Source organism: Camellia sinensis, chromosome 13 (genome assembly GCF_055761805.1).
Source record: "Camellia sinensis isolate YWXY chromosome 13, ASM5576180v1, whole genome shotgun sequence".
In the NCBI taxonomy this organism is placed as follows: Eukaryota; Viridiplantae; Streptophyta; class Magnoliopsida; order Ericales; family Theaceae; genus Camellia; species Camellia sinensis.
This window is the reverse complement of record NC_138973.1, coordinates 30646649-30718737: the sequence shown is the minus strand read 5'-3', so window position 1 is coordinate 30718737 and position 72089 is coordinate 30646649. Positions and strand designations below refer to the sequence as shown.

Sequence of the window (72089 nt, the reverse complement as noted above, 5' to 3'; positions counted from 1 at the left end):
TGGATTGAGCGGATTGGCGGTTTGGCGGATGGATGCGAATCGGTTTGGCGGTTTAAGATTTTATAAATTTTCAACATAATTCAACTTGTGCACTTCCTCAAAAAAAAGAAAGTATTACATTCAATGACTTAAAAAATTATTATAATCACTATATATCTCATCCAAAAAAAGAAAGTTTGAAACTTTAAAATATCACAATCACTGCATGGCTCATCCACATATTACAATCACAGCATGATTCATCCATATAAAGTATTACAAATGTGGTTCTTAAAATATAATAACAATTCAAACCACCAAAACCATGAATAAGGCAGTAGTAGAGATTGTATCACTACAACAAGTTGGGTCTTGAATGACGAATTTTTTTCGTCTCCAAAGAGCTAATTTCGTCACTATAGATATTTGTGAGGAAATATTTTCGTTACCGGGTTCGTCATTGAATGTTTGTCACTAAAAAGCATCGTGACGAAAAATAATTTCGTCACCAATGAAATTACTTTTGTGACGAAACTTTTTGTCACCAATAAAACAACATTTTGTCACCAAAAATCCTCATTTTCGTCACCAAATAGTTTTTCAGTACCACATTTATAACTTTAGTTTACGAATAAATTTGTCACGCATGTTGATCATTGATGAGGAAATAATTTCGTCACAGTAAGATGTAAAGTTGACAAAATTTTTCGTCTCCAAATATCATACATGGGCGACGAAATATATTTTGTAACAAAAATATATATACATGACGAAATTTTTAATCACCAAACAACAAAATTAATGAAAACCTTCATATATAAACTATAGTAAATTTTGTCACAAAAAATATTTATTAGCGACAAACAATCACTTTGTTATAATAACAAATACAAATGACGAAAAAAATTCGTCACTAAACTTGTCCCATATTTTGTATTTCAATTTAAATTATTATTTTACAAATATCCCTATTCATATCCCAATAACCTTTTAAATGTACTAAGAAATCCATTAGCTATTATATGCCACTCCATAAAAAAATTCACCAAAAAATTTATATTATAAATCAAAATATATCCATCAAACAAATTTAATAATAATTCATTAAGTATAACAAAAAAACCATCAAAGCAAATCCAAAAATTAACTAACATGGAGTTCACAAAAAAAAAAAAACAGCATTCAATCTTGATTTGCAACTAGAACCAAGTATCAGTTCAGGAAAAAAAAATTTAACACTTGATCTTAATTTGCAAGTATGCTTCCAAACGTCATCAAAAACCAATCTGCAAAGAAAATAAACAAAAAAAAAATATTAAAATATTATCAATTACATTGTATAGACCTTTTTATCCATGTCAATACAAATTATGTACACAATGAGTCTAGCTTAACAACCAAAAGTTCCTTTATACATGACAAACTCCTATTAATCACATCACTAAATTAGAGCAACTCCAACACTACCTAGCAAAAATACACAAAAAAATATACACGTAGTTTTGTCTCTATTTTGGTTAATGTGTATTTTAATAAGGGTCATGCTAAGTAAGAAGTAACTAATGAATCTATTTTCATTAAACACATCTTCAAACTTGTTAAATCTTAGTTAATAATTAGTGAAATTGTTGTGCTTTAACTAGTATATACTAACCAACATTAGAAAAATAAAAACATAAAACAAGCGGGACTTACCAAAATGGCGATCTACGAGTTCATGAGATACCTCCTCCTTTAAATTGTCCTTTGAAACCTTGCTTCTTAAGAAACCTTGCTTTGTAGAAAAGAATGAAAATAAGGTCAGACGAGGGTGAAAACAGAATTTATGCTGTTCTTAATTTCAAGTATTTTTTTTCTGAGTACACTAACCTGAAGATTCACAAGGAACCCACAATGACTAAATGATTTTAGCCCAACAACTAAAGTAAGCCAAGCAGATGCTATTGATGTGTGCTTTGCCATGGTTAGACCATCGAGCGCAATCCCAGGACCAACAAAACCAATTGACTGCAAGTAAGGATATACCTGATGCTTACTGTATCACATGATTAGTAGGAAAATCCAAAAGTAAAACAAGAGAAACAAATGTAGACAGAAATATTTCAATTCAAACTTCTAGTTTTCCAGGTTACATGCAATTTTGTGAAACCAGCATCAATGATTGTTTATTGCCTGTTTGAATCAAAGTTAGAAAGAAATTTTAAAAAATAAAAAATTGGACCACCATACATGATGTTCATGAGTCCATTGCGTTGACCATGACTACTAGTAAATACATTTTGGAAACAAAATTAATAGAAGTTGTCTTTGGTTATGTTTTTACTTTTTTGAAAGACCAAGCTACTTGTCTAAGGTGGACATGATATATCTATAACAAAGAGACATGTATTTCATCTTTCTCATAAAATCAGTACACTTGTTGAGTATGTGATAAATTGCTGATAAACTACAACTTTTAGGCTAGCTATGGCCTTACTGTTTTAAAATATATAGGCATCCATGAAAGAATAACAAAGAATCCCTATATACAACGGAAAGAATATCAGTACCCAAAAAATCATATATCTACACAATGAAAGATATGTACACAAGCATTCAAATACTTTAGACACCTAATCACACAATTGTATTGGGTATATATTCACAAATTAAGTTAGTGATTTGCAGGGTTCCTTCTTAGTATATCATTCTAACCAAAGAAAGAAAAGTATAATCAAATAACATACATTTACTTCGAAACATTCTCTTATCTAAACATTTCTAAAGCATAAAAGGTTGACAAATAAGATCATACATGGGAGCCATATTGTGTTGATTTTGTGGAAACATATATAGCCCAATCTTGCTGGTCTTAAGAAAAAGATCTAAATAATACGAGAAGAAAAATGATACCATGCTCATGATAGCCAAGCTTCTAGTATAATTTGTCCTCCTGTCCAGCCAATTCTCAAAAGTGCAACTTTTTAACTAAAACACCTATCAAGAGGCAATGTAACTAACTTGAGAAAAGAATTCCCAAGGGAGAGCCGAAGATGCAGCATATTTCTTGAAGAAAACATACCCTTGCCAGGTCAGTTCCTTCACTATTCTGCAGAGCATACTCAAACACCTCCACTTTAGCTATAAGTGGCAAATGGTCATAATCTTTAGCAAAATTAAGCATATGTTTGTGCTCTAGATTTAAGGTGATCTATATACCAGAAACATGCACAAAAAATTAGACGAAATGCGCGTGCGCGCACACACACACACACACACATAGAGCATCAAAAGAACCTTAGCGGACCTTTCTAGCATCTCTTTACTCCGAATGAGATGGTGCAGGGTGTCACAATTTGGTACCCATCCTATTAATCCGCTGTTTGGACACAATGGAATGACAACATATCTTTGAATAGAAAGATCCTTCTCTGCAGTGTTTCTGGAATTTTCCATAAGTGTGTTCGCCAAACCAAAGAGCTGGCCAACATGCAAAATAAAATGTCATTAATAGAGTAGCAAAAATAATATAAAAACACAACGTACAATTCCAATTTTGTAAACATAACCCTTATGTGCCTTAGAACCCAGCACCACTAGAAAGTGGATGCAGAAAACTAGAAGCCCCACTTCTTAAATAATCCCACAACCAACAACCAGGTCCAAAGGATATTTCTTCTTCAAGAGAGTGATATCTAATCTAAAAATTATAAATGATGTTTAGATATGCAAAGTTAAAACCACAATTCAATAGATATATTCAGCAATGCAAACACAGCTCAGTGAAGACACTAGAATTGTCAAATTTAAAAAAAAATAATAATAATAATTTTTTAAAAAAACTATAAAATATATTTAATAGCTTTAAAATAAAACAAAAGAAAGCTATAAAATCTATACATCAAGTCTGTAGAATGGAGCATGGAAGGAGCAACCTCATGTTCCTCATCTATACTTCTTTAACATTGAACACAAATTCAGACTAAAGCATGCTTTGAGCAAAATTTTAGAGTTTTGTACTCATAATTTGCTACTTTTAAGTTTAGAGAGTTAATTAACTTGTGTTTTTATTTTGAGAGAGAGAGAGAGAGAGAGAGGGGAGAGAAAAATTGATAAACAAAAATAAAGGGGGAAAAAAGTTAGTAGTCTATTTTTTCCATTACCGCCCAATATGTTAAAATTTTTCCTCTAAAATTGGTGACAATATAATTTCCTCACTAAAATGTCTCAAAATATTAAAAATTATTAGTGATAAAAATATATTTCTCACCAAATGGTCTTAAAACATTTAAAATCAAGTTTCTCAAAAAAAATATATACAAAATTATTGGTGACAAAAATAAAGGGGGAAAAAAGTTAGTAGTCTATTTTTTCCATTACCGCCCAATATGTTAAAATTTTTCCTCTAAAATTGGTGACAATATAATTTCCTCACTAAAATGTCTCAAAATATTAAAAATTATTAGTGATAAAAATATATTTCTCACCAAATGGTCTTAAAACATTTAAAATCAAGTTTCTCAAAAAAAATATATACAAAATTATTGGTGACAAAAATGTATTCCTCGCTAATAATTTTATAATTGGTGACAAATTTTTTTCTCACCAAAAGTCTAAATTTTTGGCGCCACTCAAACAATATTAGCGGGAAAACCTTCGGTGACGAAACTTAATTTTTCCTCACCTAAAAAGAAGTATTTGTTGACAAAAATAAATTTCGTCACCTATTATTTTTATTTTTTTATTATACGTGACAAAATTTTATAATTTGTCACGAATTATTCTTATTCAGCGACAAAATTTATTTTCTTCACTACTTTTCGTCACCATAGGTTACTTTTGTATGTCTCTGTATTGTTACATCTATATATGTTTTTGAAAACAAAAATCAACTATCATATATCATATTTTCTATTTATTATTTTTAGAGTTAAATTTAAAAATCAAAAAATATAGATAAATAATACGTTTATTTTTTTCAATTCAAAAAATATATTCAAGTTGAAAAAAAAAATTTCAGCAGAATATTTAAACTCTTTTTCAATTGAAAACACAAACAAAATATTTAAATAAATTGAAAACATAAAGTCTTATAAATTATTAGGGGTGCTCACGGTTTGGTGGTTCGGTTGCGGCCAAAGGAATCTCAAATCCGCCATCCGTCCGCCAAATTGGCAGATTGGAAAAAATCAATCCGCATCCGTCCCTCGTCATCCGCATCCGTCCAAAATGCGGCGGTTCGGTTCGGTTCGGTTCGGTCGGTTTTGACGGATCGGTATATCCGCTGCTCACCCCTAGCTGCGGCATAAATCGATCGGCATTGGGTTTGGATACTTGGCCGATCAGATTAATGAATATGTCCTTGCCCTAGCCAGTGCATGAGCTTCATAAGCCGAATGGGACTGGTTCGTGTAATGGTCCGATCGGCATCTGGCTTTTGGCGTTTAGAATTAATAACGTCGCCTCGGGGGCACTGCATACATTAAGGATAAATAGAGTGAGTTCACGTCAGTGATTCCATTTATTTTTATTCAGACTTAATTTAAACTAGGCTGGGATAAGTGCGAATGTCAAACAGACTGTTCTTCAACAGTAGAGGAGAAGGACGAACATTGGCTGAGTTAGATACTGCAATGAATCGCAGTAGCGAGCCTACGCGCACGGAAGTAAAGACGTCCAAGGAACAGGAAAAACATCAGCCCCCTAGTCATCGAAGCAGATCACTCCGAAAAGAAAAACAGCAACAGGGAAGCTCCCCGCGACCGCGATCAAGAAGCGAGCTCGATGTAACGCCACGACCGTTGAGTTTTGCAGTTTTCGTGGGGAATAAACCGATGACGGAAGCAGATTCCATCGTTAACGATCCAGGTGTAGTAGTCGAGTTCGCTCGACAGATCTTTCCACTGGAGGTCCAGCAGTCGATGGTTAGATGACAAGATTTCAAAGTATTTTGAGAAGGCATCCATGGGGCGGTGAAGGGGCTGTACACCGCTTATGAGGTCGGCATGCGTCTGCGCGCCGCGTGACGGGAAATAGAGAAGAAGGATGAACGAATCCGTAGTTTGGAGGTTCGCGCAGAGAAGGCCGAGCGTGAGCTTAGGGAGCTTAGGAAAGCTCAAGCCATCGAGCCGCGTGCGGCGGGTCAATCTAACCCGATCGTGGAGGAGAGAGTGACACAACGGCTGTTAAGTCACGCCATTGCCGACCGAGATACGACAAGCATGTTTGCCGTAGAAAATGCGAGGGCCATGGGTTATGAACAAGGCTTCCATGCAGACCCGAAGGTTGGGATCGACAAAACCAAAGAGAAACTTGCAGAGGAGGTCTGCTGATGCGAGAACCGCGACTTTAGGCACGGTTGGATTAAGGCACTTCAAGCCGCGGAGGCTCTTTGAGCAGAGGGTGTTGATTCGGCGTTGTCGCGGTACCAACGCGATAATTTTTCCTTCTCCGCCTTTGAAGTCGAAAAGAGTGACGATGAGGGAGAAGCCGTGTAAAAGTAGACATTGTAGGCATTGTAATGCAAAATCCATGTAATTTTCGACTGATTGAATAATAGTACATTGTCTATTTTAAGTGTTTGTGTTTCGTTGTAATTTTTATTCGACACACACGTGTTTGCATGTTTTTTGTTTCATTGTATAAATGTTTGAATAAATGTACAAACATTGTATAAACATTGAATATTTATTCGACATACACATTGTATGAACATTGACTGGCCCTGGCTCCAAATCTGGAGATTTAAACAGTCGCCATGCACCGATGAGGCTCTAAATTCGGAGACTTTTTGGCCAATCGTGATATCCACAAAGGGCACTCCGAATCCGGAGTCTTTTTCGGCTCAAAGGCGTCATGCGCCGATGGGGCTCCGAATCCGGAGACTGGCCAATCGTGGTATCCACGAAGGGCGCTCCGAATTCGAAGGCTTTTTTGGCCCAAAGGCATCATACGCCGATGCGACTCCAAATTCGGAGACTTTATTTGGCCAATCGTGATATCCACAATGGGCGCCCCGAATCCGGAGGCTTTTTCAACCCAAAGGCGTCATGCGCCGATGGGGCTCCGAATCCGGAGACTTTATTTGGCCAATCGTGATATCCACGAAGGGCGCTCCGAATCCAGAGGCTTTTTCGGCCCAAAGGCGTCATGCGCCGATGAGGCTCCGAATCCGAAGACTTTATTTGGCCAATCATGATATCTACGAAGGGTGTTTCGAATCTAGAGGCTTTTTCGGCCCAAAGGCGTCATGCACCGATGGGGCTTCGAATTCGAAAACTGGCCAATCGTGATATCCACGAAGGGCGCTTCGAATCAGGAGGCTTTTTCGACCAAAAGGCGTCATGTGCCGATGAGGCTCCGAATCCGGAGACTGGCCAATTGTGATATCCACGAAGGGCGCTCTGAATCCGGAGGCTTTTTCAGCCCAAAGGCGTCATGCGCTGATGCGGCTCTGAATTCGAAGACTTTATTTGGCCAATCGTGATATCCATGAAAGGCGCTCCGAATCCGGAGGCTTTTTTGGCTCAAAGGCGTCATGCGCCGATGCGGCTCCGAATCCGGAGACTTTATTTGGCTAATCTTGATATCCACAAAGGGTGCTCCGAATCCGGTGGTTTTTTCGGCCTAAAGGCGTCATGCATCGATGGGGCTTCGAATCCGGAGACTATTTGGCCAATCGTGATATCCACGAAGGGCGCTCCGAATCCAGAGGCTTTTTCGGCCCAAAGGCGTCATGTACCGATGGGGCTCCGAATCCGGAGACTTTATTTGGTCAATCGTGATATCCACGAAGGGCGCTCCGAATCTGGAGGCTTTTTCGGTCCAAATGTGTCATGCGCCGATGAGGCTCCGAATTCGGAGACTTTATTTGGCCAATCGTGATATCCACGAAGGGCGCTCCGAATCCGAAGGCTTTTTCGGCCCAAAGGCGTCATGCGCCGATGCGGCTCCGAATCTAGAGACTTTATTTGGCCAATCGTGATATCCACGAAAGGTGCTCCGAATCTGGAGGCTTTTTCGGCCCAAAGGCGTCATGCGCCGATGGGGCTCCGAATTCGGCGGCTTTTTCGGCCCAAAGGGGTCATGCGCCGATGGGGCTTCGAATCCGAAGGCTTTATTTGGCCAATTATGATATCCACGAAGGGCGGCGCTCTAAATCCGGAGGCTTTTTCGGCCCAAAGATGTCATGCGCCGATGCGGCTCCGAATTCGAAGACTTTATTTGGCCAATCGTGATATCCACTAAGGGCGCTCTGAATCCTGAGGTTTTTTCGGCCCAAAAGGGTCATGCGCCGATGGGGCTCCGAATCTGGAGACTATTTGGCCAATCATGATATCCACGAAGGGCACTCCGAATCCGGAGGCTTTTTCGGCCCAAAGGCGTCATTCGCCGATAGGGCTCTGAATTTGGAGACTTTATTTGGCCAATCGTGATATCCACGAAGGGCGCTCCGAATCCGGAGGCTTTTTCGGCCCAAAGGCATCATGCGCCGATGGGGCTCCGAATCCGGAGGCTTTTTCGGCCCAAAGGGGTCATGCGCCGATGGGGCTTCGAATCCGGAGACTTTATTTGGCCAATTATGATATCCACGAAGGGCGGCGCTCTAAATCCGGAGGCTTTTTCGGCCCAAAGATGTCATGCGCCGATGCGGCTCCGAATTCGGAGACTTTATTTGGCCAATCGTGATATCCACTAAGGGCGCTCCGAATCCGGAGGCTTTTTCGGCCCAAAAGGGTCATGCGCCGATGGGGCTCCGAATCTGGAGACTATTTGGCCAATCATGATATCCACGAAGGGCACTCCGAATCCGGAGGCTTTTTCGGCCCAAAGGCGTCATTCGCCGATGGGGCTCTGAATTTGGAGTCTTTATTTGGCCAATCGTGATATCCACGAAGGGCGCTCCGAATCCGGAGGCTTTTTTGGCCCAAAGGCGTCATGCGCCGATGGGGCTCCAAATCTGGAGACTATTTGGCCAATCGTGATATCCACGAAGGGCGCTTCGAATCTGGAGGCTTTTTCGGCTTAAACAATTTTGAACTGGACTTCGCAGTGAGTAAACAGGAATCCTTACATTACAAAACTGGAAAGTGTACATGGTAAGCCATTCAAAATTAGGATCATTCCCCATAGGTCGGGTTTAATGATAGAATTTGTTCAAGTGCATTGAATTCCAAGGCCGTGGCAGACTTCTTCCAGACATGTCCTTGAGCCGATATGCCCCTACTCTCGCGATCGAATCGACCTGATAGGGGTCGTCCCAGTTAGGACCCAATTTTCCATTAGCCGGCTTCCTAGCAACTGGGAGTACTTTCTTTAGAACCAACTCTCCTGGTGTGTAACGGCGCAGTTGAACACATTGATTGTACGACTTAGCAAGCTGTTGCTAGTATCGTGCCATGGACGCAAGGGGACGGTCTCTTCGCTCTTCGATCAGAATCAAATCCAAAGCCAACATCATGTCGTTTCGGCCCATATCAAAAACTTGTGACTTCAAGGTTGGGTGGCCGATCTCCAGGGATATGATCGCCTGGGTTCCAAAGTATAAAGCAAATAGCGTTTCTCTAGTGGATCGCCTCAGCGTAGTTCGATGAGCCCACAATACACTTGGCAATTCTTTAACCCATTTGCCTTTAGCGTTCTCCAGCCTCTTCTTGATGTCGTCCAAGATGGATTTGTTAGAGGCTTCGGCTTGACCATTGCTTTGGGGGTAAGCCGGCGTAAAAAAGTAAAGCCATATACCATACTTGTTGCACAGCTCTTGGTAAACGCCACAATCAAACTAGGTGCCGTTGTCTGAGATAAGAGTTCTTGGAATGCCGAATCGCGTTATGATATTTCTCCATACAAAACGCTTGACATTAGCATCTCGAATGTGCGTTAATGCCTCTGCTTCGACCCATTTTGTGAAGTAGTCTGTCGCGACGATCAAGTATCACTTGTTCCCTGGGGCCCTCGGTAATGGTCCTATGATATCAAGTCCCCACTAGGCGAACGGCCAAGGACTGGTGATGGAGCTTAACTCTTCAGCAGGTAGATGGGTTAATGGGGAGAACTTCTGGCACTGTTCGCATTTCTTCACATTGCATTCGGTATCAGTTCTCATTGTCGGCCAATAATATCCCTATGTTATAGCCCGATGGGCCAAAGAACACCCGCCAGAATGGGCACCACAACTGCCCTCATGTATTTCAGTCAGAAGCTTTTCGACTTTGTCCAGGTGTACACATTCCAGGTATGGACCAAAAAGGAATTTTTTGTAAAGCTTTCCTTGCGGATCCAAGTAGTATCGCAGGGCTTTATTTCACAGCTTGTGCGCTTTTTTTTTGTCCGCTGGGAGCTGTTCGGAAGATAGGAATACAGCAATGGGATCCATCCAACTCGGTCCAGATTCTATAACATTGACCTGGACTTCCTCCGAAGGGCCAATGTGCATTCAGGGCAAGCCAGGGCATCTATATGTGTGTTCTGATCACGTGTTATCTGGTTCAATTCATGATGGCCGAATTTGCCAGCAAGGAATTGGTCATTTTTGTGTAGGGCGCCATACGGTCGTTTCTTGCCGCGTACTCCCCCTTTAGCTGATTAATCACCAGTTTTGAATCACAAAATACAAGCAAACGCCGAGTACCCAGAAAATGTGCATTCCGCAAACCGGCTAGATGGGCTTCATATTCGGCTTCGTTATTTGATGCTTCGAAGCCGAGCTTGACGGCCTGCTCAATTATTGCGCCGTTGGGAGTCATGATTACAACTCCGACTCCACTACCCCGCTGATTGGATGATCCATCATAATACAACTGCCAAATGTCCCCAACATAAATTCTCCAGTTCGGCTTCGGTCGAATTTCATCAGACTTGAAATCGGCAAGACCCCCAATGAATTCAGCAACAAAGTCGGCAAGCACCTGTCCCTTGATTGAGGTTCTAGGTAGAAACTAAATGTCGTACTGCCCGAGCTTAGGGGCCCACTTTGAAACACGTCCTGATGCTTCTGCACTACGTAGTACCAATTGGAGGGGATAATCTGTTAGCACCCCAATGCTATGCCCCCGGAAGTAATGCATCAGTTTTCTTGCCACCATGACTAGGCTATGATGAGTTTTTCCAGTGGAAAGTAACGTGTTTTGGCGTCAACCATTGCCTTGCTAACATAATACACTGGCCGTTGCTTCCCCAGCTCTTCCTTTATCAGTATGGCACTGACGGCCCGATCGAAAACTGCCAGATACAAAATGAGCGGGTCTCCAGCACAAGGTGTTGTCAAGAATGGTACTGAACGGAGGTAGGGCTTGAGGCCGTTGAAAGTGGCTTCGCATTCGGCGGATCATTCAAAAGCCTTGCCCTGCCGTAGTGTATGAAAGAATTATCGGCAGCGATCTGTGGACCGACTGATGAACCTGTTGAGTGCGGCGGCCATCCCCATTAACTTCTGAACTTCTTTGACCGATTGAGGGGAGCCAAGTTCTAGGATTGCTGTGATTTTCCTTGGGTTGGCTTCGATTCCTCGGTGGTTGACAATGTACCCTAAGAATTTTCCAAAGCCGATCCCAAACGCATATTTGGAAGTGTTCAGCTTCATTCTATATTTACGTAGAATGCCAAATGTCTCTTCCAGATTGGCTATATAGTTCTGCTCTTCCTTGGACTTGACCACCATATCGTCAATGTACACTTCCATAGTGTGGCCGAGTTGCTCCTTGAACATGGCAGTGACCAGTCTTTGGTAGGTTGCCCCTGCATTCTTCAGTCCAAAAGGCATAACCTTGTAGCAGTAGGTTCCTCTTGGGGTGAGGAATGCAGTTTTGTCTTGGTCCTCTGGATGCATGGTGATTTGATGGTAGTCTCTGTAAGCATCGAGGAAGCTCATACATTGATGGCGTGCTGTCGCATCTACAAGCTGGTCAATTCTGGGTAGGGGAAAACAATCCTTGGGGCAGGCTTTGTTTAGGTCCGTGAAATCGACGCACACTCGCAAAGTCCCATTTTTCTTCTTCACCACCACTGTATTAGAGAGCCATGTAGGGTAGGTCACTTCCCTGATTGCCCCGGCGTCAAGCAACCTATCAACCTCCTCAACAACGGCGGCAGTGTGCTCTTCGGCTGACCGCCAGGCTTTCTGAATGATCGGCTTGCACTTAGGGTCAACATTCAAACAGTGTTGTAAAACGGACGGATCTATACCCGGCATCTCATATGGAGTCCATGCAAAGACGTCGAGGTTGCTGAGCAGGAAAGAAATTAGCTGTTGTTTGTCGGCTTGATTCAGGGAGGCGCCGACCATGAAGAACTTGTCTAGGCTTCCGTCAATTTCAACTCGGTCTAAGCCTTCCGTGGCCTTTTTATTTGAGAGACGCCCAACATCGTCGAGGCTCTCCCGATCCGGAACCTTAATGGAATTCACTTGCAACTTCTTCGGCGTTTTTCCAACGAGGAGATAACATGCTTGTGCTGATTTCTGGGAGCCACGGATCTGCTTAATGCCGCGTTTTGTCGGGAAGCGTAGCAACTGATGATACGTATTCGGCACGACCTGCATGGTGTGCAACCAAGTTCGCCCCATAATAAGATTATACGGCGACGGCAGCTTGACGACCAAGAATTCCGCTTCCACTGTTCGGGAACCTGCTCGAACGGGTAGTGTGATTTTTCCCAATGAGTATTCTGGATTAGCGTTGAAGCCAAATAGCGGATAGGGTGCCGGAGAGAGATCCGTTTTGGAAAAGCCGAGTTTAGTGAATGTCTTGTAATACATAGATTCCGACGTGCTCCCTAGGTCAATGAGTACGCGCTTAACGGTAAACCAGTTTACGCGTAACTCAATTACCAAGGGATCAATGTGGGGCAGTGTCACTCCAGTCAAATCTGAATCATCAAAAGCAATGCTTGTAGTTTCAAGGGGCTGTTTAGCCGGTGTGAGTTGATTATGAGGGTTGGGACTCGACTGAATTGTATGTACCACAGATGATACTGGCAGGCTGTATATCATGTGGATCACCCCGAGCGGGGGTGAATCCTATCTTAAGGTTATTGCTTTGGTTGGGTTGCCTTTCCGGACGTACTGTTGTAGCCGGCCATCTTGTACCAATTCCTCCAGGTGATCCTTCAATGCATAACAACTCTCAGTATCGTGGCCATGATCCTTATGATACTCACACCGCCTATCCCGTCTTCGCGTGTCGGTAGGTCCCACCATTTTCGACGGCCATTTGAAGAACGGAAGGTGTTGGATTTTGGACATCACCGCACTGATCGGCTCTGTCAACTCTGTATATTTCTTGTCGACGCGCCTTGTGCGACTACTATCGACTTGCAGTTGTTCACTTGCTTGGTGGGAGCATTGGTCGCTTGCTCGGCGAGAATCCCGTCTCTTATCTCGTTTAGGCCGATGCAGCGGTTCGGGGCTTTTGAGGTGGTACGGAACTTATCGGCTTAGCAATCTCATAAGGGGCTGTCTTGTTGGCTATGTTTCCGGCTTTAACCCGTAAGGCGTCATCCTCCACCTTGCAATATTCCTAAACTTTCTTCATCAGCGACCAGACTGTTTTGGGGGGGTCTTCTAGTCAAGGAGTTGCGGAGAGCACTGTCAGGATGCAAACCCATTTTGAAGGCGGTGATGGCCAAGGAGTCGTTATAAGCGTCATCGACAAGGTTAAAGCACTCCCAATAGCGCGCCGAATATGCTCTTAGTGTTTTTCCTGGCTGGATCTGCATTGCCCATGGAGAATCGGCTTGTTTCGGCTGGACCTCGTTGGTGATGAATCTGGCCCTGAAGGATTTCTGTAATTGATGGAAGCTTTTGATCGAAGCCGGCTCCAGTTTATAATACTACCTGACAGCCAATGGTCCCAAACTGCTGGGAAACATTTGGCACATGAGGGCCTTGTCATCTGCATGCAATGTCATGGCTTGCTTGTAATGACGGATGTGATCGGTGGGGTCTAACTTTCCATCATAGAGAGTGAATGACGGAGCTTTGAACTTTTTGGGCAGAACCGCCCTAGCGATCCGTCGCACAAAAGGATCATGTTGGTCTTCTTCATTTGAACTGTTTTTTTTTTTTTTGCGTTTATGCCTTATACGTGGACTCTCTTCAGAGGAACTGGAAGTTTCGGGTCCTCCCTTCTTCTTGGGCTCCGGGGATAATGAGTCGGAGTCGCTATCAGTGTCTTGTTGGCGGGCTCGAGGTCATCGACCACCTACCCTCAGAGGTCGTTCCGGATCTTGGCGTACAGCTTGTTTGGACTTCGCCACTTCCAAGGCCAAATCCTAACGGAGACGTTCGTTCTCAGCGATCATGTTCTCCTACCTCTACTCGTTTTGCTTTGCTTGTTCCATAATCACTTGCATTGCCTCATACTCTGAAGTCTAGGGTGAGGCGAAGTTCAAAGCGCGTCTTGCGGGGATAGTCTCTGGTCCAAGCATGCTGCTTGGAATGGTTTCATCTTACGGTGTAGGGTCGATAGTGACTGCCGGAGGATCTTCTGTCACACCAGCCATGGATGTGCTTGAGTATTCTCACAGACGGCGCCAATTGTGGGGATATGGATTGGAAATGCTCTTTTGATCCTGGAGGACGCTCGTGATCCTCTGGTTGCCACCTGAAAATGAATAAACACTCCGGCCGGGGGTGCCGGAATTAGCACTCCAATGGACAAGTTAGTCTTTACACTCAGGATTACTTGTATTATAAGTTAAGCGTAATGGTTTTCACATACATTCCTCTGACTGATGATCTTGTATTTATATTACTCTCCTTCTTGGGCCTCGGGACTGGGCCCACTTTCAATTTGCCGTGTAATTATTTATTCGGCTTAGTTTGCAGCAAACCGTTTCTCACTCGGCCCCTTACTCAATCGGCTATACGGCCGAATAGGGCAAGATTTAAATTGCGGGAGGGGGTCGAATGAAATATATGCTTCGACCCAGGTCCAACTATTCGGCCTCTCCATGAATCCCAATATTCGGCCCCCCACAGGTGTAATTTAAAAAAAAATTAATATTTGTAATTTGTATAATGAGTGAGATCAATAATAATATTATAACTAGTGTTGGTATGCTAATTGCTACACTAATTAATGTATTTAGTACGACCGCTTATAAAATAATTATATAGAATATATGCATCTACAATGATGTTATTTTTAAAATTAGCAATGTTATACCAGTATAATCATAATTTTAAAATAGAACAACGTAACTATTTGTGACTTTTATTATTTCAAAATAAAAAATATATTATTATGATTTATAATTTTAAAAATATCTTTTTATGATTTATAATTGACTACATATATTTTCTAATAGTAACTAAGGGTGCAATTCGGGCGGATTCAGTCGGGTTGGAAGGTTGTCCAAGTCCAACTCAAATTGTGCTGAGACCTGCCCAAGCCCGAATTGTAACCCGAGGTTGTCTACCCAAGTCCGACCCGAGTTAAACCCGAATTGGTCGAATTTTAAATGAATTTCAATTTATTTATTTTTTTTGTAGCTATATTATTAAATTATTAAAATTTGACTTTATTTAAAAAAAATTTAATAGAAAATCATTAATACCATCAAAACAAATAATTTATATAATGTAAGAGAGATGCCACAATAATAATCCTTACAATTTATGAATGAAAATAAAAAGAAAAAAAAGTAAGATTTTATGTTATTTGTATATATAATATATATTCAATACTCCCTCCGTCCCAAAATAACGGTCCCTTTTGGGGAATCCAACTTTTTTTTGTAGTACAATTATTGCTTTTGAAAAAAGTTGATTTTTCAAAATTATCCTTTTGATAGTACATTTTTTGGGAATATCAATGTCATAATTGTACTTTTTATATTATTTATTAATTTAAAAGAAGGGCAAAATAAGAAATTTATATTATTTTTGTACTTGATTTTTGAAGAGGGACTAATATTTTAGGACAATGAAAAATGGAATAAGGGACTAATATTTTGGGACGGAGGGAGTATGATTTAATAATATAAATTACTTTAATACTATGTAATGACTAATAATTTATATGTATATTTAATATTTTTATATATCTATATATATATATAATTCGGGCTTCGGGTTGCTCAAGTTGTTCGATGTCTTTGTCCAAGTCCGTCCAAATTTAATTCTGACTTTTAAATTTTTGTCTAAACCCATACCGAATTTAAAAATATTTTATCCAAACCCTAAAAAAATTAAAACTAGGCTCAAATTACTCGAGTTGAGCCCACCCAAATCGCATCCCTAATAATAACCCCCCTCTCTCTCTCTCTCTCAACTGAGTTTTTTGAGCTAATCAATCAGATGCTCAACTGAACTAATAGAACTGACATCGACTCATGGACACCAAACTCTGTACTACGCCAATCCTTCTTCGAACAACAACTACACAAAACCCAATGCTTCTTTCCATGGTTGCTTCAACGTAGCAATCAGCGTAGCTAACCATTCCAAACCCATCTTCCCAACTCAAATTCACTTGCCTCTCCACTGACCCAATCACCACCTACCGCCACCGCCACCGCCACCGCCACCGCCACCGCCGATTCTCTCTCCACCCAAGAAGTGGAAGAGCACCACCAGCACAACGTCAGACGTTTTGCGTTTGATGGATGGACTCGGCCTTCCCATACCCATAGACATCTACACATCTCTCCTCAAAGAATGCATCACCATCCGGGACCCCGCCGGAGCTCTTGATTTGATTGCCCACATCAACCGGAGCGGTCTCCGACCTGGGTTGCTGTTCTTTAACCGAATCCTGTTGATTTACGTCTCGTGTGGCCTCGTCGACAATGCCCGGCATGTGTTCGATAAAATGCCCACAAAGGATTGTAATTCGTGGGCGGCAATGATCGCCGGTTATATGGACAACAATAATTACGAAGAAGCTATAAATTTGTTCGTAGAAATGCGATGCAGTCTCCGATACCGTCAAATCAATGTTGATATACTTGGTTTCCCCGAATCTTGGATCATAGTGTGCATTTTAAAGGCGTGTGTTCAGACAATGAATTTGGGACTTGGGAGACAAATTCATGGTTGGTTATCGAAGATTGTTTATTCCCAGGACTTGTTTTTAAGTAGCTCGTTGATTAACTTGTATGGAAAATTCGGATGTCTTGAAGGGGTGGACTCAGTTTTTGATCATATGGGTTGTCAAAACACTGTGGTTTGAACGGGTAAAATTGTTAGTAGAGAAGAGCAATTTGATGAGGTTCTTAATGTGTTTAAGGAGATGGGAAGGGGAGGAGTGAAGAAGAACAGTTTCACGTTTTCTAGTGTTCTGAGAGCCTGTGGGAGGATGAAGGATGATGGGCTTTGTGGCCGGCAGGTGCATGCCAATGCAATCAAACTAGGATTGGAATCAAATGATTTCGTGCAGTGTGGGTTGGTTGACATGTATGCGAAATGTGGATTGCTAAAGCATGCAAGAATGGTGTTTGAGATGGATGCAGAGGAGAGAAATGCTGCGTGTAGGAATGCCATGCTCATGGGTTACATACAGCACGGATGTTGCATTGAGGCCATCAAGATTGTTTACGCAATGAAGTCATCTGGCTTGCAACCTCAGTAATCATTGCTCAATGAAGTCAGGTGTACTTGTGGGAGTAGATTTCTTGAGAACTAGAAGGATGGAAATGTGTACATGAATTGATTAACAGCTCGTTACTTGCATATAGTTCTCATCTTTGTACATGAATTCCACAAAATGTGTAGATGGTAAAACTTTTTTCCTTGCTCCTGCTCACACCGGGACAGACTTCAAGAAATCAGCACGCAAATACAGTGAAATTTTCATGCTCTGATTTCATAATTCGATTTTTGGTCTGGACTTGGGAAACACTGATACATTACAATATTTGATTGTTTGGGTAAACATGAAAATTATTCAGTAGTACCACTGGCGTGTGTTAAAGTACACAAATGTTCAGATCAGCTCCATCCATCCCGTGAATACTGCTCTTATTGCGGTGGAAGCACTTCCTGCACAAGATTATCCTTTATGCGATATATATAGCTGCTGGTGTGTATTTGCGCTAGCTGTATTTGGGATTACATTTTCTCCCTTACTTTAAAGAAATTATAATTCAACTCTTTGTAATTAAAATATTCATTCTCTAATAATATTTATCTCTTTTAACAAAAAGCTATAATTTCAGGGTTGACAAATACTGGATCCTGCGGAGAGATTGTGAAGGAGTTGCCAATGCCAGTCTTTAGAAGTTGTCATGTTATATGCATTTGCGAGATCACATTGCTTTTAAGTCGGTACCATTTCATGTTATGCAAACTTTTGAATCACTCGCCATCATGAAATTTATCATTATAGAGTTGTCTATAGAAACTCTAATGTTTATACATTTTCTTTTGATAACCTGTGCATAAGAGGCGCATCAATTGGGAGCCAGTTGTTTCCCAGCATTTCACATGTATTTTTTTTAAAATAAAATTTAAGAGACATACATTTTATATTAACATCTATAAGAGACATACAAAACATAAGCCATGATGAATAATATTACATTTAGCTCAAAGTGATTATCAGAGAGGAAATGATACCCCAAATATTTGCTCAACCCTCAACCTTTGGTACAGACGGCTCGGAGAAAATGTAATCTTGTCGAATGATGGGTCTCTCTCAATTAGCAGATCGGTTGGCTGTGAATCGTGAGGTACGATCACCATAGCTGCCTGTTTTTCCCTATAGGATGCCCAAGTGACCAAATAAAGCCCCACCACGATAAAAAAATCCCCCTATAATGCTGTTTCCACATGTAAATTAGACAAAGGGTGAGTTAGTCCAAAGTGCCAGATTATTTCTTGACGATAGTTGCAACTATTTCATTGTAGAACATCGATGTGAGAAAATAAAATTTTCATTATAAATCCAAGCAAAGTAGACCGAAGAATTGCAGTGATGTAAATGGAGCCGAAGTTTTGAGAGCGAACCTTCCCAAATAAATGGGGCTTCCGAGGAAAATCCTTGAGAGGACGGCAGATGCAAACGGTTGAAGTGGATTATAAAGAGCAACCAAAGCAGGTCCCAGGATCTTATTGGACCATGCCGAGAGTCCATAGTTAAAGGCAGATGCAACAATTCCCTAAAGAAAACACACGAACAATACTCTTTAAATCTTTTATCTAATATTTCCTTTCAACATGATTCAATGCTTAAATCAACTGAAAATTATCTGAAACTGTCTAGTCCAGTAAAAATCGCAGGACAAAAAAATCACTAAAAAATAAGGAAATACACACATCCACTGGCCAGAATCGGGTGGAATGAGAATCAAGTGCCCAACCCACACCTGTAACGACCACACATGCCCTAAGTAAGGTTCTTCGAGTTTTGGCTGGCCTAAACATTAAACAGACAGAGCTTAGGCTCCATTTGATTATAAAGAAATAAATGATGGAAAATGAAAATGATAGAAGGTGAAGTTAAAAATAAAAATTAAAAAAAAAAAAAGGAAAATAAAATAAAATATATTTTCTTGTATAAATTTGATTAAGATGAAAATTTTGCAAGAAAATACGAATTCTAATCATAACAGAGTACTTTTATGACAAATTTAAATTTTCTTGTATTTTCATGTGTTTTTTGCTAAAAACTAGAAGCTTAATTACCATGCTATATGAGTTGTACACGAAAATTAACTTTATTGTAAGTCTCACATTTTCATGCTAAACAAACTCAGAAACATTTTATTTTTTTCCATTTTCTTCACTTTCTACCATTTTCATCTTAACCAAATTGAGCCAAGAGAATCAGTTTGGCAGGTTTGCTATAGTTCAGTGTAGTTTCTTTCACTTGATTATATTGCTATTCTTCATAAATTGACCTCCAAAAAAACCATAAACAAACCACAACACAACCTCTCAGAGTTGGACAAAATCATAACCATAAAATAACCCAGAAATAAAATTGTTTAGCAAAACTGCTAACTGAAGGTGAACATGACATATATCAGAAAGATACAGTCCTATCTAAAGAAAATGAAAGAAAGACAGAACAGAGAGAGAGATACTTACGGCATAGAGTACAGCTAAAATCTCAGACTGGGTCAAATTCCAGTCTGTTGACTCATTGGTCATAAACAATGTTGTCACTACCATAAGTACAGCACCAAAGAAGTATGAATATGCTGTCACTGATAGGCTCGCTGGATACTTTGCAAGAACCGGAGCCTGAAATTATTTGACAGCAATAGTAAACCTCACAATAATAAACCTCAGCTCCAAGCTAATCAATCCCACATATAACTACAACAATAGTCATCACAACCCAAAATTCAAGAAGCAATTATAATTTCCCACATATAACTCCAACATATTCATTCATCATTCTCCAAAATTGAAATAGAAGGTTCTTAATCACATGGAAAATTTCAGTTGCAATAAATATTACAAGTTTGAGCCGTCTTTTGTTTAGAAAGCACAATTAAAGAAATGGATGCAATAAAGATGAATTTAAGATGCAAACAAAAATATTAAAATAAGGGTTCATAGCTAAAACTGGAAAATAATAATTTGCTCGAACAAATGGAACCCCAGAGAAAGGTATTGAAAAGACATCTTATACGCATTTAAAAGAATTGTGCCAGCTGCATTTTCAGGTTCATGCAAATACTCGGGTGAGTGGACAAAAAGAAATTGAAAACCTCACACCAAAAACTAATGCCAAACAAACCAAATAGAAAAGCATTAGAAAGCTAACAAATTGGCAAAAAAATTGAAAGTGCAGTCAACATAATTGCAAGATAATTCTACCTATTTGTTTCTTATTTACATCAAGCTATAGCAGCTCATATCTACAACCATGAAACAGCAAGGAATTATCTATGAGCATATAAGACTTCATTTTGTTAGGAGAATTCAATAGGTGCATGCAAGGTTTCAAAAGCGATTGCGGTCGCGGGGTGTAAAGGCCATAGTGTAACAGTTGCGGTAACTGAAACAGTGAATTTTTTAATTTTTTGCACAATTTGAAAAAAAAAAACTTACTGATACATATATTTTTGTTTTTTTAAAATTACATTTATTAGGGTTTAAAATAAATTTTGATCAATTATTAGTTTTTAAGTATGATCCAATATATTTCATATTTTTAAATCACTATAAAAGGAACCTTTTATATTTTATTTCAATAGTTAATGACTTTAAGAATGATTGATTTTAAATGTCTATAAAATTATGTTTGACCAATACTTGAACTAACCAAATAAAAAAATATTTACAATTATTAAATGAAACGATTATTAAAAAAAATTGAGCCATAGACAAAAATTATTTTTGAGATAATATTTTTTTTAAAAGACATTTTTTTAGACAACACTATACAACTAACTAAATACAATTATTTACAATTAAGTATTAAATGAAATGAATATAAAAATTAGTGATTTTTTTTAAAGACATTTTTTAGACAACACATTATGGTAACAAAATAAATTTACAATTAAACATTTAATTAAATGATTATAAAAATAAATACAACCACTGTTTATATTTTTTTTATTGGAGAATTTTTTTTAAGGTCCCTAGCATTAAGATTTTATAGGATAAAAGATATGCAATATTTTCATAGTAATTGGGGTCCCTCAACATTTTTCCAGAGAAATTTTGATCTAGAGAACTTTTGAAACTAGAGAAATTTCTCCAAGTGTGTTTTGTGTGTTCATGTTTGGAATTTCTCTGGACATATCAGAATCTCCTTAGAATTTCTCCAAGTGTGTTTGTGTGTTCATGTTTAGAATTTCTTTGGGCATTTTCACTAAAATTTCCCCAGACACATCACAATCCCACAGTGTTTGAAAAAATTCACACACTGACCATAGCCAGAGAAAATTCATAGTGACCACAGCCAAAGAAAATTTACAAAATTACAAACAGTGACCGCAATCAAAGAAAATTCACACAGTGATCACAGGTAGAGAAAATTCATACAGTCAGAGAAATTCACAAAATTATAAATAATGGTCACAACCAGAGAAAATTCACACAGTTCCCACATCCAGAGAAAATTTAATCTGACTCCTGAGCTGCCCTGTCAATAGAATCGACGCTGTCCACCTAGGTCACATCTCCATATCCCACATCGATGACGTCAGCAATTCCTCCAACAAACTCACCAGAGAAGTCGCCGCCTTTGGCCTTCTAGAACCACCGCTTTACGTAGTCCGACACCATCGTTGACAGCGGCGTTGTGCGGTGGTTCTCCCTATCATTGTGCTGCTTTTGCTGCCATTCTTCTTCTTCTTCTTCTTCTTCTTCTTCTTCTTCCAACCTCAATTCGCTACCAATTCTGGTGAGTTTACTGCTTTTGGGACCTAACTATTGTTGTAGATTTAGCTGTTGCTGCTCTGCTTTGTATATATATATATTTGTTCTTGGTGGGTTTGGAAGATAATTTGATGAATATTTGATTTCATGATTCAAATTTTGAGGATTTATATAAGGTTTTTAGTGGAGGAGATGAATTTTCCGATCAAGTTCTAAGAGAGCAAGAGATTTGGTGCGAGAAGAGAGAGGAGAGAAAATGAGAGAGTGGGTGTTATATATGGGCGTGGGTGAGAGACCTTAGGTTACAAAAAAAAATTATTGTAAACCTCTCCCATTACTAAAAGTTGGAGAGGGATGTTAGACCAATTTTCTCCTTTTTATTTTACATGCTAATGTAATGAAATAAAAAATAAAAATAAAAATAAAAATCCATATAAGGTTTTTTTCTTTTGGTTTGGATCACTTGAGTATTCGTTCTTTTTTTCTTTTTTTTTTGAAAATGAAGCTATTTGGAATATTGTAATGATGTGTAACAGGCCGTTATGGTACCGTTACGGCCGTTGCGTAACACCAAAACGGCCCTTACACATGTAAATTTCTGTCACATCGCAAAAGCGAGGGTAACGGGTAGTGCTTACCATTGCAACCGTTACGTAACGGCCGCAACCATTACGTAACACCATTTTTTGAAACCTTGGGCATATGCTTAAAAAAAGACAAGTGAAGATGAAAGAGGACAGGTAAATCAGCCAGGAGAGAAGGTTGGAGTTGGACAATATTGCCTTCATGATATATGAAATTGGAGACAGATTTCCAGAGCACTGTGGGCAATATCGCCAATATCGCCTTTAGAATATTTTGTTGTTCAAATATTCTTGTTTTTGTTTTATGGGTGTTGCCTACTTGGAACCTTCTTTAATCTAAATTTGGTTTTGAAAAGGAGTGTGTTATTCAAAGGTGGCATAAACATCAAGCAAAATGGAAGGAGCTCATTGAAGTCGACCAGAGTGCTAGTTTTTTCAAGGACACTCCTTTTTCGACTCATCTACAACATGATTGACCACACTAAAAATTTTATTGCAAGATGAACCCACATTGTTTCTCATGTTAGAAGTTGTATGCAACAATGGCATATTCAACAATGAGTCTACGTAGAGCTTTTTCAAATTATATGAAATTTCGTATCCATTTTTACTTTACCTTACCATTTTCATCAATTTAATATAATAGACACTCAAAATCTACAAAATGAGATAAATTATCAAATACCTGAATGGCTATATATGCCGCCGCGCACACACAGTTCCCTATTAAGCACAAGACACCTAGGTGCCACTGATCAAGCCCAAACTTCAAAAAACTAGGCATAAACCATACAGCTGGTTCAGGTTGACCCTTGATAATTATTTCACTATGTGCTGCAAATTCTGACTCCGTATACCCAATCAAGGATGGACCTCGAAACAAAATCATCAATAAGGCACCAAAAACACAAACGAGTGTACCTCCAACCTTTGCCTGACCTTCAGTTCTGAGAAAATTCACTGTTTCTGTACTGCATGAACAAGATTTGCAAATCATATTGAAGAAGCAATAGCAATGCAAGAAATTAGTTAACAAAAATATGCATACCATATAGACGAATATGTGCATATATGTGTGTGTATATATATATAGAGATAGAAGCAAGCACCACATGATTCAGGCAAGAATAGGAAGTGATCAAACTAACCCCATCATAACAGCCAATATGAACGTAAAGACGGGCATAGCAGGTTGTATGGCTGCAGCATACGTTGGATTTGTGTAACTAAGACCGAGAAGAAACAATAGCTGGTTGCCGAATATCCTATTTCAATATTAAAAAATGAGACATAACCACGCAGATTGATTAGTATTATGTTAATTCTATCAGACCCTTAATATATAGTATCTAGCAAACTCTACCTAAGAAGTTCAGGAGATTTTTTTAACTTACCCAGTTAATCCAAGAAAGAAGAATGACATGAGGAGTTCTTTAGTCATAGGTGGTCTAACTCTTCTGCAAGCATGAAACAAGAAACTGTTGAACAAGCTGTACTGAATATATTCATTCATTAAATATAATATAAAAGAACAAATAAGTTGTTGGGTTCATCTCTACAACTAAATATACAGACGGACAAAGAACTGCAGTATATTGCTGGTATCCACAAATGTTGGTTAAGCAGCTATATTGATTGCATGTCAATAACAGGAAAACCATACAAGCTTTAGAGTAACGCTGTAGCCAGGAAACAAATAAAAAACATGAACCCAATTCACCTCTCCATGTCTGTTTGTCAATCGGATTAAGATAAATGGCAAGCAGAATAGTACTGAAAACTGAACTACAAACAAAGAATTCCCTCAGAAATTTTAGATTCAAGCGTGTTGAAGTTTGTGACCTGGACAATCCAACATGATATAGTGTAGACAATAGATTCTGTGTTCGAACATCATCACCTATCTAATAACTAAAATAGGCACATGTGTGTGAGAGTAAAAGGAGAAACACTATTTATCATTGATTTTGTTTCAACACTTAAATTCATATACGTGTAGTACACATTTTGGTGAACTATTTTGGAATTGAAAATATAACTAATAAATTATCTCTCTCTACTAGCTTAAGCTATGAGTTGGCGGTTAACAATTGGGGATTCAGCATTAAAATTTACAAGGAAATGAAATCTCAACAATCAAATTTCTTTATCAGAACATCACCAATAAGCTATGAATCTAAATCCATTCAAAAATCCTTTCAGTAGCCACACCTAAGGTATGGTGAGGGGGAGGTCCAATGTTCGAGCTGATGGAGTAGCATACTAATGCTATCTGTTAATGTATAATGTTAATGTATAATGTATATAGTATAATATATTATAGGACAGAGCATAGAAAGCATAGGATTCTTTTCTTTCGGTTGTAAAGGCCAAACACCACTCACACACTTTCATTATTACGCATAGCTTTTGTCTTCTCCTTTCGGTGCTTCCTCTATAAATGAGCATCACTCTTGTAACCAATATACAGATTGAATATAACATTCATTCAGATATCTCACATATCTCACATGGTATCAGAGCACAGGTGTTTTGCCTAGTCTCTTCTTCCGCTGCATCACATTTTTTGCTTAGCAGATTGCTGTGTATCTCGTTCATCACATTTTCTGTTTGGTAGATTGTTGCATATCTCGTCCTTATCTAACTTACAGATTGGACCATACCAGAACCTTCGTCTCCTCACGACGAATCTAACGCCACCAGATTCATCATCATCCGACATTCCACAAGCCTCCACGCGGTGCCAGAACTTCAAGCCACACGCTTCCTCGTTCTCAGACGCGCTTTACGCGCCTCATACACCTGTCCCGTGCTATTGTGTGCCGCGGCCTCATCTGCTAACGTGAGCCGCGTGTTTCTGACGTCAGCCCTGGCTGCTTTCGTGCGCCGCTTGTTCTCCTCTGCTATCGTACGCCGCGCCCTTCTCTGCTAACGTGCGCCGCGCCTGTGACATCATCTCTGTGACAGTGACATCATCCTGTTTGACCAGAATTGTTGACCAGAACAGTCAACTCACTTTGACCAGCCAATTTAGTGCCTTTCTGGTCATATTTTTTGGTCAGTTCACTCCTTTCCCACTGATTTCGACCCTCTGAATTCACTGGTAACCTCGGATTTTTCAGATTTTACCTCGATAGTACTGCTTTTCCCTCATGGATCGGCTGGACTCCTCTAACCACCCTATTTCCGTTGTTCTTGACGGGACTAACTATGTCTTATGGGCACAAGCTATGTCTGGGTTCCTCAAAGAAAAGAAACTTTGCCGCATCATCACTGGGGATGTATGCAAACCCATCCAAGCAACCACGGAATCCGCTACCACCACGGAATCCGCTGCCAAATATGTCGACCGTCTGGAGGATTGGGATAGTAAAAACTATCAGATCATCACTTGGCTTCGCAATACTTCTATTACCTCTATCAGCCTTCAGTTTGGTCGATTCCAACTTGACTCTGCTTCCTCTCCAGCCAAGGCCATCTGGGATTTTTTACAAGAACGCTATCAGACTACTGGCCTTGCTCACCAATATCAACTTCTGAGTCATCTTTACCGTATGCGCCAAGAAACAACTCAGATCATTAATGATTTCCTCTCCCAAATGTATTATGTTTGGGATCAGCTCGCTCTTTCTGAACCTCCATGGGATTGTACTAAGGATGCTGCCTTGTTTACTACTTACCGTGACCAACAGCGCTTGGTTTAGTTTCTCATGGCTCTCACTTCCCGTTTTGAGCCAGTACGCGCATCTCTGCTTCATCGCACTCCTTTACCCACTCTTGAGCAAGCAATTTCTGAACTCCTATCAGAGGAAACCAGGTTTGGTGCTCTTCATCCGCACCCTATGGACTCTGTTCTTGCTACTCCCCAGATTCGGAGTTCTCCTTCACCACCTTCACCACAGAAGTCAACTTTCTGCAACTACTGTCAAAATCGCAGTCTTCCGTCGACTCATCTTCTGGTTAATTGTCCAGTTCATCTTTGTCGGTTTTGCAACAAGACTGGTCCTGGTCATCTCCAGCAAGATTGCTTCCGCAATCCCGCCCGTGCCTCTCGCAACGGTCCTTCCCCTGGGCATTTTTCCCGCAGCAACTCTCACCGTTCTGGGCCTCCGTTTAAACCAATCCCTGCTCAAAGCACTGCTGCTGCTGCTGCTGCCTCAGAGGATTTACCTTCCTCTGTCCCTATAGATCCTTCCACTCCAGTCTTCTCCCACACAGATGTCGAAGCCATGTTTCAACATTTTTGGCAGAATTCCGGTACTCCTCCATCTACTGCTTTGTCTGTCACCGCAGGTAACACTTCCTGGTACTTTGACTCCGCTTGTTGTAATCACATGACCTTTGACCCTACTATTTTTACTCCTCTCTCTTCTACTCCTCATGTTCCTTCTATCCATACTGCTGATGGGTCTCTTCTGTCTGTAAGTCATGTTGGTTCTATTTCCACCTCTCACTTATCTTTATCCCATGTATATCTTATGCCTGCTCTCACTTTAAATCTTATCTCCATTAGTCAATTATGTGAGCATGGTCTAACTGTTACCTTTTCCCATACTGGTTGTTTGGTGCAGGACCCTCGGACGGGGCAAACTCTTGGGATAGGCCGTAAGCATGGACATCTCTACGAACTTATCCATCTTCATGTTTCGGCTTCCTCTCAAATCACCGCTCCTACCACTACTACCACTGCTCCTCCTTTATCTCCTTTTCAGCTTTGGCACTGTCGTTTAGGCCATCTTTCTGTTGGTCGTTTAAAATCTTTAATTTCTAGTGGTCATTTAGGTCCTGTAAGTTCTGATGCTTTAAATTGTGTGTCCTATCAACATGCCAAACAACCTGCTTTGTCGTTTAATAAAAGTGACTCTGTTTCTCTTGCACCATTTGATCTCATCCATTCTGATATTTGGGGACCCTCTCCTACTCCCACTATGGATGGCGCACGCTATTTTGTTGTTTTTATAGATAATTTTTCCCGTTTTACATGGTTGTTTCTTATGAAAAATCGCTCTGAACTCAAACAACTTTATTACAATTTTGCTGCAATGGTTAAAACACAATTTTCTAAAACTATTAAACTTTTTCGCTCCGACAATGCCATGGAATATAAAGATTCTGACTTTCTTTCCTTCCTTCAGAGTCATGGTACTCAACCTCATCGTTCCTGTCCCGGTACGTCTCAACAAAATGGACGTGCTGAACGGAAACATCGGCATATTCTCAACACTACTCGCGCTCTTCTTCTGTCTTCCTCTTGTCCGGAACATTTTGGGGGTGAGGCCGCTCTCACTGCTGCTTACACTATCAATTGTATCCCTACACCTGTCATTCATAATCACACTCCTTATGAGCGTCTGCATGGCACTCGTCCCCCTTATACCAACCTTAGGGTCTTTGGATCTGCCTGTTTTGTTCTTCTCCAACCTCATGAACGTACCAAACTTGAACCCCGTTCCCGCCTTTGTTGCTTCTTGGGGTATGGTATTGAACATAAGGGGTATCGTTGTTGGGATCCTCTCTCCCAGCGACTTCGTATCACTCGTCATGTGGTCTTTTGGGAACACAAAATGTTTTCCTCTCTCTCTCTTCCGTTTGTCCGTTCCCTCACCCTCTCGGTTTTTTACTGATCCTTCCACAGATCTGTTTTCCGATGAGCTTACTCCACCACCCCTGCCAGCCTCTCTCGAGTTTTCTGATCCGCTTACTCCACAGCCCCTGCCGGCCTCTCTCGAGATCGCCTTGCCTACTGGTCTGTCCCATGCTCCTGCTCGCTCTGATGGTCCTGCTCTTGCTCTCTCGGGCTCCTCCCCTCCTACTGAGTCTCTTCCTCTGGCTCCTCCTCCCTCTGCTCGACCACACTGGGTAACCCAACCTTCTACTCGTCTTCGTGACTTTATCGTTGGTTCTACTGCTTTTTCTACTTATGAACCGACCTCCTATCGTGAGGCTCGCTCTAATCCTCTTTGGCAGCATGCTATGACTGATGAATTGCAGGCTTTAGACAAAACTCATACTTGGGACATCGTTGATCTTCCTCCTGGCAAGCCTGCCATTGGCTGCAAATGGGTATACAAAATCAAGACTTGTCCTGATGGATCTGTTGAGCGCTACAAAGCCCGCCTTGTTGCCAAAGGCTTTAACCAAGAATATGGTATTGACTACGAGGAGACCTTTGCTCCTGTTGCTCGTCTCACCTCTGTTCGTAGCTTGATTGCTGTTGCTACCACCAGACAATGGGATCTTTGTCAACTGGACGTGAAAAATGCTTTTCTTAATGGTGTTCTTCTCGAGGAGGTCTACATGCAACCTCCCCTTGGGTCTACTTATCCACCTCATAAAGTCTGCAAACTTAAGCGTGCTTTATAAGGTCTAAAACAGGCTCCACGCGCTTGGTTTGTCAAGTTCAGCTCTATTATTCATGAATGTGGTTTCACCTCCAGCTCTTATGATACTGCTCTTTTTATTTGGAAAACAGCTCAAGGGACCACCCTGCTTTTGCTTTATGTGGATGACATGATTATCACCGGTGATGATATCAATGGTATTCTTCATCTTAAACAGTTTCTTAGCCATCATTTCGAGATGAATGTGAGATATGTGAGATATCTGAATGAATGTTATATTCAATCTGTATATTGGTTACAAGAGTGATGCTCATTTATAGAGGAAGCACCGAAAGGAGAAGACAAAATCTATGCGTAATAATGAAAGTGTGTGAGTGGTGTTTGGCCTTTACAACCGAAAGAAAATAATCCTATGCTTTCTATGCTCTGTCCTATAATATATTATACTATATACACTATACATTAACATTATATATTAACAGCCCCCCTCAAACTCAAGGAGGACAAACATCAACCAACTGGAGTTTGGAGACAAGTTCAACGAAGCGGCCAAGAGAATGAGCTTTGGTGAAGATATCAACAGGTTGATCAGCAGAAGAGATCGGATGGAGATGGACAGTATCACGAGTGACGTGTTAACGAATAAAATGGCAGTCAATCTCAATGTGCTTGGTGCGATCATGAAAAACATCGTTGTGAGCAATTTGAAGAGCACTGTGATTGTCACAAAAGAGGTCAGAAGCACCAAAGGGGGTAACACCCAGATCAGCAAGAAGCCAACGAAGCCAGAGAAGCTCCTGAGTAGTATCAGCAAGAGCACGGTATTCGGCCTCGGTACTGGAACGAGCAGTAAGAGATTGTTTCTTGCTGCGCCAAGAAATAAGAGAATCACCTAGAAAAAAGCAGAACCCAGTAATAGAGTGGCGGTCAGTAGGATCTCCAGCCCAATCAGCATCGGAAAAAGCACGAAGTTGGAGAGATGAGCGAGCGGAATAATGAAGACCACGAAACATGGTGCCTTTGAGATACCGAAGGATACGAACTAATGCAGCATAATGAGGGGTACGAGGAGCCGGCATAAACTGGCTGATAATATGAACGGCATAGGCAATATCAGGACGAGTAACAGTGAGATAGACAAGACTGCCAACCAGCTGACGATATAGGGTAGCATCAGAGAGAAAAGTGCCATCAAGGGGTGTAAGACGACTCTGAGGCTCCAGGGGAGTAGATGCAGTCTTGCAATCCGTAAGACCAGCACGTGTGAGAAGATCAGAGGTATACTTAGCCTGAGAGAGAAAAGAACCCGTAGAATCATGAAAGATTTCAAGACCTAAGAAATAGCTGAGAGGACCAAGGTCTTTCATCTCGAAATGATGGCTAAGAAACTGTTTAAGGTGAAGAATACCATTGATATCATCACCGGTGATAATCATGTCATCCACATAAAGCAAAAGCAGGGTGGTCCCTTGAGCTGTTTTCCGGATAAAAAGAGCAGTATCATAAGAGCTGGAGGTGAAACCACATTCATGAATAGTAGAGCTGAACTTGGCAAACCAAGCGCGTGGAGCCTGTTTTACACCATATAAAGCACGCTTAAGTTTGCAGACTTTATGAGGTGGATAAGTAGACCCAGGGGGAGGTTGCATGCAGACCTCCTCGAGAAGAACACCATTAAGAAAAGCATTTTTCACGTCCAGTTGATAAAGATCCCATTGTCAGGTGGTAGCAACAGCAATCAAGCTGCAAACAGAGGTGAGACGAGCAACAGGAGCAAAGGTCTCCTCATAGTCAATACCATATTCTTGGTTGAAGCCTTTGGCAACAAGGCGGGCTTTGTAGCGCTCAACAGATCCATTAGAACAAGTCTTGATTTTGTATACCCATTTGCAGCCAATGGCAGGCTTGCCAGGAGGAAGATCAACGATGTCCCAAGTATGAGTTTTGTCTAAAGCCTGCAATTCATCAGTCATAGCATGCTGCCAAAGAGGATTAGAGCGAGCCTCACGATAGGAGGTCGGTTCATAAGTAGAAAAAGCAGTAGAACCAACGATAAAGTCACGAAGACGAGTAGAAGGTTGGGTTACCCAGTGTGGTCGAGCAGAGGGAGGAGGAGCCAGAGGAAGAGACTCAGTAGGAGGGGAGGAGCCCGAGAGAGCAAGAGCAAGACCATCAGAGCGAGCAGGAGCATGGGACAGACCAGTAGGCAAGGCGATCTCGAGAGAGGCCAGCAAGGGCTGTGGAGTAAGCGGATCAGAAAACTCGAGAGAGGCTGGCAGGGGTGGTGGAGTAAGCTCATCGGAAAACAGATCTGTGGAAGGATCAGTAAAAAATCGAGAGGGTGAGGGAACGGACAAACGGAAGAGAGAGAGAGGAAAACATTTTGTGTTCCCAAAAGACCACATGACGAGAGATACGAAGTCGCTGGGAGAGAGGATCCCAACAACGATACCCCTTATGTTCAATACCATACCCCAAGAAGCAACAAAGGCGGGAACGGGGTTCAAGTTTGGTACATTCATGAGGTTAGAGAAGAACAAAACAGGCAGATCCAAAGACCCTAAGGTTGGTATAAGGGGGACGAGTGCCATGCAGACGCTCATAAGGAGTGTGATTATGAATGACAGGTGTAGGGATACAATTGATAGTGTAAGCAGCAGTGAGAGCGGCCTCGCCCCAAAAATGTTCCGGATAAGAGGAAGACAGAATAAGAGCGCGAGTAGTGTCAAGAATATGCTGATGTTTCCGTTCAGCACATCCATTTTGTTGAGACGTACCGGGACAGGAACGATGAGGTTGAGTACCATGACTATGAAGGAAGGAAAGAAAGTCAAAATCTTTATATTCCATGGCATTGTCGGAGCGAAAAAGTTTAATAGTTTTAGAAAATTGTGTTTTAACCATTGCAGCAAAATTGTAATAAAGTTGTTTGAGTTCAGAGCGATTTTTCATAAGAAACAACCATGTAAAACGGGAAAAATCATCTATAAAAACAACAAAATAGCGTGCGCCACCCATAGTGGGAGTAGGAGAGGGTCCCCAAATATCAGAATGGATGAGATCAAATGGTGCAAGAGAAACAGAGTCACTTTTATTAAACGACAAAGCAGGTTGTTTGGCATGTTGATAGGACACACAATTTAAAGCATGAGAACTTATAAGACCTAAATGACCACTAGAAATTAAAGATTTTAAACGACCAACAGAAAGATGGCCTAAACGACAGTGCCAAAACTGAAAAGGAGATAAAGGAGGAGCAGTGGTAGTAGTGGTAGGAGCGGTGATTTGAGAGGAAGCCGGAACATGAAGATGGATAAGTTCGTAGAGACGTCCATGCTTACGGCCTATCCCAAGAGTTTGCCCCGTCCGAGGGTCCTGTACCAAACAACCAGTATGGGAAAAGGTAACAGTTAGACCATGCTCACATAATTGACTAATGGAGATAAGATTTAAAGTGAGAGCAGGCATAAGATATACATGGGATAAAGATAAGTGAGAGGTGGAAACAGAACCAACATGACTTACAGACAGAAGAGACCCATCAGCAATATGGATAGAAGGAACATGAGGAGTAGAAGAGGGAGGAGTAAAAATAGTAGGGTCAAAGGTCATGTGATTACAACAAGCGGAGTCAAAGTACCAGGAAGTGTTACCTGCGGTAACAGACAAAGCAGTAGATGGAGGAGTACCGGAATTCTGCCAAAAATGTTGAAACATGGCTTCGACATCTGTGTGGAAGAAGACTGGAGTGGAAGGATCTATAGGGACAGAGGAAGGTAAATCCTCTGAGGCAGCAGCAGCAATGCTTTGAGCAGGGATTGGTTTAAACGGAGGCCCAGAACGGTGAGAGGTGCTGCGGGAAAAATGCCCAGGGAAAGGACCGTTGCGAGAGGCACGGGCGGGATTGCGGAAGCAATCTTGCTGGAGATGACCAGGACCAGTCTTGTTGCAAAACTGACAAAGACGAACTGGACAATTAACCAGAAGATGAGTCGATGGAAGACTGCGATTTTGACAGTAGTTGCAGAAAGTTGACTTCTGTGGTGAAGGTGGTGAAGGAGAACTCCAAATCTGGGGAGTAGCAAGAACAGAGTCCACAGGGTGCGGATGAAGAGCACCAAACCTGGTTTCCTCTGACAGGAGTTCAGAAATTGCTTGCTCAAGAGTGGGTAAAGGAGTGCGATGAATGAGAGATACGCATACTGGCTCAAAACGGGAAGTGAGAGCCATGAGAAACTGAACCAAGCGCTGTTGGTCACGGTAAGTAGTAAACAAGGCAGCATCCTTAGTACAATCCCATGGAGGTTCAGAAAGAGCGAGCTAATCCCAAACATAATACATTTGGGAGAGGAAATCATTAATGGTCTGAGTTGTTTCTTAGCGCATACGGTGAAGATGACTCAGAAGCTGATATTGGTGAGTAAGGCCAGTAGTCTGATAGCGTTCTTGTAAAAAATCCCAGATGGCCTTGGCTGGAGAGGAAGCAGAGTACTGTGCTCTTGCTGATACTACTCAGGAGCTTCTCTAGCTTCGTTGGCTTCTTGCTGATCTGGGTGTTACCCCCTCTGGTGCTATTGACCTCTTTTGTGACAATCACGGTGCTCTTCAAATTGCTCACAATGATGTTTTTCATGATCACACCGAGCACATTGAGATTGACTGCCATTTTGTTCGTCAGCACGTCACTCGTGGTACTGTCCATCTCCATCCGATCTCTTCTGCTGATCAACCTACTGATATCTTCACCAAAGCTCATTCTCTTGGCCGCTTCGTTGAACTTGTCTCCAAACTCCAATTGGTTGATGTTTGTCCTCCTTGAGTTTGAGGGGGGCTGTTAATGTATAATGTATATAGTATAATATATTATAGGACAGAGCATAGAAAGCATAGGATTCTTTTCTTTCGGTTGTAAAGGCCAAACACCACTCGCACACTTTCATTATTACGCATAGCTTTTGTCTTCTCCTTTCGGTGCTTCCTCTATAAATGAGCATCACTCTTGTAACTAATATACCGATTGAATATAACATTCATTCAAATATCTCACATATCTCACATTATCTTTGCCCACCCACTCCCCCGAAAAAAAAAAATCCATTCACAAGTCCAAAGAATGCCTGAATTTGTGCTTGTTCCACAAAATACTGTTTCATAGATTTATGCAAAGGATACTGAGAGTGAGAGATAGAGAAAGGGAATGACTTTTCGTAGAGGTAGGTAATGGGAGCGAGGATGGCAAGGGCGAGGAGATCGCGAAAGACACAGAAGACAAGCTGGTTGACACCGACATTGAGAGCGACTTTGGTGATCACATGGTACCCTCCGTAGCCCAGCTGCACCACCACCATTGCCGCATGCGCCTTCCATGCTTCTCCTCCTCCGACATCCCTTGCCGCCATCATTTCATCCACCGATAATTCACACTTCTCTTTCTCTATCTATATCTATATCTTTATCTATATCTAAATCTGTATATATGTATACAGAAAGAAGTGATTAAAAGCAATCATAATTTTCTATTTTGGTCCTGAAACGAGTCCCCCACCCCAGACTTGGAATTCTAGACGGCTCTTTCAATTTATTATGAGTCGTGCTACAGCCTCGAGGAGCGAACTTGCCTCGAATTTGTTTAATCGGTCGTTCAGTCGGTCGTCCGACAAAGAGGATGACAATCACAGTCGACAAGGTGACAATCGCGGTAGACAAGTGCTACCTCCAGTCGTCGAGTGATTGTTCAGCCGATCGACCGATGATTATAAATTCACGCCATTTGCGCCTGAAGCTCTCAACATTAGTGATTTAGAGTTATTATTTCTTTGTTTAATATGTTTTTGGTTTGGGGTGCATTTTGATCTTGGATTTTAGAGAGAAGCATTAAACTAAAAATACATGTTAGTTATGCCCATACAATTGGAATTCACATATAATCTTAGTTTCTGTTATTATTGTTTCTCTTATTAAATATGCTTTGATTGAGCTTATTTCCTTAAATATTTTTAAAAATTATTTTTTCTTCTGCTTTTAATTTGGATAAATCACACTCAGGTCCTTTAAGATTAAAAAATATATATTTAGTCCCTCAATTTTAACATAATATGTAATTTGTATTGTTAAGTAAAATTATTAAGAACTTATTTTTTATTTTTTGCTAAGATGTGATTTTTTATTCAAAAAATACAATATATGAAATTAGAAAAAGGGAATCATAATTTGACCTAGAATCCAGATCTATGGTGTAGGTTTTATCTTTTTTGTTGTGAAGCCATTTCACAAATAAATCATGACCTTTGATTCAAAATTCTAAATAAATTCTGGTAATTTTTTTTTTTTTTCTGGTTTGGTAGATAAGCTCAATCAATAATTAACAGTATAAATCATGAGAACTACTTTAACATGTATGTAATACTTGTAGACGAAATTCATATAACTGAAATGTTAAGACTGATATGGTGTAAAATTAGGGGTGTAATTTAGACAGGATCAATTCGAGCAACCCAAATTCAGTTCGAATTTTTTTAGGGTTTGGATAAGATATTTTCAAATTCAGCACGGGTTTGGGCAAAAATTCAGGAATCCGAATTAAATTTGGACGGACTTGGACAAAAATATCAAATAATCCGAGCAACTCGAAATCCGAATCATACCATATATAGATATATAAAAATATTAAATATATATAAATTATTAGTCATTACATGATATTAAAGTAATTTAGATTATTAAATCATATTGAATATATATTATATATATAAATAATACAAAATCTTACTTTTTTTTATTCTCACTCATAAATTGTAAAGCCCATTATGGCGGCATCTCTTTTATATTATATAAATTATTTGTTTTGATATTATTAATAATTTTCTAAAAAAAATATAAATAAGGTCAAATTTTAATAATTTAATAATGTAGCTACCAAAAAAAAAATTTTTGAAATTCATTTACAATTCGGATAATTCAAGCAATTCGGGTTTAACTTGGGTCGGGCTTGGGCAAGTAATATCGAGCTACAATTCGAGCCTGGGCAGATCTCAATACAACTTAGACTAAATTTGGACAACCTCCTATCTTAACCCAACTCGCCCGAGTTGCACCCTATGTAAAATTCAGATATTTAAGGACTAAAAATACATTTAAAGCAAAGAATGCTGCGCAATCTTTAAAAAATAATAAATAAATCTTTAATAAATCGTTCAAAAAAATCTTTAAAAAATAATAAATAATAATTGTAACAGTATACCGTCGTTAAAATAAATAAAAAAACCGTAGCAGTGGCCTAGTGGAGTCATTATGGCATTGTGTCATATGGTGGGATGGTGGGTCTGATAATCATACTCACATTTGTAGTGGGTCTAGATGTGAGTTTCTCATTTTTATTTTTTAATGTAATTTTAATTATTTGATTATACTTTGAGATACAGGGATTTTAAGATTTTTGTATAATTCATAATTAAAAGTGTATTAAAAAATAGAGAAAAGAATTTGGAAATTGAGAAGGGGTCAATTACACTTCAATTCCCTATACTAAAGGCGTTATTGTTAGTTTGTTTATATTGGTCTCAAATCTATATTTGATTCTGTAAAAATCATTTGCGTTTACGGTAAAATTGTTTGAGTTGCGCTTATTAGCATTCAAGTTGTTCAAAATTTAGAGTAAGATTAAAGCAAAACCTAGCGAGGGATATGGAAGCTTCTATCTAGAGATTCTCGACCCTCTCCAATGACTTTCTGATATTTTTTTAGTGAGTTTCAAAAATACTTTCATAATATAGATAACCAAACCAAACCAAGCCAAGCCTTAAGTCCCATCAAATGGGGTCGGCTACATGAATCCTTCTTCTCCACGCGGCCCTATTAAAGGCCATTTCATTAGTCAAATTAAGTAGATTCATATCTCTATTTATAACGCTAGTCAACGTTAATCTAGGCCTACCCCGTCCCCTAACACTTCCATCTACCGTTACAGCATCGCATCTCTTCACTACTGCCTCTGTTGGTCTCTGTTGAATATGACCAAACCATCTCAAACGATTCTCTCTCAACTTATCTTCTATCGGTGCTACTCCTACCCATTCCCGAATACACTCATTCCTAATCCTGTCCTGTTTAGTCTTACCACACATCCACCTTAGCATCCTCATCTCAGCCACACTCATCTTATCTACATGTTGTTTCTTAGTTGCCCAACACTCCGTCCCATACAACATAGCTGGTCTAATAGCCGTTCTATAAAACTTACCTTCTAGTCTAGTGGGTATTCGTTTATCGCACAATACCCCAGACGCACTTCTCCACTTACACCATCCCGCCTTAATCCTATGGGCCACATCTGCATCAATCTCTCCCGCTGTTGTGATAATCGACCCTAAATAACGAAAATGTTCACTCTTAGGCAGTTCTTGGTTCTCAATCTTCACTTCTCCTCTACTTTCATTGTTACTGTTACTAAATTTACACTCCATGTACTCTGTCTTAGTTTTGCTTATCCGAAATCCTTTAGATTCAAGAGTTTTTCTCCAAATCTCCAACTTTGTGTTAACTCCTTCTCTAGTCTCATCCACTAACACAATATCGTCTGCAAAAAGCATACACCATGCCACGTCATCCTGAATATTTATCGTCAACTCGTCCATAACTAACCAAAAAGATAAGGACTTAAGGTAGATCCTTGGTGTAACCCTACAGTGATAGGAAATTCATTTGTTTCTTCAGCTGGCGATCTAATAGTGGTCACCACCCCTTCATACATGTCCCTAATCACGTCAATGTAGCCTTTTGTCACCCCTTTCTTCTCTAACGCCCACCATATTATATCTCGGGGCACTCTGTCATATGCTTTCTCGAGGTCGATAAACACCATATGAATGTCTCTTTTCTTTTCTTTTCTTTATACTTTTCTATTACTCTCCTCAAAAGATAGATCGCTTTCATTGTTGACCTACCAGGCATAAACCCAAATTGATTCTCTGACACCTCTGTTATGTCTCGCAAACGGCGTTCCATCACCCTCTCCCACGCTTTCATTATATGACACATTAGCTTAATTCCTCTATAATTATTACAGTTCTGGACATCACCTTTATTCTTATAGATTGGCACTAAAATACTCTTCCTCCACTCATCTGGCATGTTCCTAGTCAACAAAATTTTGCTAAACAACCTAGTCAACCAAGCAACTCCCTTTTTACCCAAACACTTCCAAGCTTCAATAGGGATATCATCAGGTCCTAAAGCCTTATTTGATTTCATCTTCTTAAGTGCAATCTCCACTTCAAAGTTCCTAATCCGACAATAGAACCTATAGTCTTGGTTTATCGTATTACTGATTATTTCTTCCCCTATTGTCGTACTACCATGTTCCTCATTTAACAGTTTCTCAAAATAATTCTTCCATTTTTCCTTAATCTCATCATCCTTCACCAATACCTTAGAATCCTCACTCTTGATGCACTTTACTTGATTAAAATCTCTTGTTTTCCTCTCCCGTATCTTAGCAAGTTCGTATACCCTCTTCTCTCCCTCCTTACTATCTAGTCTAGTGTATAGGTCATCATAAACTTTCAACTTAGTCTCTCTCACTACTTTCTTGACCTCCTTATTAGCCAATCTATAGCTCTTAAAGTTTTCCTCAGTTCTATCCTTCTGCCACTTTTTAAAGCACTCTTTTTTTGCCTTAACTACCGCTTGGACCTCTTCCCTCCACACCAAGTTTCCCTAGAGCTAGGTCTCGTTCCTTTCGACTCTCCAAGCACTTCCCTTGAGATTCTCCTCATATAATTGGTCATCGAATTCCACATAGTGTTAGCATCACATTCCAAGTCCCAAGTACCTTCCTTATCCATTCGATTCTTAAATATTTCTAGTTTATCCCCTTTTAAATCCCACCATCTCGTCCTACGACGCCCACCATCCTTCCTAGCTTGGTATTGCCCTCTAAAACATAAATCTAGTACCAAAATCCTATGTTGAGAGACCAGACTCTCTCCAGGAATCACCTTACAATCATTGCATTTTAGGCAGTCCACTTTTCTCACTAAGAAATAATCTATTTGGCTCTTAACTAATCCACTCTTAAAGGTTATCAAATGCTCCTCCCTCTTCTTATACATAGTATTAGCCACCACCAGGTCAGAAGCCAACGCAAAATCTAAGATTCTCTCTCCAGCCTCATTTCTGTCACCAAAACCATATCCACCATGCACCCCTTCATAACCTACTTTATCTATGCCCACATGGCCATTAAAATCTCCACCTATAACCAGGTTCTCTCCTACGGGTATCTCCTGTAAGATCTCATCCATTTGCTCCTAAAAATCCCTCTTAGTCTGATCATCTAACCCTACTTGAGGGGCGTAAGCGCTAATAATGTTCACTATATTCCCTCCAATAACTAGTTTAACTAACATAATCCTATCTCCTTTCCTAGTGACCGCCACCACACTTTCTACAAGACCTTTGGCAATTATGATTCCTACCCCATTCCTGCGTCTATCCTTACCACTATAATAAAGTTTAAAACCAGTATCCTCAATTTCCCTAGCTTTCTCTCCCATCCACTTAGTTTCTTGTATGCAAGCTACATAAACTCTCCTCCTAATCATAACATCTACCAATTCCATCGTCTTACCAGTTAAAGTTCCTATGTTCTAAGTGGCTATCCTAAACCTATAGTCTTGGACTAGCTTCTTTACCCGCGCTCGTCCAGAAAAACGAGGAAACCTTTGCCCATTTTTCACCGCACCCAGGCGTCGATGCGGCGCCCCTCTTCCTCCCAGTTAAGAAGAGGGGTTTGAGAGTTTCTCTTCAATTCTGATAAAGCGTATTTTTCCCTTTATATACTTCGTAGATTTTTAGATCTTTGACATCCATGATGATCCCTTTTTTTTTGCTTAACCCTTTTCCTTAACCGTTGTGGATGTTCTTGAGCTTTGGTCATCGACGTTCGCAATAACAGCAACAAAAACGATGGAGTTTGAGCCACAACGACAATAAAGACGATGGCAATGACACGTATGACTTTTAGCTTGACGCACATCTTATTTCTCCAAATCACACTTTCAAGAAAATTGATGATTTTTCCAAATCGTGACTATATTTTTACCCCTTTTTATAATTTGTGCAGAATTTATTTGTTTGGGCTTTTTAAGTTTTTTTTTTTTTTCTTTGTTTCGTATTCTACTTATTTTCTTTTTATAAAAATTGCATTATTATTTTTCTCAAAAAAAAAAAAAGGAGAGAGAGGGGGAGGGGGACTGACCTTTCACGAAAAAAGGCGAGAGGAGAGAGAATAGAAAAGCAAGGATATCGCGGTAGGAGCAGAAGACTAATTGATTGACACCAACATTGAGAGCTACTTTTGTGACCACATTGTATCCTGCTATTGAAAACTGTACTATTCCCATTGCTACGTGTGCTTTCCATATTCCTCCTCCGCCACTGCCTCCGCTTCCACCACTTTCTGGCGCCGCCATCACACGGTGGTTTACACACCCCTTTATTTCTCTCTCACTCTAGTATGTGCAACTACTCTCTATATTTGCATAAATTGAGTTGAGCCATGATGCAGGGGATGATGAATTTGGTTGTTTGGGTCTGTTTGGTAACGTTTACGTTTTCAGTTTATATTTACAAAAATTTTATAAACTGATTTTTGTTTATTTTTAGAAAAACATAAACTACAAACGCGTTTGGTAATTGACAAAATGTTTAAAAAAAATTTAAAAATATAAAAAAGAGTGAGAAATAGCAAATGGTGGCAAGTGGCGACGGAATACGGTAGTGAAAAGTGGTGACGGTGGGTAGTGGGTAGCGGGTGGTGGTGGTGGGTGGGTGGGTGACGGTGGCGGGTGGTAACAAGTGGGTGGTGGTGGTGGTGGTGGCGGGTGGTGGTGGCAGGTGGGTAGTAGATAGCGGGTGGCGCTAGGTGGTGACGGGTGGTGGTGGTGGGTGGGAGGGTGACGATGGCGGGTGGTGGGTGATAGCAAGTGGGTGGTGGTGGTGGTAGTGGTGGTGGGTGGTGGTGGCAGATGGGTGGCGGATGGCAGGCGGTGGCGGGTGGTGGCGGGTGGTGATGGTGGGTGGGTGGGTGGGTAACGGTAGCGGGTAGTGGGTGGTAGCAAGTGTGTGGTGGTGGTGATGATGGTGGTGGTGGTGGCGGGTGGTGGGTGTGGGTGGCGAATGGCGGGTAGTGGTGGGTGGTGGCGGGTGGTTGTGGTGGGTGGGTGGGTGGTGACGGTGGCGGGTTATAGCGAGTGGGTGGTGGTGGTGGTGGTGGTGGGTGGTGGTGGGTGGTGGCGGCGGATGGTGGTGGCAGGTGGGTGGTGAGTGGTGGTGGCGGGTAGGTGGCGGGTGGTGGTGGCAGGCGGTGGATGGTAGTGGCGGGTGGTGGGTGGTAGCCGATGGATGGCAGGTGGTGGTGGTGGTGGCGAAGGGTGGGTGGTGGTGACAGGTGGGTGGTGGTGGTGGCGGGTGGTGGGTGGTGATGGCAGGTGGTGGTGGGAGATGGGTAGTGGTGGCCGAAGATGGTGGTGGAAAATGATGGCGGGTGGTGGCTAGTGTTGGGTGGTAAAAAAAAAAAAAAAACTCAAAACTCAAAACGAAAACATATTTTTTGAGTTTACATTTTTTGACCAAATTTATAAACTGAGACCACTGATTTATAAATCAAAAATTTACCAAACAAGTTTTTATTTGATTTTTTTAAATTTTTGTAAATATAAACAGAAAATTAAAAACGGAAGTGTTTATTTTAAAATTGAGATTTATTGTGATTTTAATGAAAAATAATATTGTATTATTGGGTACCGGCTTTTTTTTTCCACCCTTGACTTGAAAAATAATATTGAAAAACAATAATGAGGTGGTGGTGGGTGGGTGGGTGACGGTAGCGGGTGGTGGGTGGTAGCGAGTGGGCGGTGGCGGGTGGTGGTGGCAAGTGGGTGGCGGATGGCGGGTAGGTGGCGAGTGGTGGTGGTGAGTGGGTGGGTGGGTAGGTGACGGTAGCGGGTGGTGGGTGGTAGCGAATGGGCGGTGGCGGGTGGTGGTGGCAAATGGGTGGCGGATGGCGGGTGGTGGTGGTAGTGGTGAGTGGGTGGGTGACGGTGGCGGGTGATAGCGAGTGGGTGGTGGTAGCGTGTGGTGGTGGCAAGTGGGTGGTGAGTGGTGGTGGCGGGTAGGAGGCGGATGGTGGTGGCAGGCGGTGGATGGTAGTGGCGGGTGGTGGGTGGTGGCCGATGGATGGCAGGTGATGGTGGTAGTGGTGGTGGTGGTGGCGGCGGCAGCGGTGAGGGGTGGGTGGTGGTAGCAGGTGGTGGGTGGTGAGTGGTGGTGGCAGGTGGTGGTGGGGGATGGGTGGTAATGATCGAAGACGGTGGTGGAAAATGGTGGCAGGTGGTGTCTAGTATTGGGTGGTAAAAATAAAAAAACTCAAAACTGAAAACGAAAACACATTTTTTGAGTTTACATTTTTTTGGTCAAATTTATAAACTGAGACCACTGATTTATAAATCAAAAATTTACCAAACAAGTTTTTATTTGAATTTTTAAAATTTTTATAAATATAAACAGAAAATTAAAAACGTAAGTGTTAACCAAACGACACCTTAGTATTTTTAAATTGAAATTTATTGTGATTTTAATGAAAAATAATATTGTATTATTGGGTACCAGCTTTTTTTTTCCCACCCTTTGACTTGAAAAATAATATTGAAAAACAATAATGACTTGGACCTTCTTTTTTTTCCTACCCCTTGACCCCCTCTTTACTTGATTCGCCATTTTTTTTTTCTTTTTTCTTTCTCTTTCAATCACCACCCATCATGTGTGTGTGGAATGATGAAGTAGTGATTAGAGGGGTCTCAATCGTCACCCCGGAAAAAAAGGGAGTGAATCAAAAGCTGTGAAGGTCGGATATGGGAGAGATTGTGTGCATTTGCTTGGTAGGTAGAGAATATTTTAAATTCAAAAATAAAAAACAAATGGAGAGCTAAAAATAATAAAGTGATGGACTAGATTATACAAGTCTTGTCAAACTAATCTACTTTTTTGATATTGCAGATAGAAAACGGAGGGAGGAACCCTTTTTTTTTTTTTGTTTGTTTCTAAGATGGTGATTTTGTAATTTTGAGTTTTGATATGACTAATGCTATATAAACCTATGAATTTTACACACGTCAATTACACTATTGTAGGAAGTACTATTTCAAATTTTAAAATATCATTATTGCATGATATATTTGTTAGTAAGAAAAATAAAAAATTTATAAGATTTATTAATTTGTACAAGTGGGCTTTGGCCTATTGGCTTGCCCTCTAACCAGCCAAACCTAAATTTCTCAAGGCTTAAGGATTGTCCATGTTTGGTTTGATTATCTAAAAAATTAAAAATTAGTTTTGTGAAAGAAATTTAAAAAAAATACCTATCATTTTTATATAATTTTATCTTATGGGAGACCGAAAATAATTTTTAAAAATTTTACATTATATTTTTTATATTTATTTTTATCAAACTAATTTTCATTCTTTCAAAAAAAAAAAATTATGAAATTTTTTGTAGAAACGTAAACATTTTGGCCTATAGAACCAAACTCGATTAGTTTTTTCTTGAAGTGTTTAATTTTTATGCTGGACTTGAAATTTAGGTTTCTAAATTCTAGCACACCTCGCCCATATATAATTTTTAATATTATTTATCTATATAAATATATATAAATTCTAAAACATAAAATTTTGGTCAATAGAACCAAACTGGATTAGTATTTTTTGGAGGTGTTTAATTTTTAGGCTGGACTTGAAATTTAGTTTCTAAATTCTAACCCACCTCGCCCATATATAATTTTTAATATTATTTATATACATATATATATATATATATATATAAATCTGAAACATAAAATTTTGGCCTTTAGAACCAAAATGGATTTTTTTTTTTTTTTTTTTTTTTTGGAAGTTGTTTAATTTTTAGGCCGCACTTGAAATTTAGGTTTCTAAATTCTAGCCCACCTCACCCATATATAATTTTTGATATTATTTATATATATAAAATTCTGAAACAAAAATTTTGGAAGCAAGATTAGTTTTTTTTTTTTTTTTTTTTTTTTGGAGTTGTTTAATTTTTAGGCTGCACCTAAAATTTAGGTTTCTAAATTCTAGCCCACCGTGCCCATATATAATTTTTAATATTATTTATCTATATAAATATATATATATACACTCTTTCACTTAATCTTGTTTTTCATTTTTAAAAGGGTTGTATATAAAATTAAGTGCAATAAAAAAAATACAATTAATTTAATCTTAACATGTGCCTTAATGACACACACTTATATCAAGACCTTTTATCATTTCATAGTTGTTTGATGTAAAATTTCATGTATATACTATGTTGTATGTATCTTTATATTATTATGAATGTAAAAAGCATTGAATTTTTTTTAAAATTTCCAACATTTTTTTTATGAGTTAACTGATTTTTTAAATCAAAATTTTCTTAAATTAGTTCTCTAAATTTTTCAAGACTATGTTTGGTTAATAAATTTAAAGAGAGATTTGAAAAAGAAAAAGAAAAGAAAAAATACAAATGACATGTAGGTGAAACATAGTCATATTAGATTCACATTTTACCTATTTTTTTAAAAAAAAATTTCTTTTCAAATAACTTTTTAAATTCATGAACCATTCATAGATGCTTAAGGCTGTATTTGGTTCATGAATTTGAAAAAAAAATTAAAAGAACAAAGAGAAAGAAAAAAATAAAAATAAATATGAATGAAATATAACTTTATATCGACCAGGTGTAATTTTGTAAAGTTCACAAAATTGGGAATTACATTTTCGTTTAGAAATGAGTTTGGAATAATAATATAAGCCCAATGTTGAGGTTGGGCTTTGTAGATATGAAGTCCCCGTTAAATTGCAAAGCCCAGCATGAGCTTTGTTGTAAGATGCAGCTAAAATAATTGGGCTTCGTTTGGGATGAAGGATTGGGTTAGGTTTGGAGTTACTTTAGTCACAAAAAGATAAAATAAATTTTTTAGTCTAATAAGACAAAACAGCACATCCAACCTATAATCATTAGACCATCTCCAACGCTTAACCAAACCTTACATCAGATTTGAAATTTTGTGAAAAAGTTACTTTTTGCAGCTCCAATGGTTTCATCAAATTGGTATCAAAACAAGAATTCATCAAATTTTTCATCAAAGTGAGAACAGGGGGAAGATTTCACCAATTTACTGTGTGTGACCGTTGGGGGAGACCAACTGGTCGACCGTTTCCCTTGCAAATAGGTTAGTTCAAACAGGTCAAAAGGTTCAAAGATGTAAAAAAAAAAATACACTAACTGGTCTACCCCTACTTTGATGACAACCATTGGAACAGTCTATATCAGATTGAGAAAATAATCTTTTTTTTACTCAGATTTGGTGAAAAATTTGGTGAACCGTTGGAGATGCTTTTACATTCTTTCTCTCACAAAAAGTCAAAAAAGCGAAAAAAAATCCTTCTCAAACGAGACAACTAGACTTTTTAGCCCAATACCAAAATAGTAAAGTCAAAAAGCTAAAAAACCAACCTACTTCCCAAACCAACCCTAAGGCTATTTGTTTGAATTGGATATATGACGTAACTCACTGTTTTAGTTTAGAAGTTAAAAAATTACTTAAAAGAAATTAAAAAATCAATAATCTATGTAGATGTTTAGGAAGTGGGTTTTTATATAAATTTTTTTAGTTGTAAATATTATTTGAGAAATTTTTTTTTGTGTTTGAGAAGATAGTTTAGTTTTTTTGTAGTTGAATGTGATGTTTGTGAGAGAAAAAGTGAAATGATTATGGGGTTTGATGTGATATTTTGTTTGGATTTATTTTATTTTTTGTTTTTTTAACCAATTTGTCTTTTAGTGAAAAAAAAAATCCCAAAAAACAAGTTCCCAAACAGCGCCTATAGCAAAAAATTAAAGATTTTCTTTTTCTCTACTTTTTACATTTTTTTATATAAAAAATCAAAAAATTATTTCAAATATACTAATTTTTTTACCGTATATTTTAATTAAAAAATCAAAAAATTATTAAAATAATTTATTCCATGTGAAGCCTAAGAGATTGAGGTCTTGTTTGTCAGAACTTTAAAAAGTTAAAACTCAAAAAATTATTATCCTATTTAAGTCATATCATCTTATTTAAGTCATATCACATCTCTATCAATTTAATTTATATTTAAATTATATTTTATAAAAAATTAAAAAATATATTTATTTAGATTATTTCAAACAAACGAAAAGATGAAAATTCAACACTATTTCCAACGCCAGAGTCCAGACCCTATCGTTTTGGTCTGGGTTAGTGGAAGAATATTCAACATCACAAAAATTCAAGTCCCATTTGTCTTCGGTCTAATCCTGCACCCATTTTACCTACTTTTCACTTTTTATTTTTAAACAAGTTAAAAAAAACTCATATCTATCAACTGATAATAATCAAACTAACTGGGATTCAATTTTTTTAAGCCTACACACAAAGAGAGCCCAATCTCTGACCAAAAAACATAGAGCTTAATTAGCCACTTCACAAGTGGGGAAGTCTTCTTGCTCCCCCATAAAAATACAGAGTCAGAAGAACACGTTATGGCCCCGTTTGTTTTGGGTTATAGCAAGGGGATTAGGATTACTAGTACCTTAGGATTAGTATATGGGGTGTTTGTTTTGAGAGATAGCCTTGGGACTATTAATACCTTGGGACTAACTAATACCTTGGTATTACTAATACCTTGTTTGTTTTGAGAGATAGGGAGGGTATTACTAATACCTTGGTATTACTAATACCCTTGGGGAGGGGATTCATAGTGAGGAGGTAGAGATGGTATTAGAAAAATAGTGAGAGGATTAGAAATTTTTTTATTTTTTTTATTTTTTATATATTGGAAATTTTTTTTTAAATATAATTTTTAATTTTTTATATTTTTATATTTGTTTTATTATTTTATATATAAATAATTTAACAATTCCTCACTACTAATCCCCTCACTATCAATCCCCTCACTACTAATCCCCTCACTATCAATCCCCTCACTAACAATCCCCTCATTATTAATCCCCTCACTATCAATCCCCTCCATTCTATCTCTAAAAACAAACGACCCTCACTAACAATCCCCTCACTATTAATCTCCTCACTATCAATCCCTTCCATTCCATCTCTGGAAACAAACGGGATCTATGGTCCCGTTTGTTTTGGGTTATAGCAAGGGGATTAGGATTACTAGTACCTTGGGATTAGTATATGGGGTGTTTGTTTTGAGAGATAGCCTTGGGACTATTAATACCTTGGGACTAACTAATACCTTGGTATTACTAATACCTTGTTTGTTTTGAGAGATAGGGAGGGTATTACTAATACCTTAGTATTACTAATACCCTTGGGGAGGGGATTCATAGTGAGGAGGTAGAGATGGTATTAGAAAAATAGTGAGGGGATTAGAAATTTTTTTATTTTTTTTATTTTTTATATATTGGAAATTTTTTTTAAAATATAATTTTTAATTTTTTATATTTTTTTATTTGTTTTATTATTTTATATAAAAATAATTTAACAATTCCTCACTACTAATCCCCTCACTATCAATCCCCTCACTACTAATCCCCTCACTATCAATCCCCTCACTAACAATCCCCTCATTATTAATCCCCTCACTATCAATCCCCTCCATTCTATCTCTGGAAACAAACGACCCTCACTAACAATCCCCTCACTATTAATCCCCTCACTATCAATCCCCTCAATTCCATCTCTGGAAACAAACGGGGCCTATATATATATATATGCAGATAAGATATTGCTGAAAGATGATTGGTCCTTTAAACTCAGATTGTTTTGTTTGTGTATGAAAGACCACCTAATCACAGAGAAATGTTAGGAATGAAAAAAAATTTATGAAAATGATCGTGAAAGATTTATGACTCTTAAATTACCTTAATTAGTGTGTAGTGTTTTATTCTAAGTATAATTCAAAGGTCACAAATTATTTTCATGAAAAATCACATTCATATATATATATATATATATATATATATATATATATATATTTTATCACAAAAAACTGCTTAATTTAAAGGAGTCTGGTCTTGTCTGTTTAACTGTTGTTATATTCTTAAGATTTTGGTTTTGATTTATTTCCAACTATTTGATCACATATCGAGAAGTTAACATGTTTTAGGGGAAAATTAGCAGAAGAAAACGAATCGAAAAGCAAGAGAGAGAGAGAGAGGGAGAGGGGCTGACCTTTCGCCAAAAAAGGCAAGAGGAGAGAGAATAGAAAGGGCAAGGATGCCACGGAAGACGCAGAAGACGAATTGATTGACGCCAACGTTGAGAGCTACTTTGGTAATGACATGGTATCCTCCATAGGAGACCTGTACCATTGCCATTGCTATGTGTGCTTTCCATTTTTCTCCTCCTCCATTAATCTCCGTCGCCGCCATCACGCTGCTGCTATCCACCTCTCTCTCTCTCTCTCTCTCTCTCTCTATATGTTTGTAAGTCTAAACTGAGTGATGATGCAAGGGATGCTGAATTGATTTGGTTACGATAAGTGAGGCTGCTTTTATCCACAAGTTATTGGTTGGTGTTGCACAGAATTCTAATTCGTAGAGAGAGTTGGATTTATGATTTTTTTTTTTTTGTTGGATAATTAAAGAATATGAGGAGGTATAAAAATTTGTAATTGGCCTGAGTTATCACTATGTAATGCCTTAAAATCAATTAATAATTTTTTGCTTTTACCATTTATTTTAGGAAAAATTGCATATCAATGAATTAGGGTTATTTTGGAAAAATGATTATAATTAATTTTTTGATTAAAAACTGATTATAATTAATTTTTTTGTAAAAGAGGAAAGTGGATTATAATTTGGGAAGTGAATTATAACTCACTTCCCAAAAGACCATTTAGCGACAAAAAAATTATGGTGTAAATGCATTCATATAGTCGGTACAATTCTTTTTGTGTCACAATTGTATCAAAAAAGATTTTTATTTGTAGTATAATTATTTTGTGACTGTCTCGTCCATTTGTAATTTTCTCTTCACTTTAATAGTTTTTTTTTGGCAATGTCATATTCAATCTTTCATCAAATGTTTCATCTTTAAATTTGATAAAAAAAAATTGGTGAAAACGGTACTTTGACCGTTTCATCACATTGACGTCAAATGAAATTTCATCAAATCAAGAGAGCTTTTATTTTTTTTTTATCAAATTTTGCAAGTGTCCATTAGTGGATGACCAGCTAAACTATCGGCCAAATGACCTACGTGTCAACCGAGTTTTGGAATGAATTAGAAATTTTGTAAAAAAATTTAATGAAAATTTACTCTGGGCCATGATGACTGACAGAATTGATGAAAATTTACTCTTTATCGTTAGAGTGCATCATATCAGATCAAACTTTTTATCAAATTTGATGAAGCAATGAAGACGCTCTAACAAGTCACTATTAAATTTACGGGGTTTGAAGTCTAATGGATTGTTTGGAAAATGCTAGATTATTATACTTTATGTTTTCTTACAAAAAAACATTAAATATGAATTGTGTTTGAAATGATATGATAAAGATATGATATGATTCAAATGAAATGATTATAATTTAAATAGAATAATATACTAAAATAACATGTTCTATTTTAACACATACTAAACAAAGCTTAAATAGTCATGAAAAAAGGGCACTAGAGTGCCAATGTGAGATTTTGAATTCAAAATTTATGACGTACTAATGCTATTTTTGTCAAAACATAAATTTTCTATTAAATTATTTTTTTTGTGGGCGGATAAGTTTATCGCAAATCTCTACTTACAAAATTAAGGAGAAATGAAGGGAAGTTATTAAATATATATATATATATATATATATATATATATATATATATGTATATCATAAAACAGGATGGTTTTTGAATTTGTCTTACACACATTTGTCCTACTAGGACATTTGAACGGTTTAGATCTGAAAAATCTAGAAATCCCCTAGATGTTGATTTGTGATTATGTATCAATTTTAAGCAGAATATAACAATCCCAATCAAACAATCAAACAATCAAGACAAAGAGACACAGCGATTTAACGTGGAAAAAACCACAATTGGACACCTCCAACTGTGATCAAAAAACCACGGGCAACAGCCACAAGACAATCCACTAAGAAGAATTAAAGGAATTACACAGGTATACTCTCAATTACCTAGCGAATCCACAACGCCTAATTGAACCAACCTTTATGTGCCTCTTCCAACCCCATCTTCACCACGGAATTGTCTTTTTGATGAGCCACTCCGGATTCCACCAAAGCTTCAGGCTCGAATTCTTCAGAATCCACAACTGAAGAATAACTCTCTCTTTTGTGTATAACAAACAAACCTTTGATGTACTCTCTTTAGATCATGAGTTGAATACTCAATAAAAACATCAAAGAAAACTCCCAAAGTATCCCCAGATATAAATCCTAGAAACCAAAAAGAAGATCTGGAGAAGTTCACGTCAAAATCTGACCCAATACGCGAATTTATAGAATCTGTCCCGCGATTTCCGCTCGAGCTCAACACAGCCCGCTCGAGCGGACTGACCAAAAACTGCGTGCGAACAAACTGAGATGCGCTCGAGCGTAGGAGAATCCGCTCGAGCGTACAATCACACCTTCCAGTATTTTTACAGGCGACTGCAGAGATGCTGAGAACTTCCAATTCACGCTTGAGCGTCCCTTTACCCGCTCGAGCGGACAGGCCAAAATTGGAAAACTGGAAAAAAAAATAACATGCTCGGACAGGCAACTTTGAATGCATTTTTGCATTTTGCTTCGGGGGCGCTGCCCCTCAACCCCGCCGTGGCGCTGCCCCGGACCCGCCAAGGGGCGCTGCCCCCTGGACCCCCGCGAGCTGACCGGGCAGCTCGATCCCCGTCATAATCAGCGAAGTGGCAATCTTGAAAGCTTTATCATCACAAACTTCTCTGAAATGCTTGATTCGGGTTGGATTCGCATCTAACAACTCATAGCCTCACTGAAATAAAAAAGCGAAAAAAATTACAACTCAAAGGAGTTTTGTCAAACGGGATTGCCAAGAAATAAAACCTAACAAGATCTATTCAAATTATAAAACAACGGTTGAGATATATTTTTCAAAAAATATCCTACATGTACATTTTCTATATTCCCGCTTCTCTCTCTTACTTTTTCCTTTTCTCACCCATCCTTCCATGATCCTACCTTCCTCCCCCTTTTCTTTTTATTTTTTTTTATTTTCTCTCATTTTTATTTTCTCTCTATTTGTTTATTCTTTTTTTATTTTCTCCTTTTTATTTATTTATTTTTATTCATATTATATGGAAAAGTTTGTAATCCCAAAATTAAGAACCAGATTTTACTGTGTGTAGTGGAGATTAAATTAATGAATTTTATAGTCCACAAATTAAATGAATTTGAACAGTTAATTTTTTTTTTATAAATATATTGAATACCTAGTAGACTTCATAAATTTAAACCTCATATAATCTTTAACATATTTTTGTAAAGCAAGACGGTTTTTAAATCTTCAACATATTTTTGTTTTATTAGGACATTTGGATAGCTTAGATCTGTTCAAATTATAAAACAATGTCTGAGATATGTTTCCTAAAAAAATATCCTACATATACATTTTTTGCTTTCTCGCTTCTCTCTCTCTCTTACTTTTTCCTTTTCTCACCCATCCTTCCATGATTCCATGATCCCTCATTCATCTCTCTTTTCTTTTTATTTTTTTATTTTTCTCTCTATTTGTTTATTTTTTTAATTTTATCTTTTTTGTTTAATATATTTTATACATATTTCCATACAATGTATGTATGCCCGTAAAACACTAGGACATTATAGGCATTTGTACAATTTCCATATAATTATATAAGTAAAAGTAATATTGTATGTATGTTCGTGGAAATTGTATGTATGTCAGGCACATCTATCTATCTAGCTATATATTATATAAGTAAAAGCCAGTTTTCGTCAGAAATTTTGTGAGAATTCTAAAATTTTATAATAAATTTGTGATTTTATCAAATTAAAAACTAAATTTAAATAGTGTTTGAATTACAATTATATTCTAATTCTAACATTATTTACACCGTGCCTTCAGGCACGGGCACACGCTAGTCTATATAATAAAACAGAACGATTTTTGAAAATATGTTAAAGACAATTATCCTACTAAGACATTTCAATGGTTATGATTCATTTGTCTATTTAGATAGATGGCGAAGATGACCCCCTTAAATATATATATATATATATATCTATATATATCTACACTTATTTCTCGCCCAAAGAATGGGCTTCCTACTTACCCACGTCTCCCCTCTATTCTATCTTTATCTCTCTTTTCTCACCTTCCCGCTTGCCCACGTCTCCCCTCCCTTCTATCTTTATCCTTCTTCCTTCTCTGTTCTCACCCACCCCATTCTTTCTTTATCTCTCTCTCCCTCATGTTCTTTTTTCTCCTTCATACCCAGTGTGAAATTACTCGGCTGGGACTCACTGCTGAGCTTGGCCTCTCTCTGAAAATCATCCTTATTCCTACATTCATAACAGTCCTTCACCGTTTTCTCTCTCTAATCTCTCTCTCATGGAGTCGACTCTCCGCCAACATTCCCTTCTCCATCCCCTCGCTCCGATCCAAACCTCCACAAAATCGCCTTCCAAAACCCTAAAATCTCCTCCCGATTGAGACGATCATCTTTGCACTCATACTCTCTCTCATCAAGCCCTCACTCTCTCTCTAGGGTTTCTGATTCTGTACTCTGTCGGTGCCACAGCAACAATGATGACTCAGCCTCAACTTCTCATCGGATAACTCATCATCCGTCGGTGATTCAGCAGGTGTTGAGGAACGCGGTTAAGAAGTTCGATGATTATATGAACTCGGCCTCAGCTTCTCCATCGGATAACTCATCCTCCGTTAACTGTCGGTGGGACTTGGTGATTCAAGAGGTATTGAGGAACGCGGTTAAGAAGTTCGATAGTGTTGACGTTTTAGAGAGAGATTGTATCACTCTGGTATTTTCTGATTTCAATTGCTTTCAATTGTAAACTGATTCAATTGTTCTTGCGATCATAGTTTCATTCACAAACTGATTAAATGTTCTTTTATCTCTCTGCTCTCCAGACCTGTTCTTCTATCTTTGATTTTGTATTGGTTCTGCATATGTTCAGAATCACGATTTCTAAACATTTTAAGAACTCAATTCTCTGAAGCCATTTATTGTAATAGCCACTGTCTGATTTTCTGTTACTTTGCATAATCATTATGAATTTAAACTGACACCATTTTTTTTCTTTTCTTTTCTATTTTGCCCGGTTGATTTTGGGGAATAATTGTGGTTTCTTAGTTGGAGGTATTTGAGCCAATTTCTTGCCGGAATTACTGTTGTTCCTTATTTTGTTCATTACTGATTCAGGCAATAAGTTGTAATTTTTTGACAGGGTGACACGAAGGGATCTGCTAGTGGAGGTGATCGATCCTCTAAAAGGGATATAGTTGGTGCTCAGATTGATCCAAATTTGGAATTTTTTTTTTTCTTTCTTCTGTAAACTGTAAGTGATTTCATGGTGTACGGGGAGTAAATATTCCGGCAAGCCCGTACTCCTTTCTTCCAAGCTCCCAGTCTGTCTGATCGCCCTGCGAGCACAACGGCGATGAGCTACCCGGTGGTGTGTGGCCGGAAAATTCCCCCGACGGTCAAGTTACACTACAACAAAAAAGGCCTATGGTGACGAAAACGCGTGACGAAAAAATATTTAGTCTCCAAATATGCATGTTTTAGTGATGAAAATAAGATTTCGCCTCCAATTATATTATTTTCAGAGACGAAAACCAAATTTCATCACCAAATGCTTAAAATCAAATAAAACAATAGGTGACGAAAATTTTATTCGTCTCTAAATTTTATTTTTCATCACAAAACAATTTCCCACCCTTGGAAAATTTGGTGGAAGATTTGGCGCCATTTTGGAGACGAAATTTGTCGTCACCATTGTAAAAAATTTTAGAGAGGAAATAATTTTGTCTCCAAATGTATTATTTTCAGAGAGGAAAACCAAATTTCGTCACCAAATGCTTAAAATCAATAAAAAATACAAGAAATCTAGGCTATTGTGACAAAATTTGGTGACAAAATTTTTTTTGTCTTAAAATTTAACCCAAAGATGACGATATAGTAGTTTTGTCGTTTGTTTTAATTTTTCTCAAAAGTATAGGAGACGAAAACAAAATTTCGTGTGCAAAAATGAGGCGCCAATTTCATTTGCATTGGCGCGAATTATTTTAGCTCATTGGAGACAAATATTTTTGTCACAAAATATAATTTTTTTTGTGACGAACGTAATTCGTCGCCAATAAATTCCGTACCTATTAAACGATGTCGTTGCATATTTCCATTTATTAGGTGACAAATATATTTTTTTCTGCGATGGATAAGTTATGGAAGACGAAAATATTTCGTCACCAATAAACACTCCATCATGCAGACAATGTCATTTCATCTTTCTATTAAATAGGTGACAAATATATTTTTGTTTCAGATGAATAAGTTGTGGGAGATGAAAATATTTCGTCACTAATAAATTCTAATTGATTGCGTGACGAATATATTTTTCGTCTTATAAGGTTAAGTTGTGGAAGACAAAAATATTTCATCACCAATAATAAATTCTTTGTTCTGGTATTGACGGATACAAAAATATTTTATCACTAATCATTTTTCTTTATTAAAATGTCGTGGTTTTGTGTTTCAAAGTATTGGAACTGTGACCCCAAGAGATACACTCTGATGCTTATTACTCATTTTCATGTACAAGGACCTTGAAGTCGTGACCCAAGAAAACACTTTCTACAAACCCTCATTTCTCTCTCGCACTTGAGTCTACTAAAGTCGTGACTCAAGAAGACACTCTGTAAATCACTTCTTCTATTTCGCGCTAAAGCCTATCGCTTCTGTCTCACACTTAAGCCCTTCGTGTATGCCAACATTGAAGCTATTATCCAAGAAGGCACCCTATGCAAACCCACTATTCTTTCTCACAGTGAAGGCCCCTCCTGCACGCAAGCACTTTTTCTCATTGTCTGAACCAACTCTACCATTTCCGTCTAGAACACCCATTTCAGAAAAATCGAAGGTCAAAACCTCTCTCCAACAAAAAAAAAGATAATTAATGTAGCTATTTTTTTTTTTTGTGAGAAAAAATACAGAGAAACAAATAATAAAAAAATTGTAATTTTCAAAATTAATAGAAAACATTACCTTGTTTAGTATGGAGTTTTCAATAATTAATTTTTAAAATTTGGTGATAAAATTTATTTTCGTTTTAGAATGTAACCCAAACATGACCAAATATTACTTTTGTTGTTTCTTTTAATTGTTTTCAAAACTATAGGAGACGAAAAAATAAATTTGTTAGAAAAAAAAAAGAGGCACCAATTTTTTTTCTTGTTGGCGTCAATTATTTTAGCTCATTGGAGACGAATATTTTTGTCACAAAATTTAAAATTTTTTGCGACAAAAGGAATTCGTCACCAATAAATTCCAAACTTATTAGACGATGTCGTTTCATTTTTTTATTTATTTGGTGACAAATATATTTTTTGTCTGGGAAGGATAAGTTATGGAAGACAAAAATATTTTATCACCAATAAACCCTTCATGCTCGTTTTATCTTTCTGTTAATTAGGCGACAAATATATTTTTGTCTCGGAATGATATGTTTTGGGAGACGAAAATATTTCGTTACTAATAAATTCTCCATGTGTCGTGTTGCATTTTGATTGATTGTGCGACAAATATATTTTCGTCTCATAAGGTTAAGTTGAAGGAGACGAAAATATTTCATCACCAATAAATTCTCCATCTCCACACAACATTGTTTTTGTATTTTTGTTGATTAGGCAACGAACATATGAGTTTGAGATGAAAATATTTTCTCACTAATTATTTCTCTTTATTAAAATGTCGTCAGAAACTAAGAGACGCTCTTACCTTAATCACTTACTTTCACACACACACAAATACCAAAGTCGTGACCCGAAAAGACACCCTCTACAAATATCCTTATTTCTCTCTCGCACTTGAGTCTCCTCTCTCACAAGTATTGAAGCTGTGACTCGAGAAAACAATCTCTATAAACCATCTCTTCTATTTCACACTGAAGTTCTCTATTCTCTCTCACATTTAAGCCATTTGTGCATGCAAACATTGTTATCCAAGAAGACATTTTGTGCAAAGCTACTATTCTTTCTCACAGTAAACCCCTCTCCACAAAAAGAAAAAAATAATAATAATAATTAAACAAGGAAACAAAATACAAGAAATCTAGGCTATTGTGACAAAATTTGGTAACTTAAAATTTAACCCAAAGATGACAAAATATTAATTTTGTCGTTTGTTTTAATTTTTCTCAAACGTATAGGAGATGAAAAAAAATTTCGTCCGCAAAATTCAGGCGTCAATTTCATTTGCATTGGCGCAAATTATTTTAGCTCATTGGAGACGAACATTTTTGTCACAATATATATATATTTTTTGCGACGAACGTAATTCGTCACCAATAAATTCCCTACCTATTAAACAATGTCGTTGCATATTTCCATTTATTAGGCGACAAATATATTTTTGTCTAGGAATGATAAGTTATGGAAGACGAAAATATTTCATCACCAATAAACACTCCATCATGCAAACGATGCCGTTTCATCTTTCTATTAAATGGGCGACAAATATATTTTTGTCTTGGAAGAATAAGTTGTGGGAGATGAAAATATTTCGTCACTAATAAATTCTGATTGATTGCGTGATGAATATATTTTTCGTCTCATAAGGTTATATTGTGGAAGACAAAAATATTTCGTCACCAATAATAAATTCTTTGTTCTTGTATTTAAGGAGACAAAAATATTTTATCACTAATTATTTCTCTTTGTTAAAATGCTATGGTTTTTTGTTTTAGAGCACTGAAACCGTCACCCCAAGAGACACACTCTGACCTTTATCACTCGTTTTCATGTGTACGGACACTCAAGTCGCGACCCAAGAAGACACTTCCTAGAAACTCTCATTTCTTTCTCACACTTGAGCCTACTCCTCTCTCATAAGTATTGAAGTCGTGAAGCAAGAAGACACTCTGTAAACCATTTCTTTTATTTTTGCACTAAAGCCCCTCTCATATGTCTCACACTTAAGCCCTTCATGCATGCCAGTATTGAAGCTATTATCCAAGAAGGCACCCTATGCAAAACCGACTATTCTTTCTCATAGTGAAGGCGCCCCTTGCATAAGCACTTTTCTCATTGTCTGAACCAATTCTACCCTTTCCGTCTAGAAGACTCATTTTAGAAAAATCGCAGGTCAAAACCCCTCTCCAAGAAAAAAAAAAAAAAATTTTGTGAGAAAAAAAACAGAGGAAAAATTAATAATAATTTTTTAATTTTCAAAATTAATAGAAAACATTACCTTGTTTAGTATGGAGTTTTCAATAATTAATTTTTAATTTTTAATCTATATTTTTTTAGTGAACATTTTTTAATATTATAATTTTTTTTTTTTACTTTTTAAATCCCTTTAATTTAGATGAGGGCAAATTGCAGCAATTGTCCCGGTACTTTGGTCCTTGTGTCATATAAATGGTATGTGCCATATCTATATCTATCTATCTATCTATCTATCTATCTATATGTCTATATCCATCTATCTATCTATCTATCTATCTATCCATCCAATATATTAAGCAAAATGAGGTTTTTAACCCCAAGCCATGCGGGAGCTCCAATCTCCCAATCTAAATTTCCTGATTTTTTTTATTTTAAAAAAAAAACTTAGCATTTATTAACTTCTCTCAACCCCCAAGTCTTACCCTCATAATAACTCTTTAATGCATTAAGAACAAACATAAAAAATTCTTTGAAATCCAACACATGAATTCCTTGAAAGTCTCAACACATATGATTATTATCCCTCATAATAGCACTTTCATGCATTAAGAACAAGCATAAAAAAAATTTCTTGAAAAGTCCAACACATATGATTATTATCAAAATATTAAACTTTAATATAATATAATAATAAAAAAAAGACATTTAATTCCTTAAAAAGTCTAACACATATGATTATTATCAAAATATTAAACTTTAATATAATATAAAAAAGGAAACAAAGAAGACATTTAAAAAAAAGAAAAAAAAAGATATTTAAAAATCGCAATTCACATATATAGATAATTGTAAACACAATCTGTGCATAGTACGGGTGATATGCTAGTCTATACTATATATTAAGCAAAAGGGGGTTTTAACCCCCAAGGCTTGTGGGTGCTCCAATATCCCAATCCTAATTTTCTAATTTTTTGATTTAAAAAAAAAAACCTCAGCATTTATTAATTTCTTCCAATCCCCATACCTTTGGGGAGATTTGTTCAAAACCCCCTCATAATTAAACTTTAATGCATTAAAAACTAGTATAAACAAAATTTCTTGAAAATTTCAACACATCTATCTATCTATATTATATTATCTATATCTATATCTATCTATCTATCTATATCTATACTATATATTAAGCAAAAAGGGGTTTTTAACCCCCAAGGCCTGTGGGAGTTTCAATATCCGAATCTGAATTTTTTATATTTTTTATTAAAAAAAGAAAAACTCAACATTTATTGAGTTGGTCAAAATCCCCTGATCAACATTTATTAACTTTTTTCAATCCACATGTTTTTCTACATGCCTGCATTTATTGATACAATCCCCTGATCAGCATTTGAAATCCCCTCATACAAATAATTACAGATACAATCCGTGTATAGTTACTGCAGTACCCTTTTTAACTTCTCTCATACACTATGCTTAGTGATAAGATTGTTAAATTATTTTTATAAAAAATCTTAAAAAACATAATTTATATATTAAAAAAAATCTAATACAAATATAAATATTTATAATTATTCCGTGTTAAGCAAAAGGGGGTTTTTAACCCCCAAGGTCTGTGGGAGCTTCAATATTCCAATCTGAATTTTCTAAATTTTTTATTTTTTATTTTAAAAAAAAACTCAGCATTTATTGATTTGATCAAAATCCTCTGATCAGCATTTATTAACTTTTTTCAATCCACATGTCTTTTCACATGCCTGCATTTATTGATTTGGTCAAAATCTCCTGATCAGCATTTAAAATCCTCTCATACAAATAATTATAGATACAATTCGTGTATAGTTACTGCAGTACCCTTTTCAACTTCTCACGTATATTATGGTTAGTGATCAAATTGTTAAATTATTTTTATAAAAAATATTAAAAAACATAATTTATATATTAAAAAAATCTAAAACAAATATAAATATCTATAATTATCCCGTGCATAGCACGGGTGATGGGCTAGTATTATATAAGGAAAATGGAGTTTTTAACTTACAAGCCTTGTGGGAGCTCCAATATCCCAATCTTAATTTTTTAAAATTTTGATTTAAAAAAAAAAAGAACTTAGCATTTATTGACTTCTCCCAAGTCACTTTTTGACTTCTCTCATACCTACTCCTACACCCTTTTCAGCTAGTGATGGGATTGTTAAATTATTTTTATAAAAAATAATTTGTATATTAAAAAATATATCTAAAACAAATATAAATTCTTATTAAATCTATATCTATACTATATATTAAGCAAAAAGGGGTTTTTAACCCCAAATCTTGTGAGAGCTCTAATCTCCCAATCTAAATTTCTTGATTTTTTGATTTAAAAAAAAAAAAACTTAACATTTATTAATTTCTCCCAACCCCCAAGTCTTACCATCATAATAACACTTTAATGCATTAAGAATAAGCATAAAAAAAATTATTTGAAATCCAACACATGAATTCCTTGAAAAGTCTCAACACATATGATTATTATCCCTCATAATAACACTTTAATGCATTAAAAACAAGTATAAAAAAAATTTCTTGAAAAGTCCAATACATATGATTATTATCAAAATATTAAACTTTAATATAATATAATAATAAAAAAAGACATTTAATTCCTTAAAAAGTCTAACACATATGATTATTATCAAAATATTAAACTTTAATATAATATAAAAAAGAAAAAAAAGAAGACATTTAAAAAAAAGACACTTAAAAATCACAATTCACATATATAGATAATTGTAAGAAGAAGAAGAAGAAGATAATTAATGTAGCTTCTTTTTTTTTTTGTGAGAAAAAAAAACAGAGGAAAAATTAATAATAATTTTTTAATTTTCAAGTTAATAGAAAACATTACCTTGTTTAGTATGGAGTTTTTAATAATTAATTTTTAATTTTTAATCTATATTTTTTTAGTAAACATTTTTTAATATTATAATATTTTGTTCTTTTTTTTTTAACTTTTTAAATCCCTTTAATTTAGATGAGAGCAAATTGCAGCAGTTGTCCCGGTATTTTGGTCCTTGTGTCATATAAATGGTATGTGCCATATCTATATCTATCTATCTATCTATCTATCGATCTATATCTATCTATCTATCTATCGATCTATATCTATCTATCTATCTATCTATCGATCTATATCTATCTATCTATCTATCTATCTATCTATCTATCTATCTATCTATCCTGGGTCGCCAACCAATTTTATACTCTTATCAATGTGAATATTAACATGTCAATGTAATATATTCATATTGTCAACAGGCTGGGCCAGGCCCGCGCCCGTGCCGCCCATGGGCCGTGGGCGAGTTTCGGGCAGCCACGAGACACGGGTTAATTTTACACTCCTACCAATGTGAATGTTAATATGTCAATGTGAATATTCACATTGTCAACAAGCCGGACCCGCCCCCGGCCGTAGGGGGGCTTTTGGCCGCCCATGGGCCGCGGGCCAATTTTATACTCTTATCAATGTGAATGCTAACATGTCAATGTGAATATTCACATTGTCAATGGGCCGGACCAAGCCCGCCCCTGGCTGCCCATGGGCCGCGGGCGGGTTTTTGCGCCGCCACGGGACGCAGACCAATTTTACACTCTTATTAATGTGAATGTTAATATGTCAATGTGAATATTCACATTGTCAACGGGCCGGGTCGGGCCCGTCCTAGGTCGCCGACCAATTTTATACTCTTATCAATGTGAATGTTAACATGCCAATGTGAATATTCACATTGTCAACAGACCGGGCCGGGCCCGGGCCCCCGCCCGCGCCGCTCATGGGCCGTGGGTGAGTTTCGGGCAGCCACGAGACATGGGCTAATTTTACACTTATATCAATGTGAATGTTAACATGTCAATGTGAATAATCACATTGTTAAGGCCGGGCCCGCCCCCGGCCGCGGGCGGGCTTTTGGCTGCCCATGGGCCGCGGGCCAATTTTGTACTCTTATTAATGTGAATGTTAACATGTCAATGTGAATATTCACATTGTCAACGGGCCGGACTAGGCCCGCCCCGGGCCGCCCATGGGCCGCGGGCGGATTTTTGCGCCGCCACGGGCTGCGGGCCAATTTTACACTCTTATTAATGTGAATGTTAACATGTCAATGTGAATATTCACATTGTCAATGGACCGGGCTCGCCCCGGCTCGCGGCGCGGGTTTCGGGCCACCCACGTGCCAATTTTACATTCCTACCAATGTGAATTTTAAAATATGAATGTTCACATCATAAAATTGCTAACCGTTTAAAAAATATTTATAAGGGTATCAAAATTAAATATAAGGGCATAAGTGTCCAAGAAAATAGTGTAAATCAATAAAAATGATTTTATGGAATAAAACTATACATACATGAGACTAAATGGGTTAAAAAATTCTTTCATGGACTTTTTGAGTTAAAACACTTCTAAATGGGATTTATCAATAAAAGTTCCTAAAAAGAATTCTTTGAAATCCAATACATATAAATTATTTGAAAAGTCCTAACAGGTACGATTATTTTCCCTCATAATAACACTTTAATGCATTAAGAACAAGTATAAAAAAATTTCTTAAAAAGTCCAACACATATGATGATTATCAAAATATTAAACTTTAATATAATATAATAAAAAAAAGACATTTAATTTCTTGAAAAGTTCAACACATATGATTATTATCAAAATATTAAACTTTAATATAATATAAAAAAAGGAAAAAAATAAGACATTTACAAAAAAAAAATATTTAAAAATCACAATTCACATATATAGATAATTGTAAATACAATCCGTGCATAACACGGATGATATGCTAAATCCAACACATATGAATTCCTTGAAAAGTCCCAACACATATGATGAATATCCCTCATAATAATACTTTAATACATTAAGAACAAGTATAAAAAAAAATTCTTGAAAAGTGCAACACATATGATTTTTATCAAAATATTAAACTTTAATATAATATAATATAAAATAAAATAAAAAAGGCATTTAATTCCTTGAAAAGTCCAACATATATAATTATTATCAAAATATTAAACTTTAATATAATATAAAAAAGAAAAAAAAGAAGACATTTAAAATAAAAAAATATTTAAAAATCACAATCCACATATATAAATAATTGTAAACACAATCCGTGCATAACACAAGTGATATGCTAATATCCAAGAAATTAGAAAGGTGATTTAACCATATTATATTAAACCTGACTTAATGAAATATTAAAAAAAAAAAAGATTAGGTGAAATAAAACACTATAAAATAAATGAAATATTAAAAAAAAAAGGTTAGGTGAAATAAAACACTATAAAATAAAATTTATAAAAAAAATGATCATAATAAAATTTATCATTGATAATTATTTTTCAAATTATGCACTGTATAAAAATTTCCCCAAGTTTTTTTAACCAGCTTCGACTCGTCAACGCACACAGCGACCCATCCTTGTCCATCACGACCACAGCCTAAAACCCTGTCCCCTCTCTCTCCCTAAAGCCCTCCTCTCCTCCCGAATTAGGGCTCTTCCCGCCTTTTCACTCTCTTCTCTACTGAAAGAGAGAGAGAGAGAGAGCATTCTCTGATTCTGGTTCTAGGGTTTCATCATTCAATTCAACAATGGTGTCCCCTAAGCTACTCCTTTCCACCATCGAGTCTTCCCTCCTCGGCCCAACCTCTCCTTCTCCCTCTCGAAGGATTGAGCTCATGCACGCCATTCGCCACTCTCTCCCCTCTCTCCAATCCCTCATCTCTTACCCTGTACACCTCTCTCTCTCTCTCTCTAAGTATCACTAAGCTTTGGTGAAATTATGATGTTTAATCCCACCTGAATTTTGTTATTTGATTATTGTGAATGATCTTTGTGAAGTTGAAATACTCAATTTGTTTTCTTTTTGGCAGCCTCCGAAACAGTCAGACCGTGCTCAAGTCCAGTCCAGAGAAGTCAGGCTTCCGGATTCTTCCCCAATTTCACTTGATGAGCAGGATGTTCAGATTGTCAGTATTGGTTTTATTTATTTTTTTGTTGGGTGGTTGTTGTTATGATTGCATTTTTAATCAAGCTATTACAGTTAATTGTTGTTTTTTTTTTTAATTTGGTTGCACGAATTGAACTATTTCATTTTGAATGGATTAATTCAAAATCTCGGAATTTACGAATGAGTTAATTTGAATTGGTTGTGGAACAAATTTTAAATCATCGAATTTAGGAACCCATTTAATTATCCAACTTGTGAAGTGGTAAAATTCACATTTTTAGGACAGTTGAATGTGCCCAGGCCCCAAGATGTATTAGAGAGAGAGGAATCCTAAATCTAGGGAATATAAGAGTTAGAGCTCTGAAACTAAAAACCGTAATGATAAAAAACTATTCACTAGAAGCCCACCTACCTATTCATAGACATAGGGCAGCTCATACAACAATAGAACTACCAGCAACTAACTCTCAACCACAATACAAACCACATCACTCATTGTCCCAGAGGGAAAATGTGTATGATGGTGATTTGTCGGTCAGAAAAGTCATTGGACAAGGCCAAATGGCGAGAGACATATTGCTGACTGTCAAGTCAGTTGCTTTATTATCTTATGATTGCTGATAGCTCGATATATTTTGCATGAAATGGTTTTGCCTTGCTGTGTGTAATTCTTTGGTTGGGTCATTTATGTTATACTTCATTTGGTTACTAAAAGAATGTAGAAAAACAGGATGAATTATAGAATTTTACATACGAGGACTTTTTATGCGCTAGGCTTTGGGCTTCACCAATCACCATATGATTTTTGTGTCATATTTACAAAAAATGTCAAAACTCAAGGCGTGTGTTCTAAACATAGGTAGTTTATGTATTTTCAATTAGTCGGCATTGAAATTGCCACCAAATAATAATTGTTTTCTCTTTTAATTTTCATTGCGAATGATCATTCTTTGAGTATTTTGTTCTTCATTATCATTATTTACGCTGAAGTGTTCTGGGGTGGCTTGGGGGATGAAAATGGCTAAAAAATCCCAAAAGCCAAAACGTTTGGGGTGCATCAAAAAAACAAATGTACCTTTGCATTTTTTCCATAGATCTAAAACAAGGGTAAAATGAAAAATTTAGGCAAAAAGCCAAAATATCACATCAGCCTTCCATGTTTTCCCATACAACTGAAATAAAAATCCATTCCAAAGCACATTAATCTTTTTCCACCTCACAAAAAAACCAGAATTTTAAAAAGCTACCCAAAAAGCTAATCCCAAACATAAGCATTCTGTTTCTAGTCCTTGTACATAGGGTGGTTGCATCCAAGCATAAAAGTGAAGCCACGTGAGAAAACAAATATACCTTAATGATTATCAATGTTCTAATTATCAATGTTCTTCTATTTTCAAATTTTCTTTGCATAGACTGTAACCCTTGTTGTTTGGCTCAAAGAGAAAAGAGTTACCCTTTATGAAGTTGATTAAACCTTACCCTCTAGTGTTACGGCAACAACAAACAACAAAACTAAAGGGCTTTTTTTAATAGCTGTTTTGAAGGATTCAAGTGAAGAAAATGTTTAGGTTGTCTCTCCTTTTATAATTGTTTGGAGAGACAAAGTTTTATTTTAATGATGCATATAAACTACACTAGATGTACAAATTTCATGTTGGCTTTTTGCCAAACCAGGAAATTGTAAAGGTTGAGAGAGGAAGACAATAAGTAGACCATGATTTTGTGTTCACTGGCTGCCCAACTACATAACGACGGCAACCTGTATTCAGTGAGTCAGTAACTAGTATTAGATTAGAGAGTAGTATAGTATAGTGTAACTTACCCTAAAACTTTTCTCCATAGTCACAGATCCATACCCACCATAGCTTCCCACCTGCCCTACAGCTACCATTCCAGGTGATGAAGATGAAGATGGCAATGGAACCGCTGCAAAATCACACACACCACCAAACTAATATTAAAAATTAAAAATTAAAAAAAATTAAAAATATCAAATTACATATTTTTTTCCGGGTGTCAAAATTAGTGGGTTAGTTAATTAGTTAGTAGTAAGTTAAATTACTACTTATAAACATTCGATGTTTCACCATAAATTCAAACTCAGAATCTCCCCCAATTTATTTCTTAGAAATCAAGGAGTATAATCACTTGAATGTTTGAAAAAAAAAATGAAACCCAAGGATCTCAAGTACTTGACCTAAACTTAAGTTCTTCATAAAACTATCAATTGATCCATATCAAAAATAGAAAAATAGTTTAGTCTTTAGCATAATTTGAACAAAGTGACAAATGTAAAAGCAATAAATATATACATATTGTAAGTACATCTACAAAAGCATTTTGTTTATGCCCATTATTCAATATTCTACCTAAGTATGTAATGTGATAGGGGATGGGTAGTGGCAGAAGAAAGATCGGTCTTTAGGTCTGATGTGTGGGGATAGTTTCTTCGTTCTTCGGTACCTTATTTTTTCTTTTGTTCACATCCCTAGTTATTTTCTTGTTTACTTTAGGCCTTGAGTGTGGGTTTTTAATGGGGTTGATGCTGGATGTCTTACCTGTGGCTCCTTTTGGTTACATAATAGTATATATGTTGAGCAACAGTGGACTTGTTTCTTGTGAGTTAGAATATCTGCAAGGAGACATCAAATGGACCGGAATCTCAATTGAAGGGATGTTCATCCATCATTCATTTCGTGCTGGATTCCATTACCTTCAGGAAGGCTCCTAATATGCTTTACTGTGACATTTCTTCCTTTCAGCCAATGGAAATTTATGTTGATAACGAGACGAAATTGACCCTTCATGGTCTTGTACAGGTATTGCTTTGGAAGTTTGGTTTTTGGTCTTTGCCTTATTTTTAACCATTATCTTACCTCTCAATTTTAGGTGTTCCTCTTTTGTTAGGTTTTTCCCTTTTCTGACATCTGCGGTCGTTAGTTCTTCCTTAACTTCATCTCTGTTAAGATGCTGAGCATTTTTTACTTCCATCCGGTCAGGCTGAGGATCTCCTTCACCGTTTTTTGATTTTCTTAGTGCTCCACCCAAGGTGATACTCTTCTTTGACTCTAGTAATTTCGCTATCAGTAGCCGTTGTCTTGGAGCTCATTTTCCCCAATCAATGGTTTTGTCAAACGTTTAACTATTCTGTATTTTTTTATATTTATTTTGTGCAGTTGCGGAAAGTGTTTGCCTTTTGAGCTTCTCATGTGGCATTGTGCTTGAGTTTATTTGATTATATTTCTGTTGTTACTAATGCAGGTAATATTATCGCCAGATGCAGATCCACCAGTTGTCAGAATAATGGATTGCAAGTACGACATGCACTCACAAACATTCTTCGGCTTTCTTTTTTTAATGGTGGATGCACTTTGATGCTTCGATAAAATCCTACTCTGAGATCACGTTGATATTAATTTCTTGATGGATACATATTACATTCTACTAATATGGGACTAATCTTCAGAAAATTTCATGGTGCATATTTTATGAAGATTTATGTGATCTTCACATTATTATTGCAATTGACTAATTTACTTTAGGCTACTATTTTGGACAATTGCTTATAGTTAAGGGCATTAAAAAACAAACATTAAATTTAAGGCTTGGGGTTGAGACAATGGTTGAAAATATAGATGTCGAAGTTGATGTTCCCTTACCTACATTTTCTATGTTGCTTATCTGTCTTGTGAATGGTTAGACTTGATGGACTAGTTATTGTTGGATTTTTGGTGGAATTGAACAAGTTATAACTTTTGGATATTTTGTGGATATTTCACTATTTTATTATATTAGGATGAAATTATTTGTAATGATGAATGGATATCTTCATTTTGTTAATTCGTAAATGTGTTGATAACAAGTTAGGTTAAGTTGTGATGGAATTGTTATATTCAACAGGTTTCAACATGAACAGTGTCATATTTGTTGAATTAAAATTTAGATTTTGATAAAATAGGTATATAATGTGGAAAAAAATATTATGGAATTATTGACAAAATTTTTCATCTCTAAAGAAGGTTTTTTTGTCTCTTATTTGGCTTAGGTGGATGATTAATTTTGTCATGAATTCTTTATTTCGTCGCTAAATGAATGTCATGACAAAAAATATTGTCACATTTTGTCACTATTACCCTCAATGTGTGACGAATTTTTTTTGACATTATTTCATTATTTTTAATGATGAATTTGTTTTTGTCTCTATTGGTAGCTTCTTTGACAAAAAAATTTCTTCTTCGTTTATATTAAACGTGACAAAATTATTTTGTCTCCATTTCTTACATTTATGACAAAATACTTTTGTCTCTAATTTCTTCTTTAATGACAAAATATTTTGTCGCTAATTACTTCCAAGTATGTTCCTAACAAAGTGTATTGGAGACAAAAAAATTCGTCACAAATTTATCATTTTTAATAATGAATTTGTTTTTGTCTTTATTGGTAGCTTCTTTGACAAATTTTTTTTGTCTTCGTTTATATTAAACGTGACAAAATTATTTCGTCTCTATTTCTTGTATTTATGACAAAATACTTTTGTCTCTAATTTCTCCTTTAATGACAAAATATTTTGTTGCTAATTACTTACAAGTATGTTCCCAACAGAGTGTATTGGAGACAAAAAAATTCGTCACAAATTTATTGTTTTTAATGATGAATTTGTTTTTGTCTCTATTGGTAACTTCTTTGACAAAACAATTTCGTCTTTATTTATATTAAACGTGACAAAATTATTTCGTCTCTATTTCTTATATTTATGACGAAATACTTTTGTCTCTAATTTCTCCTTTAATGACAAAATATTTTGTCGCTAATTACTTACAAGTATGTTCCCAACAAAGTGTATTGGAGACAAAAAAATTCGTCACAAATTTATTATTTTCAATGACGAATTTTTTTTTTCGTCTCTAAGACCCTTTAGCGACGACCCTTTGGAGACAAAACGGGTGACGAAAAATGTTCGCCGTAATTAGTTTGGGTGACGAAATATATACATTTTTGGACAAATTTGTTTCGTCTTTAAATCCCAAATTTGTTGTAGTGTTAGCATACACTCAGGGATAGAGAGAGAGGGGAGAGTTGTATGTCTAAAATGTAACTCACCAAAATGATCATCCCCAGCATGGGGGACGCAGATACGCTTTTATGCCTTCTGCGCCCCAAATCTACTTCCATTAGTCTCTAGACACGTGGTGCTACTATCCTATCTGTCAGCACAAATCCAGCAATCATCACCTAACCAAACTGTCAGGATATCTTGGCGGAGCCCGGCAGACTGGCGGAATCACCTCGACCTCACACGGCTGTGCTGCGCCGCATGCCCGAACGCTCACTAGCCGAGCTCCATACCGACCGAGCTCAGTTGCATTCCGGTAGAGCCGAGCTCGAAGCAGATCACGCGGGTAAAACAAGGCCTTCCTGCCTAGCTAAACGCACGAACCGTAGAATCTGGAATGGCAGGCGGTCATCTCGGTTGAGCAACCCCAATTAGCTTGGTTTCTACACAAACAAGCCCAAGTAGCTCAGTCCAACATGGTCCTGTGCCTTAACCAAGCAAAACCTCTCCGGACAAGCCCAAGCTACCGCGGCCCAAACGTGTTCGGCACTCAACTTGCCCGGTCTTTGCCATGGCCCATTCTAGCTCATAAAATCTCCCTCTTAATTGCCCCTTAATTTCGTCTGCAAAAGCGTGACCGGGATTACATGATCCGACCAGGGTAAACCCTTCCTCGGTCTGTTGTTTGTAAGACGTCAACCGCACTAATTCCAGTGCACAATTCCTCGATCTGTTCGGCCGACGTCTCATCTCCCCTTCCTGTCTCTTCAACTCTGACGCCGTCGTTAATTGAGACACGCGTCGCTCGTTCATTGGCCTCGAGCAGCCAACCATCACGTCCCTTCACATTCAAAATTTTGGCGGCCTTTTTCTCTTACTTATACGCCTCTCCCCATTTCATTTCGTTCTTACTGACTCTCCTCCATTCTTGTCGATCTAGAGCTCCAGAGCCTTCGAAGAGCTTCCTTCCTGCGTCTTGCTGCGTTCGTGCTTGAAGACTCACCTCCAGCCCCATTTTGGTAAGTTCTTCGACCCCCTTTAATGCTATTTCATTTAGTATTCTTCGTTTTAGGGCACCAAAACCATAGATTTTAGGGTATAGCTCCCCAAAACCCTCCCCTGCCTCTTGTTCTCCTTGTTGTTCTTCAGCTTCACTGATGAACATCTCAAGATCTGGGGCGGACCGAGCTCCAGGTCTTCTTTTGATCCCAAAAAGCGTTAAGACCGAGCAAATTACAAGTTTGTCAAAACCCTAGCAAAAACTGAGCTAGGCAGAAGACTTGGCCGCTCGACCAGTCTAACATTTGGTCTGCTTGAGCGACCGAGCTTATTGGTTTGCCTTCGCGACTGAGGTGGTCTAGCACTCTTCCTGACTGAGCTAAAGTCAAGCTCATTTCGCATGACCGCGCTTCCACTTACTATTACCCTCCTTTTCCTGCAGAGTCCAAGGGGACCATTGACCAATACCGAGGCTCTCAAAGACCGAGCAACCGTCAAACACCAGTCAATGCCAAACCACCTCAACCGAGATAAACCAGTCGGCTTCCAATGGGGCGCTATTACTTCCTTATCGACACTCCGGCTGCCCTGGCTGCGTTCTGGGAAGAGTACGGTATCCCGACCGGCGTTGATCTAGAGCTCGGCGAAATTGACACAACTCCATGGGGCAGATTAGACCAATGCCCCTTCACCGTGCTATCCATCATAGAAGGAGGCCTCCGCTTCCTGGTCAACCCACTCATGACCAAATTCTTGCGACGCACCAGGCTAGCACCTACCCAAGTCTCAAACAACACTTACAAAATAATCAACGGGGTCCACGAGCTGAACAACCGGCTAGGGACCGACTTAGGGATAGCCGAGATACTCCGCCAATACACCCTAGGGCACACAGGCGACGACCTCGCCTACTACTTAAAAATTAGACCGGGCAAAGAGAAGATAGTGACCGGCACCCCGGACAAGGACTTACACGACGATGACTTTTTCTGGGTGTCCAGCAACTATGAAACAGCCGACGTACCGGGCTGGTTCATTAACAAGAACTTCGGTTCAACATGTAAGTCGTGCTACCTGCTCAGTCAATTCATCTTTCTTCACTATTCTGTACTTAACATTTTTTTTTCTGTTTTCCTTTGCAGCAATCGAAGCCCTGCAAGCCAACTATCATTATCCTAACGAAGTAGCCATCAGAACCGTGCTCCGCTACTGTAACTGGGATTGCCACGAGCTCCTCGATTACACATCCACATACAGATATTTAGCTCCACGTCGGAGTAAAGTCACAGACTTTCTTCGTGCTCCATCTCCACCTCCCAATCCCATATTACCGGATGTGCCATTCATCCGGTTGACCGAGGCAGAAGAAATGGCAAAAAGAAGCCGCATCAAGAACCTCATCACCGCCACCTCCACCGAGATCCCGAGCATTCCAATTCACTCTCCTGCTGCCGGGCAATCCAGCGGGACCGTGGTTGCACTAGTGTCACCCGCCGCCGGGCAAGCCAGCAAGGACAACCGCCGGGCTGGCAAACAGCCACGTACAGACCCTTCCGCCGAGCTAGTTACGGAGCTCAACACCGAGCAACCTACCGTGATAGCTGATCCAACTCCGCCATGGAGGCCCCAACTCAAGCACCGGGGTAAAGAGATCCCAGCGACAGCTTCTGTTAAAGGTGACAAGGAGCATCTGCTCGCTTTTGACCTTTCCAAGGCCCTGCTGCTACCGAGCGACGCGGTCGGCAGTGACCATGTGCCGGACACCCGCTGGTGAAATCCTCGGTCAAGTTTATGACCAGGGTAAGAACTTTGCACATTTTGCCAAGAAATTTTTCAAGTGTTTGCTTGGTTTTCTTTCTAATCAAACTATCTTGCAGGCTATCCAGAAACAACATTTGGTTATGGAGCGCATTCACCGACTCTGGCAAAAGGCCACTAACTCTGCCAACCAGGTGGATTACCTTCAAGCCGAGCTCAGTCGGGCAAAAACATCACTGTAGATGGCGAACTCTGACAATTCAAGGTTGCTCGGCCAGCTTGGCGTTGCCGAGCAAGAGAGGGATGCGCTCAAGACCGAGCTTGAGGTGTTGAAGCAAGCAAGAAAGACGGAGCTAGAGGATGCAAATAATGCCGGCTTCAAGGAGGCTGAGGACAACTACACAAAGCAGGTCCATGCCACCCAAGACATCTTCTTCAAGGCAGGCTGGAAGACTGCTTGTGAACAGCCCGGCCAAGGACCTGATACCGACGTGTTTGCTTCTCCTCCAGCTGCCTTCATATCGACCTATCTCGTGTGCTACACGAACGACGTCTTTAGCGCGCTGCAAGCTGAGGCCGAGGAAGACGAGGCTAAAGACGCCACGGAGGATGCGGAGGGTGACAACCGCCCAAATCTAGCCAGCCAAGAGAAGACTGGCGCCTAGGAGACCACAACCACGGTCGACCT

At 38.0% G+C, this 72089-nt stretch overlaps 2 protein-coding genes, 1 long non-coding RNA gene and 1 other non-coding gene across 5 annotated transcripts; 2 read left to right on the top strand and 2 right to left on the bottom strand.

The window, feature by feature from the left end:
- Nucleotides 1-1021: 1021 nt before the first annotated feature.
- LOC114294273 (uncharacterized) lies at nucleotides 1022-2440 on the bottom strand. Its single transcript, XR_003640423.2, has 3 exons — nucleotides 1849-2440; nucleotides 1675-1749; nucleotides 1022-1265 (listed from the first exon to the last, which is right to left on the bottom strand). It is a non-coding gene; the product is annotated as an uncharacterized LOC114294273 (long non-coding RNA).
- Nucleotides 2441-16218: 13778 nt separating this feature from the next.
- Nucleotides 16219-18326, top strand: LOC114294769 (uncharacterized). Its single transcript, XR_014348605.1, has 2 exons — nucleotides 16219-17978; nucleotides 18115-18326. It is a non-coding gene; the product is annotated as an uncharacterized LOC114294769 (transcript).
- Nucleotides 18327-18366: 40 nt separating this feature from the next.
- On the bottom strand, nucleotides 18367-48910 carry LOC114294742 (WAT1-related protein At4g19185). Its single transcript, XM_028238902.2, is given in 8 exon segments — nucleotides 18367-18703; nucleotides 18705-18717; nucleotides 18905-19056; nucleotides 19988-20143; nucleotides 23507-23792; nucleotides 23970-24086; nucleotides 24216-24278; nucleotides 48437-48910. Coding segments are annotated over 8 exon segments (1194 nt in total). The 5' UTR covers nucleotides 48637-48910; the 3' UTR covers nucleotides 18367-18496.
- A 14002-nt stretch (nucleotides 48911-62912) lies between these two features.
- Nucleotides 62913-67164, top strand: LOC114309634 (nuclear pore complex protein NUP205-like). Of its 2 annotated transcripts, XM_082901822.1 has the most exons (5): nucleotides 62913-63373; nucleotides 63515-63610; nucleotides 66354-66410; nucleotides 66499-66640; nucleotides 66853-67164. In XM_082901822.1, the coding sequence occupies exons 1-4, from the start codon at nucleotides 63233-63235 to the stop codon at nucleotides 66529-66531; spliced, it is 327 nt and encodes a 108-aa protein (XP_082757948.1). In that variant the 5' UTR covers nucleotides 62913-63232; the 3' UTR covers nucleotides 66532-66640; nucleotides 66853-67164. The 2 variants fall into 2 exon arrangements, with proteins under 2 accessions (XP_082757948.1, XP_082757947.1); XM_082901821.1 differs by lacking the exons at nucleotides 66354-66410; nucleotides 66499-66640 and having other exon boundaries at nucleotides 62916-63373.
- The last annotated feature ends 4925 nt before the right edge of the window (nucleotides 67165-72089 follow it).

Coding starts and splice junctions, on each gene's coding strand:
- LOC114309634 (XM_082901821.1), top strand. CDS start 63,233: ATGGTGTCCCCTAAGCTACTCCTTTCCACCATCGAGTCTTCCCTCCTC. Junction 63,374..63,514: donor AATCCCTCATCTCTTACCCT/GTACACCTCTCT, acceptor TCTTTTTGGCAG/CCTCCGAAACAGTCAGACCG. Junction 63,611..66,852: donor ATGAGCAGGATGTTCAGATT/GTCAGTATTGGT, acceptor TTACTAATGCAG/GTAATATTATCGCCAGATGC.